This window comes from Heptranchias perlo, chromosome 41 (assembly GCF_035084215.1).
Source record: "Heptranchias perlo isolate sHepPer1 chromosome 41, sHepPer1.hap1, whole genome shotgun sequence".
Lineage (NCBI taxonomy): Eukaryota > Metazoa > Chordata > Chondrichthyes > Hexanchiformes > Hexanchidae > Heptranchias > Heptranchias perlo.
Window position 1 is genome coordinate 16,788,109 of NC_090365.1, and position 72,089 is coordinate 16,860,197.

Here is a 72,089-nt window from a genome sequence, read left to right on the forward strand (position 1 = left end):
TGTGCAGACCGGGAGTCGGTGATTCTGTATGGACCGTGAATCAGTGACTCTGTACAGACCGGGAGTCAGTGACTCTGTACAGACCGGGTGTCTGCGACTCTGTACAGACCTCGAGTCAATGACTCGGTCGAGACCTGGAGTCAATTTCTCTGTGCAGACCAGGAGTCAGTGTCTCTGTACACACCTGGAGTCAGTGTCTCTGTGCAGACCGGGAGTCGGTGATTCTGTATGGACCGTGAATCAGTGACTCTGTACAGAACGGGAGTCAGTGACTCTGTACAGACCGGATTCAGTTACACTGTACGGACCGGGAGTCAGTGACTCTGCACAGACGGGGATTCGTTGATTATGTAGAGCCCGGGAGTCGGCGTCTCTGTACAGACCAGGAGTCAGTGACTCTGCACAGAACGGAAGTCAGTGACTCTGTACTGACCGGGAGTCAGTGACTCTACAGACCTGGAGTCAGTTTCTCTGTACAAAACGGGAGTCAGTGACTCTGTACAGACCGGGATTCGGTGACTCTGTACGACCTGGAGTCAGTGACTCTGTACAGACCGGATTCAGTTCCACTGTAATGACCGGGTGTCAGTGATTCTGCACAGACGGGGATTCATTGATTCTGTAGAGCCCGGGAGTCGGCGTCTCTGTACAGATCTGGAGTCAGTGACTCTGTCCAGACCGGGAGTCAGTGACTCTGTACAGACCGGGAGTCAGTGACTCTGTACAGACCGGGAGTCAGTGATTCTGTCCAGGCCTGGAGTCAGTGAGTCTGTACAGACCTGGAGTCAGTGACTCTGTACTTACCGGGAGTCAGTGACTTTGTCCAGACCGGGAGTCAGTGACTCTGTACAGACCGGGAGTCAGTGACTCTGTACTGACCGGGAGTCAGTGACCCTGTACAGACCGGGATTCAGTGATTCTGTCCAGGCCTGGAGTCAGTGAGTCTGGACAGACCTGGAGTCAGTGACTCTGTACAGACCGGGAGTCAGTGACTCTGTACTGACCGGGAGTCAGTGACTCTGTCCAGACCGGGAGTCAGTGACTCTGTACAGACCGGGAGTCAGTGACTCTGTACTTACCGGGAGTCAGTGATTCTGTCCAGGCCTGGGGTCAGTGAGTCTGTACAGACCTGGAGCCAGTGACGCAGTACAGACCGGGAGTCATTGACTCTGTGCAGACCGGGAGTCAGTGATTCTGTCCAGGCCTGGGGTCAGTGAGTCTGTACAGACCGGGAGTCATTGACTCTGTACAGACCGGGAGTCAGTGACTCTGTACAGACCGGGTGTCTGCGACTCTGTACAGACCTCGAGTCAATGACTCTGTAGAGACCTGGAGTCAATTTCTCTGTGCAGACCAGGAGTCAGTGTCTCTGTACAGACCTGGAGTCAGTGTCTCTGTGCAGACCGGGAGTCGGTGATTCTGTATGGACCGTGAATCAGTGACTCTGTACAGAACGGGAGTCAGTGACTCTGTACAGACCGGATTCAGTTACACTGTACGGACCGGGAGTCAGTGAATCTGCACAGACGGGGTTTCGTTGATTCTGTAGAGCCCGGGAGTCGGCGGCTCTGTACAGATCTGGAGTCAGTGACTCTGCACAGAACGGAAGTCAGTGACTCTGTACTGACCGGGAGACAGTGACCCTGTACAGACCGGGAGTCAGTGATTCTGTGCAGACCTGGAGTCAGTGAGACTGGACAGACCTGGAGCCATTGACGCTGTCCAGACCGGGAGCCATTGACTCTGTACAGACCGGGAGTCAGTGATTCTGTCCAGGCCTGGAGTCAATGAGTCTGGACAGACCTGGAGTCAGTGACTCTGTACAGACCGGGAGTCAGTGACTCTGTCCAGACCGGGAGTCAGTGACTCTTTACAGACCAGGAGTCTGTGACTCTGTACAGACCGGGAGTCATTGACTCTGTGCAGACCGGGAGTCAGTGATTCTGTCCAGGCCTGGGGTCAGTGAGTCTGTACAGACCGGGAGTCATTGACTCTGTACAGACCGGGAGTCAGTGTCTCTGTACAGACCGGGTGTCTGCGACTCTGTACAGACCTCGAGTCAATGACTCTGTCGAGACCTGGAGTCAATTTCTCTGTGCAGACCAGGAGTCAGTGTCTCTGTACAGACCTGGAGTCAGTGTCTCTGTGCAGACCGGGAGTCGGTGATTCTGTATGGACCGTGAATCAGTGACTCTGTACAGAACGGGAGTCAGTGACTCTGTACAGACCGGATTCAGTTACACTGTACGGACCGGGAGTCAGTGACTCTGCACAGACGGGGATTCGTTGATTAAGTAGAGCCCGGGAGTCGGCGTCTCTGTACAGACCGGGAGTCAGTGACTCTGCACAGAACGGAAGTCAGTGACTCTGTACTGACCGGGAGTCAGTGACTCTGTACAGACCTGGAGTCAGTTTCTCTGTACAGAACGGGAGTCAGTGACTCTGTACAGACCGGGATTCGGTGACTCTGTATGACCTGGAGTCAGTGTCTCTGTGCAGACCTGGAGTCAGTGTCTCTGTGCAGACCGGGAGTCGGTGATTCTGTATGGACCGTGAATCAGTGATTCTGTACAGAACGGGAGTCAGTGACTCTGTACAGACCGGATTCAGTTACACTGTACGGACCGGGAGTCAGTGAATCTGCACAGACGGGGATTCGTTGATTATGTAGAGCCCGGGAGTCGGCGTCTATGTACAGACCGGGAGTCAGTGACTCTGTACTGACCGGGAGTCAGTGACTCTGTACTGACCGGGAGTCAGTGACCCAGTCCAGGCCTGGAGTCAGTGAGTCTGTACAGACCTGGAGCCATTGACTCTGGACAGACCGGGTGTCTGCGACTCTGTACAGACCTCGAGTCAATGACTCTCTACAGACCTGGAGTCAGTTTCTCTGTGCAGACCTGGAGTCAGTGTCTCTGTACAGACCTGGAGTAAGTGTCTCCGTACAGACCTGGAGTCAGTGTCTCTGTACAGACCTGGAGTCAGTGACTCTGTACAGACCGGGATTCAGTGACTCTGTCCAGACCGGGAGTCAGTGACTCTGTACAGACCGGGAGTCAGTGACTCTGTACAGACCGGGAGTCAGTGAATCTGTACAGACCGGGAGACAGTGACCCTGTACAGACCGGGAGTCAGTGATTCTGTGCAGACCTGGAGTCAGTGAGACTGGACAGACCTGGAGCCATTGACGCTGTCCAGACCGGGAGCCATTGACTCTGTACAGACCGGGAGTCAGTGATTCTGTCCAGGCCTGGAGTCAATGAGTCTGGACAGACCTGGAGTCAGTGACTCTGTACAGACCGGGAGTCAGTGACTCTGTCGAGACCGGGAGTCAGTGACTCTTTACAGACCAGGAGTCTGTGACTCTGTACAGACCGGGAGTCATTGACTCTGTGCAGACCGGGAGTCAGTGATTCTGTCCAGGCCTGGGGTCAGTGAGTCTGTACAGACCGGGAGTCATTGACTCTGTACAGACCGGGAGTCAGTGACTCTGTACAGACCGGGTATCTGCGACTCTGTACAGACCTCGAGTCAATGACTCTGTCGAGACCTGGAGTCAATTTCTCTGTGCAGACCAGGAGTCAGTGTCTCTGTACACACCTGGAGTCAGTGTCTCTGTGCAGACCGGGAGTCGGTGATTCTGTATGGACCGTGAATCAGTGACTCTGTACAGAACGGGAGTCAGTGACTCTGTACAGACCGGATTCAGTTACACTGTACGGACCGGGAGTCAGTGACTCTGCACAGACGGGGATTCGTTGATTATGTAGAGCCCGGGAGTCGGCGTCTCTGTACAGACCGGGAGTCAGTGACTCTGCACAGAACGGAAGTCAGTGACTCTGTACTGACCGGGAGTCAGTGACTCTGTACAGACCTGGAGTCAGTTTCTCTGTACAGAACGGGAGTCAGTGACTCTGTACAGACCGGGATTCGGTGACTCTGTACGACCTGGAGTCAGTGACTCTGTACAGACCGGATTCAGTTCCACTGTAATGACCGGGTGTCAGTGACTCTGCACAGACGGGGATTCATTGATTCTGTAGAGCCCGGGAGTCGGCGTCTCTGTACAGATCTGGAGTCAGTGACTCTGTCCAGACCGGGAGTCAGTGACTCTGTACAGACCGGGAGTCAGTGACTCTGTACAGAACGGGAGTCAGTGATTCTGTCCAGGCCTGGAGTCAGTGAGTCTGTACAGACCTGGAGTCAGTGACTCTGTACTTACCGGGAGTCAGTGACTTTGTCCAGACCGGGAGTCAGTGAGTCTGTACAGACCGGGAGTCAGTGACTCTGTACTGACCGGGAGTCAGTGACCCTGTACAGACCGGGAGTCAGTGATTCTGTCCAGGCCTGGAGTCAGTGAGTCTGGACAGACCTGGAGTCAGTGACTCTGTACAGACCGGGAGTCAGTGACTCTGTACTGACCGGGAGTCAGTGACTCTGTCCAGACCGGGAGTCAGTGACTGTGTACAGACCGGGAGTCAGTGACTCTGTCCTTCCCGGGAGTCAGTGATTCTGTCCAGGCCTGGGGTCAGTGAGTCTGTACAGACCTGGAGCCAGTGACGCAGTAAAGACCGGGAGTCATTGACTCTGTGCAGACCGGGAGTCAGTGATTCTGTCCAGGCCTGGGGTCAGTGAGTCTGTACAGACCGGGAGTCATTGACTCTGTACAGACCGGGAGTCAGTGACTCTGTACAGACCGGGTGTCTGCGACTCTGTACAGACCTCGAGTCAATGACTCTGTAGAGACCTGGAGTCAATTTCTCTGTGCAGACCAGGAGCCAGTGTCTCTGTACAGACCTGGAGTCAGTGTCTCTGTGCAGACCGGGAGTTGGTGATTCTGTATGGACCGTGAATCAGTGACTCTGTACAGAACGGGAGTCAGTGACTCTGTACAGACCGGATTCAGTTACACTGTACGGACCGGGAGTCAGTGAATCTGCACAGACGGGGTTTCGTTGATTCTGTAGAGCCCGGGAGTCGGCGGCTCTGTACAGATCTGGAGTCAGTGTCTCTGTACAGACCGGGAGTCAGTGACTCTGTACAGACCGGGAGTCAGTGACTCTGTACTGACCGGGAGTCAGTGACCCTGTCCAGGCCTGGAGTCAGTGAGTCTGTACAGACCTGGAGTCAGTGACTCTGTACAGACCGGGAGTCAGTGACTCTGTACTGACCGGGAGTCAGTGACTCTGTCCAGACCGGGAGTCAGTGACCCTGTACAGACCGGGAGTCAGTGATTCTGTCCAGGCCTGGAGTCAGTGAGTCTGGACAGACCTGGAGTCAGTGACTCTGTACAGACCGGGAGTCAGTGACTCTGTACTGACCGGGAGTCAGTGACTCTGTCCAGACCGGGAGTCAGTGACTCTGTACAGACCGGGAGTCAGTGACTCTGTCCTTCCCGGGAGTCAGTGATTCTGTCCAGGCCTGGGGTCAGTGAGTCTGTACAGACCTGGAGCCAGTGACGCAGTAAAGACCGGGAGTCATTGACTCTGTGCAGACCGGGAGTCAGTGATTCTGTCCAGGCCTGGGGTCAGTGAGTCTGTACAGACCGGGAGTCATTGACTCTGTACAGACCGGGAGTCAGTGACTCTGTACAGACCGGGTGTCTGCGACTCTGTACAGACCTCGAGTCAATGACTCTGTAGAGACCTGGAGTCAATTTCTCTGTGCAGACCAGGAGCCAGTGTCTCTGTACAGACCTGGAGTCAGTGTCTCTGTACAGACCGGGAGTCAGTGACTCTGTACTGACCGGGAGTCAGTGACTCTGTCCAGACCGGGAGTCAGTGACTCTGTACAGACCGGGAGTCAGTGACTCTGTCCAGACCGGGAGTCAGTGACTCTGTACTGACCGGGAGTCAGTGACCCTGTACAGACCGGGAGTCAGTGATTCTGTCCAGGCCTGGATTCAGTGAGTCTGTACAGACCGGGAGTCAGTTATTCTGTCCCGACCGGGGGTGAGTGGCTCTGTCCAGACCGGGAGTCAGTGACTCTGTACAGACCGGGAGTCAGTGACTCTGTACTTACCGGGAGTCATTGACTCTGTGCAGACCGGGAGTCAGTGATTCTGTCCAGGCCTGGGGTCAGTGAGTCTGTACAGACCTGGAGCCATTGACTCTGGACAGACCGGGTGTCTGCGACTCTGTACAGACCTCGAGTCAATGACTCTCTACAGACCTGGAGTCAGTTTCTCTGTGCAGACCTGGAGTCAGTGTCTCTGTACAGACCTGGAGTCAGTGTCTCCGTACAGACCTGGAGTCAGTGTCTCTGTACAGACCTGGAGTCAGTGTCTCTGTGCAGACCGGGAGTCGGTGATTCTGTATGGACCGTGAATCAGTGTCTCTGTACAGACCGGGAATCAGTGACTCTGTACAGACCGGGTGTCTGCGACTCTGTACAGACCTCGAGTCAATGACTCTGTAGAGACCTGGAGTCAATTTCTCTGTGCAGACCAGGAGTCAGTGTCTCTGTACAGACCTGGAGTCAGTGACTCTGTACAGACCTGGAGTCAGTTTCTCTGCACAGAACGGGAGTCAGTGACTCTGTACAGACCGGGATTCGGTGACTCTGTACGACCTGGAGTCAGTGACTCTGTACAGACCGGATTCAGTTCCACTGTAATGACCGGGAGTCAGTGACTCTGCACAGACGGGGATTCCTTGATTCTGTAGAGCCCGGGAGTCGGCGTCTCTGTACAGATCTGGAGTCAGTGACTCTGTCCAGACCGGGAGTCAGTGACTCTGTACAGACCGGGAGTCAGTGACTCTGTACTGACCGGGAGTCAGTGACCCTGTGCAGACCGGGAGTCAGTGACTCTGTACAGACCGGGAGTCAGTGACTCTGTCCAGACCGGGAGTCAGTGACTCTGTACTGACCGGGAGTCAGTGATTCTGTCCAGGCCTGGATTCAGTGAGTCTGTACAGACCGTGAGTCAGTTATTCTGTCCAGACCGGGGGTGAGTGGCTCTGTCCAGACCGGGAGTCAGTGACTCTGTACAGACCGGGAGTCAGTGACTCTGTACTTACCGGGAGTCAGTGACTTTGTCCAGACCGGGAGTCAGTGACTCTGTACAGACCGGGAGTCAGTGACTCTGTACTGACCGGGAGTCAGTGACTCTGTACTGACCGGGAGTCAGTGACCCTGTCCAGGCCTGGAGTCAGTGAGTCTGTACAGACCTGGAGCCATTGACTCTGGACAGACCGGGTGTCTGCGACTCTGTACAGACCTCGAGTCAATGACTCTCTACAGACCTGGAGTCAGTTTCTCTGTGCAGACCTGGAGTCAGTATCTCTGTACAGACCTGGAGTCAGTGTCTCTGTACAGACCTGGAGTCAGTGTCTCAGTACAGACCTGGAGTCAGTGTCTCTGTGCAGACCGGGAGTCGGTGATTCTGTATGGACCGTGAATCAGTGACTCTGTACAGACCGGGAGTCAGTGACTCTGTACAGACCGGGTGTCTGCGACTCTGTACAGACCTCGAGTCAATGACTCTGTAGAGACCTGGAGTCAATTTCTCTGTGCAGACCAGGAGTCAGTGTCTCTGTACAGACCTGGAGTCAGTCTCTCTGTGCAGACCGGGAGTCGGTGATTCTGTATGGACTGTGAATCACTGACTCTGTACAGAACGGGAGTCAGTGACTCTGTACAGACCGGATTCAGTTACACTGTACGGACCGGGAGTCAGTGACTCTGCACAGACGGGGATTCGTTGATTATGTAGAGCCCGGGAGTCGGCGTTTCTGTACAGACCGGGAGTCAGTGACTTTGCACAGAACGGAAGTCAGGGACTCTGTACTGACCGGGAGTCAGTGACTCTGTACAGACCTGGAGTCAGTTTCTCTGTACAGAACGGGAGTCAGTGACTCTGTACAGACCGGGATTCGGTGACTCTGTACGACCTGGAGTCAGTGACTCTGTACAGACCGGATTCAGTTACACTGTAATGACCGGGTGTCAGTGACTCTGCACAGACGGGGATTCATTGATTCTGCAGAGCCCGGGAGTCGGCGTCTCTGTACAGATCTGGAGTCAGTGACTCTGTCCAGACCGGGAGTCAGTGACTCTGTACATACCGGGAGTCAGTGACTCTGTAGTGACCGGTAGTCAGTGACCCTGTACAGACCGGGAGTCAGTGATTCTGTCCAGGCCTGGAGTCAGTGAGTCTGTACAGACCTGGAGTCAGTGACTCTGTACAGACCGGGAGTCAGTGACTCTGCACTGGCCGGGAGTCAGTGACTCTGTCCAGACCGGGAGTCAGTGACTCTGTACAGACCGGGAGTCAGTGACTCTGTCCAGACCGGGAGTCAGTGACTCTGTACTGACCGGGAGTCAGTGACCCTGTACAGACAGGGAGTCAGTGATTCTGTCCAGGCCTGGAGTCAGTGAGTCTGTACAGACCGGGAGTCAGTTATTCTGTCCAGACCGGGGGTGAGTGGCTCTGTCCAGACCGGGAGTCAGTGACTCTGTACAGACCGGGAGTCAGTGACTCTGTACTTACCGGGAGTCAGTGACTTTGTCCAGACCGGGAGTCAGTGACTCTGTACAGACCGGGAGTCAGTGACTCTGTACTGACCGGGAGTCAGTGACTCTGTACTGACCGGGAGTCAGTGACTCTGTACTGACCGGGAGTCAGTGACCCTGTCCAGGCCTGGAGTCATTGAGTCTGTACAGACCTGGAGCCAGTGACGCAGTACAGACCGGGAGTCATTGACTCTGTGCAGACCGGGAGTCAGTGATTCTGTCCAGGCCTGGGGTCAGTGAGTCTGTACAGACCGGGAGTCATTGACTCTGTACAGACCGGGAGTCAGTGACTCTGTACAGACCGGGTGTCTGCGACTCTGCACAGACATCGAGTCAATGACTCTGTAGAGACCTGGAGTCAGTGTCTCTGTGCAGACCGGGAGTCGGTGATTCTGTATGGATCGTGAATCAGTGACTCTGTCCAGAACGGGAGTCAGTGACTCTGTAAAGACCGGATTCAGTTACACTGTACGGACCGGGAGTCAGTGACTCTGCACAGACCTGGAGTCAGTGACTCTGCACAGAACGGAAGTCAGTGACTCTGTACTGACCGGGAGTCAGTGACTCTGTACAGACCTGGAGTCAGTTTCTCTGTGCAGAACGGGAGTCAGTGACTCTGTACAGACCGGGATTCGGTGACTCTGTACGACCTGGAGTCAGTGACTCTGTACAGACCGGATTCAGTTCCACTGTAATGACCGGGCGTCAGTGACTCTGCACAGACGGGGATTCATTGATTCTGTAGAGCCCGGGAGTCGGCGTCTCTGGACAGATCTGGATTCAGTGACTCTGTCCAGACCGGGAGTCAGTGACTCTGTACAGACCGGGAGTCAGTGACTCTGTCCTGACCGGGAGTCAGTGACTCTGTACAGACCGGGAGTCAGTGATTCTGTCCAGGCCTGGAGTCAGTGACTCTGTACAGACCTGGAGTCAGTGACTCTGTACTTACCGGGAGTCAGTGACTTTGTCCAGTCCGGGAGTCAGTGAGTCTATACAGACCGGGAGTCAGTGACTCTGTACTGACCGGGAGTCAGTGACCCTGTACAGACCGGGAGTCAGTGAGTCTGTCCAGGCCTGGAGTCAGTGAGTCTGTACAGACCTGGAGTCAGTGACTCTGTACTGACCGGGATTCAGTGACTCTGTGCAGACCGGGAGTCAGTGACTCTGTACATACCGGGAGTCAGTGACTCTGTACTTACCGGAATCAGTGATTCTTTCCAGGCCTGGGGTCAGTGAGTCTGTACAGACCTGGAGCCAGTGACGCAGTACAGACCGGGAGTCATTGACTCTGTGCAGACCGGGAGTCAGTGATTCTGTCCAGGCCTGGGGTCAGTGAGTCTGTACAGACCGGGAGTCATTGACTCTGTACAGACCGGGAGTCAGTGACTCTGTACAGACCGGGTGTCTGCGACTCTGTACAGACCTCGAGACAATGACTCTGTAGAGACCTGGAGTCAATTTCTCTGTGCAGACCAGGAGTCAGTGTCTCTGTACAGACCTGGAGTCATTGTCTCTGTGCAGACCGGGAGTCGGTGATTCTGTATGGACCGTGAATCAGTGACTCTGTACAGAACGGGAGTCAGTGACTCTGTACAGACCGGATTCAGTTACACTGTACGGACCGGGAGTCAGTGACTCTGCACAGATGGGGATTCGTTGATTATGTAGAGCCCGGGAGTCGGCGTTTCTGTACAGACCGGGAGTCAGTGACTCTGCACAGAACGGAAGTCAGGGACTCTTTACTGACCTGGAGTCAGTTTCTCTGTACAGAACGGGAGTCAGTGACTCTGTACAGACCGGGATTCGGTGACTCTGTACGACCTGGAGTCAGTGACTCTTACAGACCGAATTCAGTTCCACTGTAATGACTGGGAGTCAGTGGCTCTGCACAGACGGGGATTCATTGATTCTGTAGAGCCCGGGAGTCGGCGTCTCTGTACAGATCTGGAGTCAGTGACTCTGTACTGACCGGGAGTCAGTGACCCTGTGCAGACCGGGAGTCAGAGATTCTGTCCAGGCCTGGAGTCAGTGAGTATGTACAGACCTGGAGTCAGTGACTCTGTACAGACCGGGAGTCAGTGACTCTGTACTGACCGGGAGTCAGTGACTCTGTCCAGACCGGGAGTCAGTGACTCTGTACAGACCGGGAGTCAGTGACTCTGTCCAGACCGGGAGTCAGTGACTCTGTACTGACCGGGAGTCAGTGACCCTGTACAGACCGGGAGTAAGTGATTCTGTCCAGGCCTGGAGTCAGTGAGTCTGTACAGACCGGGAGTCAGTTATTCTGTCCAGACCGGGGGTGAGTGGCTCTGTCCAGACCGGGAGTCAGTGACTCTGTACAGACCGGGAGTCAGTGACTCTGTACTTACCGGGAGTCAGTGACTTTGTCCAGACCGGGAGTCAGTGACTTTGTCCAGACCGGGAGTCAGTGACTCTGTACTGACCGGGAGTCAGTGACTCTGTACTGACCGGGAGTCAGTGACCCTGTCCAGGCCTGGAGTCAGTGAGTCTGTACAGACCTGGAGCCATTGACTTTGGACAGACCGGGTGTCTGCGACTCTGTACAGACCTCGAGTCAATGACTCTCTACAGACCTGGAGTCAGTTTCTCTGTGCAGACCTGGAGTCAGTGTCTCTGTACAGACCTGGAGTCAGTGTCTCTGTACAGACCTAGAGTCAGTGTCACTGTACAGACCTGGAGTCGGTGATTCTGTATGGACCGTGAATCAGTGACTCTGTACAGAACGGGAGTCAGTGACTCTGTACAGACCGGGATTCAGTGACTCTGTCCAGACCGGGAGTCAGTGACCCTGTACAGACCGGGAGTCGGTGATTCTGTGCAGACCTGGAGTCAGTGAGACTGGACAGACCTGGAGCCATTGACGCTGTACAGACCGGGAGTCATTGACTCTGTACACACGGGGTTTCTGCGACTCTGTACAGACCTCGAGTCAATGACTCTGTACAGACCTGGAGTCAGTTTCTCTGTGCAGACCTGGAGTCAGTGTCTCTATGCAGACCGGGAGTCGGTGATTCTGTATGGACCGTGAATCAGTGACTCTGTACAGAACGGGAGTCAGTGACTCTGCACAGAACGGAAGTCAGTGACTCTGTACTGACCGGGAGTCAGTGACTCTACAGACCTGGAGTCAGTTTCTCTGTCGAGAACGGGAGTCAGTGACTCTGTACAGACCGGGATTCGGTGACTCTGTACGACCTGGAGTCAGTGACTCTGTACAGACCGGGAGTCAGTGATTCTGTCCAGGCCTGGAGTCAGTGAGTCTGGACAGACCTGGAGTCAGTGACTCTGTACAGACCGGGAGTCAGTGACTCTGTCCAGACCGGGAGTCAGTGACTCTTTACAGACCAGGAGTCTGTGACTCTGTACAGACCGGGAGTCAGTGACTCTGTACAGACCGGGAGTCAGTGATTCTGTCCAGGCCTGGGGTCAGTGAGTCTGTACAGACCTGGAGCCAGTGACGCAGTACAGACCGGGAGTCATTGACGCTGTGCAGACCGGGAGTCAGTGACTCTGTACAGACCGGGTGTCTCCGACTCTGTACAGACCTCGAGTCAATGACTCGGTCGAGACCTGGAGTCAATTTCTCTGTGCAGACCAGGAGTCGGTGTCTCTGTACAGACCTGGAGTCATTGTCTCTGTGCAGACCGGGAGTCGGTGATTCTGTATGGACCGTGAATCAGTGACTCTGTACAGAACGGGAGTCAGTGACTCTGTACAGACCGGATTCAGTTACACTGTACGGACCGGGAGTCAATGACTCTGCACAGACGGGGATTCGTTGATTATGTAGAGCCCGGGAGTCGGCGTTTCTGTACAGAGCGGGAGTCAGTGACTCTGCACAGAACGGAAGTCAGGGACTCTGTACTGACCGGGAGTCAGTGACTCTGTACAGACCTGGAGTCAGTTTCTCTGTCGAGAACGGGAGTCAGTGACTCTGTACAGACCGGGATTCGGTGACTCTGTACGACCTGGAGTCAGTGACTCTGTACAGACCGAATTCAGTTCCACTGTAATGACTGGGAGTCAGTGACTCTGCACAGACGGGGATTCATTGATTCTGTAGAGCCCGGGAGTCGGCGTCTCTGTACAGATCTGGAGTCAGTGACTCTGTCCAGACCGGGAGTCAGTGACTCTGTACAGACCGGGAGTCAGTGACTCTGTACTGACCGGGAGTCAGTGACCCTGTACAGACCGGGAGTCAGTGATTCTGTCCAGGCCTGGAGTCAGTGAGTCTGTACAGACCTGGAGTCAGTGACTCTGTACAGACCGGGAGTCAGTGACTCTGTACTGACCGGGAGTCAGTGACTCTGTCCAGACCGGGAGTCAGTGACTCTGTACAGACCGGGAGTCAGTGACTCTGTCCAGACCGGGAGTCAGTGAATCTGTACTGACTGGAAGTCAGTGACCCTGTACAGACCGGGAGTCAGTGATTCTGTCCAGGCCTGGAGTCAGTGAGTCTGGACAGACCTGGAGTCAGTGACTCTGTACAGACCGGGAGTCAGTGACGCTGTCTAGACCGGGAGTCAGTGACTCTTTACAGACCAGGAGTCTGTGACTCTGTACAGACCGGGAGTCAGTGACTCTGTACAGACCGGGAGTCAGTGACTCTGTACAGACCGGGAGTCAGTGATTCTGTCCAGGCCTGGGGTCAGTGAGTCTGTACAGACCTGGAGCCAGTGACGCAGTACAGACCGGGAGTCATTGAATCTGTGCAGACCGGGAGTCAGTGATTCTGTCCAGGCCTGGGGTCAGTGAGTCTGTACAGACCGGGAGTCATTGACTCTGTCCAGACCGGGAGTCAGTGACTCTGTACAGACCGGGTGTCTGCGACTCTGTACAGACCTCGAGTCAAGGACTCGGTCGAGACCTGGAGTCAATTTCTCTGTGCAGACCAGGAGTCAGTGTCTCTGTACAGACCTGGAGTCATTGTCTCTGTGCAGACCGGGAGTCGGTGATTCTGTATGGACCGTGAATCAGTGACTCTGTACAGAACGGGAGTCAGTGACTCTGTACAGACCGGATTCAGTTACACTGTACGGACCGGGAGTCAGTGACTCTGCACAGACGGTGATTCGTTGATTATGTAGAGCCCGGGAGTCGGCGTTTCTGTACAGAGCGGGAGTCAGTGACTCTGCACAGAACGGAAGTCAGGGACTCTGTACTGACCGGGAGTCAGTGACTCTGTACAGACCTGGAGTCAGTTTCTCTGTAGAGAACGGGAGTCAGTGACTCTGTACAGACCGGGATTCGGTGACTCTGTACGACCTGGAGTCAGTGACTCTGTACAGACCGAATTCAGTTCCACTGTAATGACTGGGAGTCAGTGAGTCTGCACAGACGGGGATTCATTGATTCTGTAGAGCCCGGGAGTCGGCGTCTCTGTACAGATCTGGAGTCAGTGACTCTGTCCAGACCGGGAGTCAGTGACTCTGTACAGACCGGGAGTCAGTGACTCTGTACTGACCGGGAGTCAGTGACCCTGTAAAGACCGGGAGTCAGTGATTCTGTCCAGGCCTGGAGTCAGTGAGTCTGCACAGACCTGGAGTCAGTGACTCTGTACTGACCGGGAGTCAGTGACTCTGTCCAGACCGGGAGTCAGTGACTCTTTACAGACCAGGAGTCAGTGACTCTGTACAGACCGGGAGTCAGTGACTCTGTACAGACCGGGAGTCAGTGATTCTGTCCAGGCCTGGGGTCAGTGAGTCTGTACAGACCTGGAGCCAGTGACGCAGTACAGACCGGGAGTCATTGACTCTGTGCAGACCGGGAGTCAGTGATTCTGTCCAGGCCTGGGGTCAGTGAGTCTGTACAGACCGGGAGTCATTGACTCTGTACAGACCGGGAGTCAGTGACTCTGTCGAGACCTGGAGTCAATTTCTCTGTGCAGACCAGGAGTCAGTGTCTCTGTACAGACCTGGAGTCATTGTCTCTGTGAAGACCGGGAGTCGGTGATTCTGTATGGACCGTGAATCAGTGACTCTGTACAGAACGGGAGTCAGTGAATCTGTACAGACCGGATTCAGTTACACTGTACAGACCGGGAGTCAGTGACTCTGCACAGACGGGGATTCGTTGATTATGTAGAGCCCGGGAGTCGGCGTTTCTGTACAGAGCGGGAGTCAGTGACTCTGCACAGAACGGAAGTCAGGGACTCTGTACTGACCGGGAGTCAGTGACCCTGTACAGACCGGGAGTCAGTGATTCCCTCCAGGCCTGGAGTCAGTGAGTCTGTACAGACCTGGAGTCAGTGACTCTGTACAGACCGGGAGTCAGTGACTCTGTACTGACCGGGAGTCAGTGACTCTGTCTAGACCGGGAGTCAGTGACTCTTTACAGACCAGGAGTCTGTGACTCTGTACAGACCGGGAGTCAGTGACTCTGTACAGACCGGGAGTCAGTGACTCTGTACAGACCGGGAGTCAGTGATTCTGTCCAGGCCTGGGGTCAGTGAGTCTGTACAGACCTGGAGCCAGTGACGCAGTACAGACCGGGAGTCATTGAATCTGTGCAGACCGGGAGTCAGTGATTCTGTCCAGGCCTGGGGTCAGTGAGTCTGTACAGACCGGGAGTCATTGAATCTGTACAGACCGGGAGTCAGTGACTCTGTACAGACCGGGTGTCTGCGACTCTGTACAGACCTCGAGTCAAGGACTCGGTCGAGACCTGGAGTCAATTTCTCTGTGCAGACCAGGAGTCAGTGTCTCTGTACAGACCTGGAGTCATTGTCTCTGTGCAGACCGGGAGTCGGTGATTCTGTATGGACCGTGAATCAGTGACTCTGTACAGAACGGGAGTCAGTGACTCTGTACAGACCGGATTCAGTTACACTGTACGGACCGGGAGTCAGTGACTCTGCACAGACGGTGATTCGTTGATTATGTAGAGCCCGGGAGTCGGCGTTTCTGTACAGAGCGGGAGTCAGTGACTCTGCACAGAACGGAAGTCAGGGACTCTGTACTGACCGGGAGTCAGTGACTCTGTACAGACCTGGAGTCAGTTTCTCTGTAGAGAACGGGAGTCAGTGACTCTGTACAGACCGGGATTCGGTGACTCTGTACGACCTGGAGTCAGTGACTCTGTACAGACCGAATTCAGTTCCACTGTAATGACTGGGAGTCAGTGAGTCTGCACAGACGGGGATTCATTGATTCTGTAGAGCCCGGGAGTCGGCGTCTCTGTACAGATCTGGAGTCAGTGACTCTGTCCAGACCGGGAGTCAGTGACTCTGTACAGACCGGGAGTCAGTGACTCTGTACTGACCGGGAGTCAGTGACCCTGTAAAGACCGGGAGTCAGTGATTCTGTCCAGGCCTGGAGTCAGTGAGTCTGCACAGACCTGGAGTCAGTGACTCTGTACTGACCGGGAGTCAGTGACTCTGTCCAGACCGGGAGTCAGTGACTCTTTACAGACCAGGAGTCTGTGACTCTGTACAGACCGGGAGTCAGTGACTCTGTACAGACCGGGAGTCAGTGATTCTGTCCAGGCCTGGGGTCAGTGAGTCTGTACAGACCTGGAGCCAGTGACGCAGTACAGACCGGGAGTCATTGACTCTGTGCAGACCGGGAGTCAGTGATTCTGTCCAGGCCTGGGGTCAGTGAGTCTGTACAGACCGGGAGTCATTGACTCTGTACAGACCGGGAGTCAGTGACTCTGTCGAGACCTGGAGTCAATTTCTCTGTGCAGACCAGGAGTCAGTGTCTCTGTACAGACCTGGAGTCATTGTCTCTGTGAAGACCGGGAGTCGGTGATTCTGTATGGACCGTGAATCAGTGACTCTGTACAGAACGGGAGTCAGTGAATCTGTACAGACCGGATTCAGTGACACTGTACAGACCGGGAGTCAGTGACTCTGCACAGACGGGGATTCGTTGATTATGTAGAGCCCGGGAGTCGGCGTTTCTGTACAGAGCGGGAGTCAGTGACTCTGCACAGAACGGAAGTCAGGGACTCTGTACTGACCGGGAGTAAGTGACCCTGTACAGACCGGGAGTCAGTGATTCTCTCCAGGCCTGGAGTCAGTGAGTCTGTACAGACCTGGAGTCAGTGACTCTGTACAGACCGGGAGTCAGTGACTCTGTACTGACCGGGAGTCAGTGACTCTGTCCAGACCGGGAGTCAGTGACTCTGTACAGACCGGGAGTCAGTGACTCTGTCCAGACCGGGAGTCAGTGAATCTGTACTGACTGGAAGTCAGTGACCCTGTACAGACCGGGAGTCAGTGATTCTGTCCAGGCCTGGAGTCAGTGAGTCTGGACAGACCTGGAGTCAGTGACTCTGTACAGACCGGGAGTCAGTGACTCTGTCCAGACCGGGAGTCAGTGACTCTTTACAGACCAGGAGTCTGTGACTCTGTACAGACCGGGAGTCAGTGACTCTGTACAGACCGGGAGTCAGTGACTCTGTACAGACCGGGAGTCAGTGATTCTGTCCAGGCCTGGGGTCAGTGAGTCTGTACAGACCTGGAGCCAGTGACGCAGTACAGACCGGGAGTCATTGACTCTGTGCAGACCGGGAGTCAGTGATTCTGTCCAGGCCTGGGGTCAGTGAGTCTGTACAGACCGGGAGTCATTGACTCTGTACAGACCGGGAGTCAGTGACTCTGTACAGACCGGGTGTCTGCGACTCTGTACAGACCTCGAGTCAATGACTCGGTCGAGACCTGGAATCAATTTCTCTGTGCAGACCAGGAGTCAGTGTCTCTGTACAGACCTGGAGTCATTGTCTCTGTGCAGACCGGGAGTCGGTGATTCTGTATGGACCGTGAATCAGTGACTCTGTACAGAACGGGAGTCAGTGACTCTGTACAGACCGGATTCAGTTACACTGTACGGACCGGGAGTCAGTGACTCTGCACAGACGGGGATTCGTTGATTATGTAGAGCCCGGGAGTCGGCGTTTCTGTACAGAGCGGGAGTCAGTGACTCTGCACAGAACGGAAGTCAGGGACTCTGTACTGACCGGGAGTCAGTGACTCTGTACAGACCTGGAGTCAGTTTCTCTGTAGAGAACGGGAGTCAGTGACTCTGTACAGACCGGGATTCGGTGAATCTGTACGACCTGGTGTCAGTGACTCTGTACAGACCGAATTCAGTTCCACTGTAATGACTGGGAGTCATTGAGTCTGCACAGACGGGGATTCATTGATTCTGTAGAGCCCGGGAGTCGGCGTCTCTGTACAGATCTGGAGTCAGTGACTCTCTCCAGACCAGGAGTCAGTGAATCTGTACAGACCGGGAGTCAGTGACTCTGTACTGACCGGGAGTCAGTGACCCTGTACAGACCGGGAGTCAGTGATTCTGTCCAGGCCTGGAGTCAGTGAGTCTGTACAGACCTGGAGTCAGTGACTCTGTACAGACCGGGAGTCAGTGACTCTGTACTGACCGGGAGTCAGTGACTCTGTCCAGACCGGGAGTCAGTGACTCTGTACAGACCGGGAGTCAGTGACTCTGTCCAGACCGGGAGTCAGTGAATCTGTACTGACTGGGAGTCAGTGACCCTGTACAGACCGGGAGTCAGTGATTCTGTCCAGGCCTGGAGTCAGTGAGTCTGTACAGACCGGGAGTCAGTTATTCTGTCCAGACCGGGGGTGAGTGGCTCTGTCCAGACCGGGAGTCAGTGACTCTGTACAGACCGGGAGTCAGTGACTCTGTACTTACCGGGAGTCAGTGACTTTGTCCAGACCGGGAGTCAATGACTCTGTACAGACCGGGAGTCAGTGACTCTGTACTGACCGGGAGTCAGTGACTCTGTACTGACCGGGAGTCAGTGACCCTGTCCAGGCCTGGAGTCAGTGAGTCTGTACAGACCTGGAGCCATTGACTCTGGACAGACCGGGTGTCTGCGACTCTGTACAGACCTCGAGTCAATGACTCTCTACAGACCTGGAGTCAGTTTCTCTGTGCAGACCTGGAGTCAGTGTCTCTGTACAGACCTGGAGTCAGTGTCTCTGTACAGACCTGAAGTCAGTGTCTCTGTACAGACCTGGAGTCAGTGTCTCTGTGCAGACCGGGAGTCGGTGATTCTGTATTGACCGTGAATCAGTGACTCTGTACAGAACGGGAGTCAGTGACTCTGTACAGACCGGGATTCAGTGACTCTGTCCAGACCGGGAGTCAGTGACCCTGTACAGACCGGGAGTCAGTGATTCTGTGCAGACCTGGAGTCAGTGAGACTGGACAGACCTGGAGCCATTGACGCTGTACAGACCGGGAGTCATTGACTCTGTACAGACGGGGTGTCTGCGACTCTGTGCAGACCTCGAGTCAATGACTCTGTACAGACCTGGAGTCAGTTTCTCTGGGAAGACCAGGAGTCAGTGTCTCTGTACAGACCTGGAGTCAGTGTCTCTGTGCAGACCGGGAGTCGGTGATTCTGTATGGACCGTGAATCAGTGACTCTGTACAGAACGGGAGTCAGTGACTCTGCACAGAACGGAAGTCAGTGACTCTGTACTGACCGGGAGTCAGTTACTCTGTACAGACCTGGAGTCAGTTTCTCTGTAGAGAACGGGAGTCAGTGATTCTGTACAGACCGGGATTCGGTGACTCTGTACGACCTGGAGTCAGTGACCCTGTACAGACCGGGAGTCAGTGATTCTGTCCAGGCCTGGGGTCAGTGAGTCTGTACAGACCGGGAGTCATTGACTCTGTACAGACCGGGAGTCAGTGACTCTGTACAGACCGGGTGTCTGCGACTCTGTGCAGACCTCGAGTCAATGACTCTGTCGAGACCTGGAGTCAATTTCTCTGTGCAGACCAGGAGTCAGTGTCTCTGTACAGACCTGGAGTCAGTGTCTCTGTGCAGACCGGGAGTCGGTGATTCTGTATGGACCGTGAATCAGTGACTCTGTACAGAACGGGAGTCAGTGACTCTGTGCAGACCGGATTCAGTTACACTGTACGGACCGGGAGTCAGTGACTCTGCACAGACGGGGATTCGTTGATTATGTAGAGCCCGGGAGTCGGCGTCTCTGTACAGACCGGGAGTCAGTGACTCTGCACAGAACGGAAGTCAGTGACTCTGTACAGACCTGGAGTCAGTTTCTCTGTACAGAACGGGAGTCAGTGACTCTGTACAGACCGGGATTCGGTGACTCTGTACGACCTGGAGTCAGTGACGCTGTACAGACCGGATTCAGTTCCACTGTAATGACCGGGAGTCAGTGACTCTGCACAGTGCCCGGGAGTCGGCGTCACTGTACAGATCTGGAGTCAGTGACTCTGTACAGAGAGGAATCATTGATTATGTGCAGACCGGGATTCAGCAATACTGTACAGTCCTGTAGTCAATGTCTCTGTGCAGACCGGTTGTCGATGATTCTGTACGGACCGGGAATCAGTGACTCTGTACAGACCGGGAGTCAGTGACTCTGCATCGACCGGAATTCAGTTATTCTGTACTGACCGGGACTCAGTGACTCTGTACAGACCGGGAGTCAGTGATTCTGTCCAGACCTGGAGTCAGTGAGTCTGCACAGAACTGGAGCCAGTGACGCTGCACAGACCGGGAGTCATTGACTCTGTACAGACCTCGAGTCAGTGAATCTGTACATACCTGGAATCAGTGTCTCGGTGCAGACCGTGTGTCAGTTGTTCTGTACTGAACAGAAGTCTGTGATTCTGTGCAGACCGGGAGTCAGTGAGTCTGTGCAGGCCGGGAGTCAGTGAGTCTGCACAGACGAGATTCAGTGACTCTGCACAGACTGGGAGTCAGTGTCTCTGTGCAGACTCATTACAGACCTGGACTCATTTTCTCTGAACAGACCGGGAGTCAGTGACTCTGTACAGACCGGGAGTCAGTTACTCTGCACAGACCTGGAGTCGGCGAGTCTGCACAGACGGGGATTCAGTGATTCTGTACAGACGGGGAGTCAGTTACTCTGGACAGACCTGAAGTCAGTTCGTCTGCAGAGAACGGGAGTCAGTGACTCTGTGCAGACCAGGAGTCAGTGACTCTGTGCAGACCGGAAGTCATCGATTCTGTACGGATTGGAAATCAGAAACTCTACACAGAGTTTGAGTCACTAACGTTGTACAGACCGGGATTCAGTGAATCTATACGGACCTGGAGTCAGTGACTCTGTACAGACCTTGATTCAGTGTCTCTGGACAGACTGGTAGTCAGTGGCTCTGTGCAACGGGGAGTCAGTGTCTCTGTACAGACCGGTAATCAATGGCTCTCCGCAGACCGGGAGTCAGTGACTCGGTACAGACCGGGAGTCAGTGACTCTGTCCAGACCGGGAGTCAGTGACTCAGTAGAGACGTGGAGTCAGTGACTTTGTACAGACCGGGAGTCAGTGACTTTGTCCAGACCGGGAGTCAGTGACTCTGTACAGACCGGGAGTCAGTGACTCTGTACTGACCGGGAGTCAGTGACCCTGTACAGACCGGGAGTCAGTGATCCTGTCCAGGCCTGGAGTCAGTGAGTCTGTACAGACCTGGAGCCATTGACGCTGTACAGACCTGGAGTCATTGACTCTGTACAGACCGGGTGTCTGCGACTCTGTACAGTCCTGTAGTCAATGTCTCTGTGCAGACCGGTTGTCGATGATTCTTTACGGACCGCGAATCAGTGACTATGAACAGACCGGGAGTCAGTGACTCTGCATCGACCGGAATTCAGTTATTCTGTGCAGACCGGGAGTCAGTGACTCTGTACAGACCGGGAGTCAGTGATTCTGTCCAGACCTGGAGTCAGTGAGTCTGCACAGACCTGGAGCCAGTGACGCTGCACAGACCGGGAGTCATTGACTCTGTACAGACCTGGAGTCAGTGTCTCGGTGCAGACCGTGTGTCAGTTGTTTTGTACTGAACAGAAGTCTGTGATTCTGGGCAGACCGGGAGTCAGTGTTTCTGTACAGACCGGGAGTCGGCGACTCTGTATGGTCCGGAAGTCAGTGAGTCTGTGCAGGCCGGGAGTCAGTGACTCTGTACAGGCCGGGCGTCTGTGATTCTGGACGGACTGGGAGTCAGCGAGTCTGTCAAGACCTGGAGTCAGTGACTCTGTACAGAAGGGGAATCATTGATTATGTACAGACCTGGAGTCAGCGATTCTGTACAGACCTGGAGTCAGTGTCTCTGTGCAGACCGGGAGTCGGTGATTCTGTATGGACCGGGAATCAGTGCCTCTGTACAGAACGGGAGTCAGTGACTCTGTGCAGACCGGGATTCGGTGAGTCTGTACGACCTGGAGTCAGTGACTCTGTACAGACAGGGTTGCATTGACTCTGTACAGACCTGAATTCAGTGACTCTGTACAGGCCGGTAGTCAGTGACACTGTGCAGACCTAGAGTCAGTTTCTCGGTACAGACCAGTAGTCAGTGGCTCTGTGCAGACCGGGAGTCAGTGGTTCTGTACGGACCGGGAATCAGTGGCTCTGTGCAGACCGGGAGTTAGGGGTACTGTACGGACCGGCAGTCAGTGAGTCTGCACAGACTTGGAGCAAGTGAAGCTGTACAGACCGGGAGTCATTGACTCTGTAAAGACCGGGAATCATTGACTCTGTACAGACCGGGAGTCAGCGACTCTGTACAGACTCATTACAGACCTGGACTCAGTTTCTCTGAACAGACGGGGATTCAGTGACTCTGTACAGACGGGGAGTCAGTTACTCTGGACAGACCTGAAGTCAGTTCGTCTGCAGAGAACGGGAGTCAGTGGTTCTGTGCAGACCAGGAGTCAGTGACTCTGTGCAGACCGGAAGTCATCGATTCTGTACGGATTGGAAATCAGAAACTCTGCACAGAGTTTGAGTCACTAACGTTGTACAGACCGGGATTCAGTGAATCTATACGGACCTGGAGTCAGTGACTCTGTACAGACCTTGATTCAGTGTCTCTGGACAGACTGGTAGTCAGTGGCACTGTGCATACGGGGAGTCAGTGTCTCTGTACAGACCGGTAATCAATGGCTCTCCGCAGACCGGGAGTCAGTGACTCGGTACAGACCGGGAGTCAGTGACTCTGTACAGACCGGGAGTCAGTGACTCAGTACAGACGTGGAGTCAGTGACTCTGTACAGACCGGGAGTCAGTGACTCTGTACTGACCGGGAGTCAGTGCCTTTGTCCAGACCGGGAGTCAGTGACTCTGTACAGACCGGGAGTCAGTGATCCTGTCCAGGCCTGGAGTCAGTGAGTCTGTACAGACCTGGAGCCATTGACGCTGTACAGACCGGGAGTCATTGACTCTGGACAGACCGGTTGTCTGATTCTCTGTACAGACCTGGAGTCAGTTTCTCTGTACAGACCGGGAGTCAGTGACTCTGTACAGACCGGGAGTCAGTGATTCTGTCCAGACCTGGAGTCAGTGAGTCTGCACAGACCTGGAGCCAGTGACGCTGCACAGACCGGGAGTCAGTGACTCTGTACAGACCTGGAATCAGTGTCTCGGTGCAGACCGTGTGTCAGTTGTTCTGTACTGAACAGAAGTTTGTGATTCTGTGCAGACCGGGAGTCAGTGTTTCTGTACAGACCGGGAGTCAGTGACTCTGTACAGACCGGGAGTCAGTGATTCTGTCCAGTCCTGGAGTCAGTGAGTCTGCACAGACCTGGAGCCAGTGACGCTGCACAGACCGGGAGTCAGTGACTCTGTACAGACCTGGAGTCAGTGTCCCGGTGCAGACCGTGTGTCAGTTGTTCTGTACTGAACAGAAGTCTGTGATTCTGTGCAGACCGGGAGTCAGTGTTTCTGTACAGACCGGGAGTCGGCGACTCTGTATGGTCCGGAAGTCAGTGAGTCTGTGCAGGCCGGGAGTCAGTGAGTCTGCACAGACGAGATTCAGTGACTCTGCACAGACTGGGAGTCAGTGACTCTGTACAGGCCGGGCGTCTGTGATTCTGGACGGACTGGGAGTCAGCGAGTCTGTCAAGTCCTGGAGTCAGTGACTCTGTACAGACGGGGAATCATTGATTATGTACAGACCTGGAGTCAGCGATTCTGTACAGACCTGGAGTCAGTGTCTCTGTGCAGACCTGGAGTCGGTGATTCTGTATGGACCGGGAATCAGTGACTCTGTACAGAACGGGAGTCAGTGACTCTGTGCAGACCGGGATTCGGTGACTCTGTACGACCTGGAGTCAGTGACTCTGTACAGACCAGGTTGCATTGACTCTGTACAGACCTGAATTCAGTGACTCTGTACAGGCCGGTAGTCAGTGACACTGTGCAGACCTAGAGTCAGTTTCTCGGTACAGACCGGTAGTCAGTGGCTCTGTGCAGACCGGGAGTCAGCGGTTCTGTACGGACCGGGAATCAGTGGCTCTGTGCAGACCGGGAGTTAGGGGTACTGTACGGACCGGCAGTCAGTGAGTCTGCACAGACTTGGAGCAAGTGAAGCTGTACGGACCGGGAGTCATTGACTCTGTAAAGACCGGGAATCATTGACTCTGTACAGACCGGGAGTCAGCGCCTCTGTACAGACTCATTACAGACCTGGACTCAGTTTCTCTGTACAGACCGGGAGTCAGTTACTCTGCACAGACCTGGAGTCGGCGAGTCTGCACAGACGGGGATTCAGTGACTCTGTACAGATGGGGAATCAGTTACTCTGGACAGACCTGAAGTCAGTTCGTCTGCAGAGAACGGGAGTCAGTGACTCTGTGCAGACCGGAAGTCAGTGACTCTGTCCAGACCGGGAGTCAGTGACTCTTTACAGACCAGGAGTCTGTGACTCTGTACAGACCGGGAGTCAGTGACTCTGCACAGACCGGGAGTCAGTGATTCTGTCCAGGCCTGGGGTCAGTGAGTCTGTACAGACCTGGAGCCAGTGACGCAGTACAGACCGGGAGTCATTGACTCTGTGCAGACCGGGAGTCAGCGATTCTGTCCAGGCCTGGGGTCAGTGAGTCTGTACAGACCGGGAGTCATTGACTCTGTACAGACCGGGAGTCAGTGACTCTGTACAGACCGGGTGTCTGCGACTCTGTACAGACCTCGAGTCAATGACTCTGTCGAGACCTGGAGTCAATTTCTCTGTGCAGACCAGGAGTCAGTGTCTCTGTACAGACCTGGAGTCAGTGTCTCTGTGCAGACCGGGAGTCGGTGATTCTGTATGGACCGTGAATCAGTGACTCTGTACAGAACGGGAGTCAGTGACTCTGCACAGACGGGGATTCGTTGATTATGTAGAGCCCGGGAGTCGGCGTCTCTGTACAGACCGGGAGTCAGTGACTCTGCACAGAACGGAAGTCAGTGACTCTGTACTGACCGGGAGTCAGTGACTCTGTACAGACCTGGAGTCAGTTTCTCTGTACAGAACGGGAGTCAGTGACTCTGTACAGACCGGGATTCGGTGACTCTGTACGACCTGGAGTCAGTGACTCTGTACAGACCGGATTCAGTTCCACTGTAATGACCGGGAGTCAGTGACTCTGCACAGAGCCCGGGAGTCGGCGTCTCTGTACAGATCTGGAGTCAGTGACTCTGTCCAGACCGGGAGTCAGTGACTCTGTACAGACCGGGAGTCAGTGACTCTGTACTGACCGGGAGTCAGTGACCGTGTACAGACCGGGAGTCAGTGATTCTGTCCAGGCCTGGAGTCAGTGAGTCTGTACAGACCTGGAGTCAGTGACTCTGTACAGACCGGGAGTCAGTGACTCTGTACTGACCGGGAGTCAGTGTCTCTGTCCAGACCGGGAGTCAGTGACTCTGTACAGACCGGGAGTCAGTGACTCTGTACTTACCGGGAGTCAGTGACTTTGTCCAGACCGGGAGTCAGTGACTCTGTACAGACCGGGAGTCAGTGACTCTGTACTGACCGGGAGTCAGTGACCCTGTACAGACCGGGAGTCAGTGATCCTGTCCAGGCCTGGAGTCAGTGAGTCTGTACAGACCTCGAGTCAATGACTCTGTACAGACCTGGAGTCAATTTCTCTGTGCAGACCTGGAGTCAGTGTCTCTCTACAGAACGGTTAGAATCATAGAATCATAGAAGTTACAACATGGAAACAGGCCCTTCGGCCCAACATGTCCATGTCGCCCAGTTTATACCACTAAGCTAGTCCCAATTGCCTGCACTTGGCCCATATCCCTCGATACCCATCTTCCCCATGTAACTGTCCAAATGCTTTTTAAAAGACAAAATTGTACCCGCCTCTACTACTGCCTCTGGCAGCTCGTTCCAGACACTCACCACCCTTTGAGTGAAAAAATTGCCCCTCTGGATCCTTTTGTATCTCTCCCCTCTCACCTTAAATCTGTGCCCCCTCGTTATAGACTCCCCTACCTTTGGGAAAAGATTTTGACTATCGACCTTATCTATGCCCCTCATTATTTTATAGACTTCTATAAGATCACCCCTTAACCTCCTACTCTCCAGGGAATAAAGTCCCAGTCTGTCTAACCTCTCCCTGTAAGTCAAACCATCAAGTCCCGGTAGCATCCTAGTAAATCTTTTCTGCACTCTTTCTAGTTTAATAATATCCTTTCTATAATAGGGTGACCAGAACTGTACACAGTACTCCAAGTGTGGCCTCACCAATGCCCTGTACAACTTCAACAAGACATCCCAACTCCTGCATTCAATGTTCTGACCAATGAAACCAAGCATGCTGAATGCCTTCTTCACCACCCTATCCACCTGTGACTCCACTTTCAAGGAGCTATGAATCTGTATTCCTAGATCTCTTTGTTCTATAACTCTCCCCAACGCCCTACCATTAACGGAGTAGGTCCTGGCCCGATTCGATCTACCAAAATGCATCACCTCACATTTATCTAAATTAAACTCCATCTGCCATTCATCGGCCCACTGGCCCAATTTATCAAGATCCCGTTGCAATCCTAGATAACCTTCTTCACTGTCCACAATGCCACCAATCTTGGTGTCATCTGCAAACTTACTAACCATGCCTCCTAAATTCTCATCCAAATCATTAATATAAATAACAAATAACAGCGGACCCAGCACCGATCCCTGAGGCACACCGCTGGACACAGGCATCCAGTTTGAAAAACAATCCTCGACAACCACCCTCTGTCTTCTGTCGTCAAGCCAATTTTGTATCCAATTGGCTACCTCACCTTGGATCCCATGAGATTTAACCTTATGTAACAACCTACCATGCGGTACCTTGTCAAATGCTTTGCTGAAGTCCATGTAGACCACGTCTACTGCACAGCCCTCATCTATCTTCTTGGTTACCCCTTCAAAAAACTCAATCAAATTCGTGAGACATGATTTTCCTCTCACAAAACCATGCTGACTGTTCCTAATTAGTCCCTGCCTCTCCAAATGCCTGTAGATTCTGTCCCTCAGAATACCCTCTAACAACTTACCCACTACAGATGTCAGGCTCACTGGTCTGTAGTTCCCAGGCTTTTCCCTGCCGCCCTTCTTAAACAAAGGCACAACATTTGCTACCCTCCAATCTTCAGGCACCTCACCTGTAGCGGTGGATGATTCAAATATCTCTGCTAGGGGACCCGCAATTTCCTCCCTAACCTCCCATAACGTCCTGGGATACATTTCACCAGGTCCCGGAGATTTATCTACCTTGATGCGCGTTAAGACTTCCAGCACCTCCCTCTCTGTAATATGTACACTCCTCAAGACATCACTATTTATTTCCCCAAGTTCCCTAACATCCATGCCTTTCTCAACCGTAAATACCGATGTGAAATATTCATTCAGGATCTCACCCATCTCTTGTGGTTCCGCACATAGATGACCTTGTTGATCCTTAAGAGGCCCTACTCTCTCCCTAGTTACCCTTTTGCCCTTTATGTATTTGTAGAAGCTCTTTGGATTCACCTTTGCCTGATCTGCCAAAGCAATCTCATATCCCCTTTTTGCCCTCCTGATTTCTCTCTTAACTCTACTCCGGCAATCTCTATACTCTTCAAGGGATCCACTTGATCCCAGCTGCCTATGCATGTCATATGCCTCCTTCTTATTTTTGACTAGTGCCTCAATCTCCCGAGTCATCCAAGGTTCCCTACTTCTACCAGCCTTGCCCTTCACTTTATAAGGAATGTGCTTACCCTGAACCCTGGTTAACACACTTTTGAAAGCCTCCCACTTACCAGACGTCCCTTTGCCTGCCAACAGACTCTCCCAATCAACTTCTGAAAGTTCCTGTCTAATACCATCAAAATTGGCCTTTCCCCAATTTAGAATTTTAACTTTTGGGCCAGACCTATCCTTCTCCATAGCTATCTTAAAACTAATGGAATTATGATCACTGGTCCCAAAGTGATCCCTCACTAACACTTCTGTCACCTGCCCTTCCTTATTTCCCAAGAGGAGGTCAAGTTTTGCCCCCTCTCTAGTCGGGCCATCCACATACTGAATGAGAAATTCCTCCTGAATACACTCAACAAATTTCTCTCCATCCAAGCCCCTAATGCTATGGCTGTCCCAGTCAATGTTGGGAAAGTTAAAGTCCCCTACTATTACCACCCTATTTTTCTTGCAGCTGTCTGTAATCTCCTTACATATTTGCTCCTCAATTTCCCGTTGACTATTTGGGGGTCTGTAGTACAATCCTATCAAAGTGATCTCTCCCTTCTTATTTTTCAGTTCTACCCATATGGACTCAGTGGGCGAACCCTCAGATATATCCCCTCTCACTACTGCCGTGATGTTCTCCCTAATCAAGAACGCAACTCCCCCTCCTCTCTTACCTCCTGCTCTATCTTTCCTATAGCATCTGTACCCTGGAACATTGAGCTGCCAGTCCTGCCCCTCCCTTATCCATGTTTCAGTAATAGCTATAACATCCCAGTCCCATGTACCCATCCATGCCCTGAGTTCATCTGCCTTGCCCATCAGACTTCTTGCATTGAAATAAATGCAGTTTAATCTAGACTTCCCTTGGTCTTTGCCCTGCTTTCTCAGACCATCTGTCCGGTCATGTTCTGTAAACTCTCCCTTACTGCCTTTTGTTTCTGTCACCACTTTATTTCCCACTGACTTCCTGCATCGGTTCCCATCCCCCTGCCACATTAGTTTAAACCCTCCCCAACAGCACTGGCAAACACTCCCCCTAGGACATTGGTTCCAGTCCTGCCCAGATGCAGACCGTCCAATTTGTACTGGTCCCACCTCCCCCAGAACCGGTTCCAATGGCCCAGGAATTTGAATCCCTCCAGCTTGCACCATCTCTCAAGCCACGTATTCATCTTAGCTATCCTGTCATTCCTACTCTGACTAACCCGTGGCACTGGTAGCAATCCTGAGATTACTACCTTTGAGGTCCTACTCTTTAGTTTAACTCCTAACTCCCTAAATTCAGCTTGTAGGACCTCATCCTGTTTTTTACCTATATCGTTGGTGCCTATATGCACCACGACAACTGGCTGTTCACCCTCCCCCTCCAGAATGTCCTGCAGCCGCTCCGAGACATCCTTGACCCTTGCACCAGGGAGGCAACATACCATCCTGGAGTCTCGGTTGCGTCCGCAGAAACGCCTGTCTATTCCCCTTACAATCGAGTCCCCTATCACTATAGCTCTGCCACTCTTTTTCCTGCCCTCCTGTGCAGCAGAGCCAGCCACGGTGCCATGAACCTGGCCACTGCCACCTTCCCCTGGTGAGCCATCTCCGCCAACAGTATCCAAAACGGTATACCTGTTTTGGAGGGAGATGACCGCAGGGGACCCCTGCACTGCCTTCCTACTCTTCCTCTGTCTGTTGGTCACCCATTCACTATCTCCTTCAGTAATTTTTATCTGCGGTGTGACCAACTCACTGAACGTGCTATCCACGACTTTCTCAGCATCGCGGATGCTCCAAAGTGAGTCCATCCGCAGCTCCAGAGCCGTCAAGCGGTCAAACAATAGCTGCAGCTGGACACACTTCCCGCAGGTGAAGGAATCAGGGATACAGGAAGGAGCCCTGAATTCCCACATCCCACAAGAGGAACATGACACGGCGCTGGGATCTCCTGCCATGACTTAACCCTTAAATTAGCTTAAGAACAACTACAATGTCAAGAGAAAAAAAAAGGAAAGAAAAACTACTTCCCACTAACTTTAAGGAGTTTACTCCTTTAAATTGTTCTCAATTTAGAGAATGTTAACTACACTAGGGACCTTGATTCACTAAAAAATAAACGCTACTTCCTATAAGACCTGCAGACCTTCCCTTTCCTTTTACTTCAGTTACTGTAGATAAGGAGAAATACTCACCTGAACCAACTCACCAATCAGGTGCCTCCCCTGTGTCGCGTCCCGATCTGATTCCTGACGTCACTTCGAACTCGGTCGCAGCTCCGCTCGGCTCCTCTCAGCGCTCTGAAATCCCGCCTTTTATCGGACGCTCCCTCCGCTCCGCTCGGCTCGGCTCCTCTCAGCGCTCTGAAATCCCGCCTTTTATCGGACGCTCCCTCCGCTCCGCTCGGCTCCTCTCAGCTGTTCTCAGCGCTCTGAAATCCCGCCTTTTATCGGACGCTCCCTCCGCTCGGCTCGGCTCCTCTCAGCTGTTCTCAGCGCTCTGAAATCCCGCCTTTTATCCGACGCTCCCTCCGCTCGGCTTGGCTCCTCTCAGCTGTTCTCAGCGCTCTGAAATCCCGCCTTTTATCGGACGCTCCCTCCGCTCGGCTCGGCTCCTCTCAGCTCAATTGTTCTGCGATTCTGTGCCGACAGGGCGTCAGTGACTCTGTACAGACCGGGAGTCAGTGACTCTGTACTGAGAGGAATCATTGATTATGTGCAGACCGGGATTCAGCAACACTGTACAGTCCTGTAGTCAATGTCTCTGTGCAGACCGGTTGTCGATGATTCTGTACGGACCGGGAATCAGTGACTCTGTACAGACCGGGAGTCAGTGACTCTGCATCGACCGGAATTCAGTTATTCTGTACTGACCGGGACTCAGTCACTCTGTACAGACCGGGAGTCAGTGATTCTGTCCAGACCTGGAGTCAGTGAGTCTGCACAGAACTGGAGCCAGTGACGCTGCACAGACCGGGAGTCATTGACTCTGTACAGACCTCGAGTCAGTGAATCTGTACATACCTGGAATCAGTGTCTCGGTGCAGACCGTGTGTCAGTTGTTCTGTACTGAACAGAAGTCTGTGATTCTGTGCACACCGAGAGTCAGTGAGTCTGTGCAGGCCGGGAGTCAGTGAGTCTGCACAGACGAGATTCAGTGACTCTGCACAGACTGGGAGTCAGTGACTCTGTACAGGCCGGGCGTCTGTGATTCTGGACGGACTGGGAATCAGCGAGTCTGTCAAGACCTGGAGTCAGTGACTCAGTACAGACGGGGAATCATTGATTATGTACAGACCTGGAGTCAGCGATTCTGTACAGACCTGGAGTCAGTGTCTCTGTGCAGACTCATTACAGACCTGGACTCATTTTCTCTGAACAGACCGGGAGTCAGTAACTCTGTACAGACCGGGAGTCAGTTACTCTGCACAGACCTGGAGTCGGCGAGTCTGCACAGACGGGGATTCAGTGATTCTGTACAGACGGGGAGTCAGTTACTCTGGACAGACCTGAAGTCAGTTCGTCTGCAGAGAACGGGAGTCAGTGACTCTGTGCAGACCAGGAGTCAGTGACTCTGTGCAGACCGGAAGTCATCGATTCTGTACGGATTGGAAATCAGAAACTCTACACAGAGTTTGAGTCACTAACGTTGTACAGACCGGGATTCAGTGAATCTATACGGACCTGGAGTCAGTGACTCTGTACAGACCTTGATTCAGTGTCTCTGGACAGACTGGTAGTCAGTGGCTCTGTGCAACGGGGAGTCAGTGTCTCTGTACAGACCGGTAATCAATGGCTCTCCGCAGACCGGGAGTCAGTGACTCGGTACAGACCGGGAGTCAGTGACTCTGTACAGACCGGGAGTCAGTGACTCAGTAGAGACGTGGAGTCAGTGACTTTGTACAGACCGGGAGTCAGTGACTTTGTCCAGACCGGGAGTCAGTGACTCTGTACAGACCGGGAGTCAGTGACTCTGTACTGACCGGGAGTCAGTGACCCTGTACAGACCGGGAGTCAGTGATCCTGTCCAGGCCTGGAGTCAGTGAGTCTGTACAGACCTGGAGCCATTGACGCTGTACAGACCTGGAGTCATTGACTCTGTACAGACCGGGTGTCTGCGACTCTGTGCAGACCTGGAATCAGTGTCTCTGTACAGACCGGGTGTCAATTGTTCTGCGATTCTGTGCCGACAGGGCGTCAGTGACTCTGTACAGGCCGGGAGTCAGTGACTCTGTACAGAGAGGAATCATTGATAATGTGCAGACCGGGATTCAGCAACACTGTACAGTCCTGTAGTCAATGTCTCTGTGCAGACCGGTTGTCGATGATTCTTTACGGACCGGGAATCAGTGACTATGAACAGACCGGGAGTCAGTGACTCTGCATCGACCGGAATTCAGTTATTCTGTGCAGACCGGGAGTCAGTGACTCTGTACAGACCGGGAGTCAGTGATTCTGTCCAGACCTGGAGTCAGTGAGTCTGCACAGACCTGGAGCCAGTGACGCTGCACAGACCTGGAGTCATTGACTCTGTACAGACCTGGAGTCAGTGTCTCGGTGCAGACCGTGTGTCAGTTGTTTTGTACTGAACAGAAGTCTGTGATTCTGGGCAGACCGGGAGTCAGTGTTTCTGTACAGACCGGGAGTCGGCGACTCTGTATGCTCCGGAAGTCAGTGAGTCTGTGCAGGCCGGGAGTCAGTGACTCTGTACAGGCCGGGCGTCTGTGATTCTGGACGGACTGGGAGTCAGCGAGTCTGTCAAGACCTGGAGTCAGTGACTCTGTACAGACGGGGAATCATTGATTATGTACAGACCTGGAGTCAGCGATTCTGTACAGACCTGGAGTCAGTGTCTCTGTGCAGACCGGGAGTCGGTGATTCTGTATGGACCGGGAATCAGTGCCTCTGTACAGAACGGGAGTCAGTGACTCTGTGCAGACCGGGATTCGGTGAGTCTGTACGAGCTGGAGTCAGTGACTCTGTACAGACAGGGTTGCATTGACTCTGTACAGACCTGAATTCAGTGACTCTGTACAGGCCGGTAGTCAGTGACACTGTGCAGACCTAGAGTCAGTTTCTCGGTACAGACCAGTAGTCAGTGGCTCTGTGCAGACCGGGAGTCAGTGGTTCTGTACGGACCGGGAATCAGTGGCTCTGTGCAGACCGGGAGTTAGGGGTACTGTACGGACCGGCAGTCAGTGAGTCTGCACAGACTTGGAGCAAGTGAAGCTGTACAGACCGGGAGTCATTGACTCTGTAAAGACCGGGAATCATTGACTCTGTACAGACCGGGAGTCAGCGACTCTGTACAGACTCATTACAGACCTGGACTCAGTTTCTCTGAACAGACGGGGATTCAGTGACTCTGTACAGACGGGGAGTCAGTTACTCTGGACAGACCTGAAGTCAGTTCGTCTGCAGAGAACGGGAGTCAGTGGTTCTGTGCAGACCAGGAGTCAGTGACTCTGTGCAGACCGGAAGTCATCGATTCTGTACGGATTGGAAATCAGAAACTCTGCACAGAGTTTGAGTCACTAACGTTGTACAGACCGGGATTCAGTGAATCTATACGGACCTGGAGTCAGTGACTCTGTACAGACCTTGATTCAGTGTCTCTGGACAGACTGGTAGTCAGTGGCTCTGTGCAACGGGGAGTCAGTGTCTCTGTACAGACCGGTAATCAATGGCTCTCCGCAGACCGGGAGTCAGTGACTCGGTACAGACCGGGAGTCAGTGACTCTGTACAGACCGGGAGTCAGTGACTCAGTAGAGACGTGGAGTCAGTGACTTTGTACAGACCGGGAGTCAGTGACTTTGTCCAGACCGGGAGTCAGTGACTCTGTACAGACCGGGAGTCAGTGACTCTGTACTGACCGGGAGTCAGTGACCCTGTACAGACCGGGAGTCAGTGATCCTGTCCAGGCCTGGAGTCAGTGAGTCTGTACAGACCTGGAGCCATTGACGCTGTACAGACCTGGAGTCATTGACTCTGTACAGACCGGGTGTCTGCGACTCTGTGCAGACCTGGAATCAGTGTCTCTGTACAGACCGGGTGTCAATTGTTCTGCGATTCTGTGCCGACAGGGCGTCAGTGACTCTGTACAGGCCGGGAGTCAGTGACTCTGTACAGAGAGGAATCATTGATAATGTGCAGACCGGGATTCAGCAACACTGTACAGTCCTGTAGTCAATGTCTCTGTGCAGACCGGTTGTCGATGATTCTTTACGGACCGGGAATCAGTGACTATGAACAGACCGGGAGTCAGTGACTCTGCATCGACCGGAATTCAGTTATTCTGTGCAGACCGGGAGTCAGTGACTCTGTACAGACCGGGAGTCAGTGATTCTGTCCAGACCTGGAGTCAGTGAGTCTGCACAGACCTGGAGCCAGTGACGCTGCACAGACCTGGAGTCATTGACTCTGTACAGACCTGGAGTCAGTGTCTCGGTGCAGACCGTGTGTCAGTTGTTTTGTACTGAACAGAAGTCTGTGATTCTGGGCAGACCGGGAGTCAGTGTTTCTGTACAGACCGGGAGTCGGCGACTCTGTATGCTCCGGAAGTCAGTGAGTCTGTGCAGGCCGGGAGTCAGTGACTCTGTACAGGCCGGGCGTCTGTGATTCTGGACGGACTGGGAGTCAGCGAGTCTGTCAAGACCTGGAGTCAGTGACTCTGTACAGACGGGGAATCATTGATTATGTACAGACCTGGAGTCAGCGATTCTGTACAGACCTGGAGTCAGTGTCTCTGTGCAGACCGGGAGTCGGTGATTCTGTATGGACCGGGAATCAGTGCCTCTGTACAGAACGGGAGTCAGTGACTCTGTGCAGACCGGGATTCGGTGAGTCTGTACGAGCTGGAGTCAGTGACTCTGTACAGACAGGGTTGCATTGACTCTGTACAGACCTGAATTCAGTGACTCTGTACAGGCCGGTAGTCAGTGACACTGTGCAGACCTAGAGTCAGTTTCTCGGTACAGACCAGTAGTCAGTGGCTCTGTGCAGACCGGGAGTCAGTGGTTCTGTACGGACCGGGAATCAGTGGCTCTGTGCAGACCGGGAGTTAGGGGTACTGTACGGACCGGCAGTCAGTGAGTCTGCACAGACTTGGAGCAAGTGAAGCTGTACAGACCGGGAGTCATTGACTCTGTAAAGACCGGGAATCATTGACTCTGTACAGACCGGGAGTCAGCGACTCTGTACAGACTCATTACAGACCTGGACTCAGTTTCTCTGAACAGACGGGGATTCAGTGACTCTGTACAGACGGGGAGTCAGTTACTCTGGACAGACCTGAAGTCAGTTCGTCTGCAGAGAACGGGAGTCAGTGGTTCTGTGCAGACCAGGAGTCAGTGACTCTGTGCAGACCGGAAGTCATCGATTCTGTACGGATTGGAAATCAGAAACTCTGCACAGAGTTTGAGTCACTAACGTTGTACAGACCGGGATTCAGTGAATCTATACGGACCTGGAGTCAGTGACTCTGTACAGACCTTGATTCAGTGTCTCTGGACAGACTGGTAGTCAGTGGCTCTGTGCAACGGGGAGTCAGTGTCTCTGTACAGACCGGTAATCAATGGCTCTCCGCAGACCGGGAGTCAGTGACTCGGTACAGACCGGGAGTCAGTGACTCTGTACAGACCGGGAGTCAGTGACTCAGTAGAGACGTGGAGTCAGTGACTTTGTACAGACCGGGAGTCAGTGACTTTGTCCAGACCGGGAGTCAGTGACTCTGTACAGACCGGGAGTCAGTGACTCTGTACTGACCGGGAGTCAGTGACCCTGTACAGACCGGGAGTCAGTGATCCTGTCCAGGCCTGGAGTCAGTGAGTCTGTACAGACCTGGAGCCATTGACGCTGTACAGACCTGGAGTCATTGACTCTGTACAGACCGGGTGTCTGCGACTCTGTGCAGACCTGGAATCAGTGTCTCTGTACAGACCGGGTGTCAATTGTTCTGCGATTCTGTGCCGACAGGGCGTCAGTGACTCTGTACAGGCCGGGAGTCAGTGACTCTGTACAGAGAGGAATCATTGATAATGTGCAGACCGGGATTCAGCAACACTGTACAGTCCTGTAGTCAATGTCTCTGTGCAGACCGGTTGTCGATGATTCTTTACGGACCGGGAATCAGTGACTATGAACAGACCGGGAGTCAGTGACTCTGCATCGACCGGAATTCAGTTATTCTGTGCAGACCGGGAGTCAGTGACTCTGTACAGACCGGGAGTCAGTGATTCTGTCCAGACCTGGAGTCAGTGAGTCTGCACAGACCTGGAGCCAGTGACGCTGCACAGACCTGGAGTCATTGACTCTGTACAGACCTGGAGTCAGTGTCTCGGTGCAGACCGTGTGTCAGTTGTTTTGTACTGAACAGAAGTCTGTGATTCTGGGCAGACCGGGAGTCAGTGTTTCTGTACAGACCGGGAGTCGGCGACTCTGTATGCTCCGGAAGTCAGTGAGTCTGTGCAGGCCGGGAGTCAGTGACTCTGTACAGGCCGGGCGTCTGTGATTCTGGACGGACTGGGAGTCAGCGAGTCTGTCAAGACCTGGAGTCAGTGACTCTGTACAGACGGGGAATCATTGATTATGTACAGACCTGGAGTCAGCGATTCTGTACAGACCTGGAGTCAGTGTCTCTGTGCAGACCGGGAGTCGGTGATTCTGTATGGACCGGGAATCAGTGCCTCTGTACAGAACGGGAGTCAGTGACTCTGTGCAGACCGGGATTCGGTGAGTCTGTACGAGCTGGAGTCAGTGACTCTGTACAGACAGGGTTGCATTGACTCTGTACAGACCTGAATTCAGTGACTCTGTACAGGCCGGTAGTCAGTGACACTGTGCAGACCTAGAGTCAGTTTCTCGGTACAGACCAGTAGTCAGTGGCTCTGTGCAGACCGGGAGTCAGTGGTTCTGTACGGACCGGGAATCAGTGGCTCTGTGCAGACCGGGAGTTAGGGGTACTGTACGGACCGGCAGTCAGTGAGTCTGCACAGACTTGGAGCAAGTGAAGCTGTACAGACCGGGAGTCATTGACTCTGTAAAGACCGGGAATCATTGACTCTGTACAGACCGGGAGTCAGCGACTCTGTACAGACTCATTACAGACCTGGACTCAGTTTCTCTGAACAGACGGGGATTCAGTGACTCTGTACAGACGGGGAGTCAGTTACTCTGGACAGACCTGAAGTCAGTTCGTCTGCAGAGAACGGGAGTCAGTGGTTCTGTGCAGACCAGGAGTCAGTGACTCTGTGCAGACCGGAAGTCATCGATTCTGTACGGATTGGAAATCAGAAACTCTGCACAGAGTTTGAGTCACTAACGTTGTACAGACCGGGATTCAGTGAATCTATACGGACCTGGAGTCAGTGACTCTGTACAGACCTTGATTCAGTGTCTCTGGACAGACTGGTAGTCAGTGGCACTGTGCATACGGGGAGTCAGTGTCTCTGTACAGACCGGTAATCAATGGCTCTCCGCAGACCGGGAGTCAGTGACTCGGTACAGACCGGGAGTCAGTGACTCTGTACAGACCGGGAGTCAGTGACTCAGTACAGACGTGGAGTCAGTGACTCTGTACAGACCGGGAGTCAGTGACTCTGTACTGACCGGGAGTCAGTGCCTTTGTCCAGACCGGGAGTCAGTGACTCTGTACAGACCGGGAGTCAGTGATCCTGTCCAGGCCTGGAGTCAGTGAGTCTGTACAGACCTGGAGCCATTGACGCTGTACAGACCGGGAGTCATTGACTCTGGACAGACCGGTTGTCTGATTCTCTGTACAGACCTGGAGTCAGTTTCTCTGTACAGACCGGGAGTCAGTGACTCTGTACAGACCGGGAGTCAGTGATTCTGTCCAGACCTGGAGTCAGTGAGTCTGCACAGACCTGGAGCCAGTGACGCTGCACAGACCGGGAGTCAGTGACTCTGTACAGACCTGGAATCAGTGTCTCGGTGCAGACCGTGTGTCAGTTGTTCTGTACTGAACAGAAGTTTGTGATTCTGTGCAGACCGGGAGTCAGTGTTTCTGTGCAGACCGGGAGTCGGCGACTCTGTATGGTCCGGAAGTCAGTGAGTCTGTGCAGGCCGGGAGTCAGTGAGTCTGCACAGACCTGGAGACAGTGACGCTGCACAGACCGGGAGTCAGTGACTCTGTACAGACCTGGAGTCAGTGTCTCGGTGCAGACCGTGTGTCAGTTGTTCTGTACTGAACAGAAGTCTGTGATTCTGTGCAGACCGGGAGTCAGTGTTTCTGTACAGACCGGGAGTCGGCGACTCTGTATGGTCCGGAAGTCAGTGAGTCTGTGCAGGCCGGGAGTCAGTGAGTCTGCACAGACGAGATTCAGTGACTCTGCACAGACTGGGAGTCAGTGACTCTGTACAGGCCGGGCGTCTGTGATTCTGGACGGACTGGGAGTCAGCGAGTCTGTCAAGTCCTGGAGTCAGTGACTCTGTACAGACGGGGAATCATTGATTATGTACAGACCTGGAGTCAGCGATTCTGTACAGACCTGGAGTCAGTGTCTCTGTGCAGACCTGGAGTCGGTGATTCTGTATGGACCGGGAATCAGTGACTCTGTACAGAACGGGAGTCAGTGACTCTGTGCAGACCGGGATTCGATGACTCTGTACGACCTGGAGTCAGTGACTCTGTACAGACCAGGTTGCATTGACTCTGTACAGACCTGAATTCAGTGACTCTGTACAGGCCGGTAGTCAGTGACACTGTGCAGACCTAGAGTCAGTTTCTCGGTACAGACCGGTAGTCAGTGGCTCTGTGCAGACCGGGAGTCAGCGGTTCTGTACGGACCGGGAATCAGTGGCTCTGTGCAGACCGGGAGTTAGGGGTACTGTACGGACCGGCAGTCAGTGAGTCTGCACAGACTTGGAGCAAGTGAAGCTGTACGGACCGGGAGTCATTGACTCTGTAAAGACCGGGAATCATTGACTCTGTACAGACCGGGAGTCAGCGCCTCTGTACAGACTCATTACAGACCTGGACTCAGTTTCTCTGTACAGACCGGGAGTCAGTTACTCTGCACAGACCTGGAGTCGGCGAGTCTGCACAGACGGGGATTCAGTGACTCTGTACAGATGGGGAGTCAGTTACACTGGACAGACCTGAAGTCAGTTCGTCTGCAGAGAACGGGAGTCAGTGACTCTGTGCAGACCGGAAGTCATCGATTCTGGACGGATTGGAAATCAGAAACTCTGCACAGAGTTTGAGTCACGAACGTTGTACAGACCGGGATTCAGTGAATCTATACGGACCTGGAGTCAGTGACTCTGTACAGACCTTGATTCAGTGTCTCTGTACAGACCGGTAATCAATGGCTCTCCGCAGACCGGGAGTCAGTAACTCTGTACAGACCGGGAGTCAGTGATTCTGTCCAGACCTGGAGTCAGTGAGTCTGCACAGACCTGGAGCCAGTGACGCTGCACAGACCGGGAGTCAGTGACTCTGTACAGACCTAGAGTCAGTGTCTCGGTGCAGACCGTGTGTCAGTTGTTCTGTACTGAACAGAAGTCTGTGATTCTGTGCAGACCGGGAGTCAGTGTTTCTGTACAGACCGGGAGTCGGCGACTCTGTATGGTCCGGAAGTCAGTGAGTCTGTGCAGGCCGGGAGTCAGTGAGTCTGCACAGACGAGATTCAGTGACTCTGCACAGACTGGGAGTCAGTGACTCTGTACAGGCCGGGCGTCTGTGATTCTGGACGGACTGGGAGTCAGCGAGTCTGTCAAGTCCTGGAGTCAGTGACTCTGTACAGACGGGGAATCATTGATTATGTACAGACCTGGAGTCAGCGATTCTGTACAGACCTGGAGTCAGTGTCTCTGTGCAGACCTGTCGTCGGTGATTCTGTATGGACCGGGAATCAGTGACTCTGTACAGACCGGGAGTCAGCAACTCTGTACAGACTCATTACAGACCTGGACTCAGTTTCTCTGTACAGACCGGGAGTCAGTTACTCTGCACAGACCTGGAGTCGGCGAGTCTGCACAGACGGGGATTCAGTGACTCTGTACAGACGGGGAATCAGTTACTCTGGACAGACCTGAAGTCAGTTCGTCTGCAGAGAACGGGAGTCAGTGACTCTGTGCAGACCAGGAGTCAGTGACTCTGTGCAGACCGGAAGTCATCGATTCTGTACGGATTGGAAATCAGAAACTCTGCACAGAGTTTGAGTCACTAACGTTGTACAGACCGGGATTCAGTGAATCTATACGGACCTGGAGTCAGTGACTCTGTACAGACCTTGATTCAGTGTCTCTGGACAGACTGGTAGTCAGTGGCTCTGTGCATACGGGGAGTCAGTGTCTCTGTACAGACCGGTAATCAATGGCTCTCCGCAGACCGGGAGTCAGTGACTCTGTGCAGACCGGGAGTCAGTGACTCTGTGCAGACCGGGATTCAGTGTCTCTGGACAGACTGGTAGTCAGTGGCTCTGTGCAAACGGGGAGAGAGCTTCTCTGTACAGACTGGTAGTCAGTGACCCTGCACAGACCGGGAGTCAGTGATCCTGTCCAGGCCTGGAGTCAGTGAGTCTGTACAGACCTGGAGCCATTGACGTTGTACAGACCGGGAGTCATTGACTCTGGACAGACCGGGTGTCAGCGACTCGGTACAGACGGGGAATCATTGATGAAGTACAGACATGGAGTCAGAGTCTCAGTACAGACGTGGAGTCACTGACTCTGTACAGACCTGGAGGCAGTGACTGTGTCCAGACTTGGAGTCAGTGAGTCTGTACAGACCTGGAGCCAGTGACGCTGCACAGACCGGGAGTCGGTGACTCTGTACAAACCTGGAGTCAGTGTCTCTGTACAGACCGGAAGTCAGTTACTCAGTACAGACCTGGACACATTGACTCTGCACAGAGCAGGATTCAGTGGCTCGAACAGACCTGGAGTCAGTGACTCTGTACAGACGGGGAATCATTGATTATGTACAGACCTGGAGTCAGCGATTCTGTACAGAAAGGGAGTCAGTGACTCTGTGCAGACCGTGATTCGGTGACTCTGCACGACCTGGAGTCAGTGACTATGCACAGACCGGTAGTCAGTGGCTCTGTGCAGACTGGGAGTCAGTGGTTCTGTACGGACCGGGAATCAGTGGCTCTGTGCAGACCGGGAGATAGTGGTACTGTACAGACCGGCAGTCAGTGAGTCTGCGCAGAAATGGAGCCAGTGAAGCTGTACAGACCGGGAGTCAGTGACCCTGTACAGACCGGGAGTCATTGACTCTGTACAGACCGGGAGTCAGCGACTCTGTACAGACTCTGTACAGACCTGGACTCAGTTTATCTGAAGAGACCGGGAGTCAGTGACTCTGTACAGAACGGGAGTCAGTGTGTCTGTACAGACCGATGTCAGTGTTTCTGTACAAACCGGGAGTTGGTGACTCTGTACGGACCGTGAATCAGTGACTCTGTACAGACCTTGAGTCAGTGAGTCTGCACAGACCTGGAGCAAGTGACGCTGTACAGACCGGAAGTCAGTGACTCGGTACAGACCAGGAGTCAGTGAATCTTTACAGACCTGGAGTCAGTGAGTCTGTACAGACGAAAGTCAATGCCTCTGTAAAGACTTGGAGTAAATGACTCTGTACAGGCCGGGCGTCTGTGATTCTGGACGGAACGGGAGTCAGTGACTCTGTACAGACCGGGAGTCAGTGACGTTGGCCAGACTGGGAGTCAGTGACTCTGTCCACACCTGGAGTCAGTGACTATGCACAGACCGGGAGACAGTTACTCTGTATAGAACCGGAGTCAGTGACTCTGTATCGACGGGAATCAGTGACTCTTTTCAGACAGTGAGTCAGTGAGTCTGTACAGACCTGGAGTCAGTCACTCTGCACAGACCGGCAGTCAGTGTCACTGTGTAGACCGAGAGTCAGTGACTCTGTGCAGACCGGAATCAGTGACTCTGTATAGACAGGGAGTCCGTGAATCTGAACATGCCGAGAGTCAGTGGCTCTGTACTGACCAGGAGTCAGTGACTGTGTACAGACCTGGAGTCAGTGCCTCTGTACAGACCGGTCGTCAGTGTCTCTGTGCAGACCGGGAGTCAATGTCTCTGTGCAGACCGGGAGTCAGTGACTCTGTATAGACGGGGAATTATTGATTATGTGCACATCTGGAGTCAGCGACTCTGTGCAGACCGGGAGTCAGTGACTCTGTACAGACCGAGAGTCAGTAACTCTGAACAGACGGAGAGTTACTGATTGTGTACTACCGGGTGTCAGTGACGCTGTCCGACGAGAGTCACTGACTCTGTGCAGATGTGGAGTCAGTGACTCTGCACAGACCGGGAGACAGTTACTCTGTATAGAACCGGAGTCAGTGACTCTGTGCAGGCCGGCAGTTAGTGACTTTGTACGGACCGGAATCAGTGATTCTGTACAGACAGGGAGTCCGTGAATATGTACAGGACGGGAGTCAGTCACCCTGTGCAGACCTGGAGTCAGTTACTCTGTATAGAACCGGAGTCATTGACTCTGTACAGGCCGGGAGTTTGTGACTCTGTACGGAACGGAATCAGTGATTCTGTAAAGAAAGGGAGTCAGTGGCTCTGTACAGACCTGGAGTCAGTGACTCTGTACAGACCTTAAGTCAGTGACGCTATGCAGACCGGGAGTCTGTGATTCTGTACACACCTGGAGTCAGTGACTCTGCACAGACAGGGAGTCAGTGACTCTGTCCAGACCTGGGGACAGTGAGTCTGTACAGACCTGGAGCCAGTGACGCAGCACAGACCTGGAGTCAGTGTCTCTTTACAGACCGAGAATCAGTAACTCTGAACAGACCGAGAGTCACTGACTGTACGAGCGGGAGTCAGTGACGCTGTACGACGGGGAGTCAGTGACTCTGTATAGAACCGGAGTCACTGACTCTGTACAGACCGGGAGTTAGTGACTCTGTACGTACCGGAATCAGTGATTCTGTGCAGACTGGGAGTCAGTGTATCTGTACAGGACGAGAGTCAGTCACTCTGTACAGAACTGGATTCAGTTACTCTGTACAGACCGGGAGTCAGTGAATCTGTACAGACCGGAAGTCAATTAATCTTTACAGACCGGGAGTCAGTGACTCTCCACAGTTCGGGAGGCAATGATTCTGTACAGACCGGGAGACAGTGAGTCTTCATAGACCCGGAGTCAGTAACTCTGAACGGACCGAGAGTTAGCCACTCTGTTCAGAGCTGGAGTAGTGACTCTGCACAGACCGGGAGTCAGTGACCTTGTAAAGACCGTAATCAGTGACACTGTACAGACAGTGAGTCAATGAATCTGGACAGACCTGGATTTAGTGGCTCTGCACCGACCGAGTGTCAGTGCCTCTGTACATTCCGGGTGTCAAAGATTCTGTACAGACTGGAAGTCAGTGACTCTGTACAGGCCGGGGAGTCAGTGACTCTGCACAGACCTGGAGACAGTGTCTCTGGACAGACCGGCTGTCAGTGACTCTGCACAGAGCGGGTGTCAATGATTCAGTACAGACAGGGAGTCAGTGACTCTGTACAGACCGGTAGTCAGTGATTCTGTACAGACCTGGAGTCAGTGCCACGATACGGACCGAACGTCAGTGTCTCTGTACAGACCGGTAATCAATGGCTCTCCGCAGACCGGGAGTCAGTGACTCGGTACAGACCGGGAGTCAGTGACTCTGTACAGACCGGGAGTCAGTGACTCAGTACAGACGTGGAGTTAGTGACTCTGTACAGACCTGGAGTCAGTGACTCTGTACTGACCGGGAGTCAGTGCCTTTGTCCAGACCGGCAGTCAGTGACTCTGTACAGACCGGGAGTCAGTGACTCTGTACTGACCGGAATCAGTGATTCTGTGCAAACTGGGAGTCAGTGTATCTGTACAGGACGAGAGTCAGTCACTCTGTACAGAACTGGAGTCAGTTACTCTGTACAGACCGGGAGTCAGTGAATCTGTACAGACCGGAAGTCAATTAATCTTTACAGACCGGGAGTCAGTGACTCTCCACAGTTCGGGAGGCAATGATTCTGTACAGACCGGGAGACAGTGAGTCTTCATAGACCCGGAGTCAGTAACTCTGAACGGACCGAGAGTTAGCCACTCTGTTCAGAGCTGGAGTAGTGACTCTGCACAGACCGGGAGTCAGTGACCTTGTAAAGACCGTAATCAGTGACTCTGTACAGACAGTGAGTCAATGAATCTGGACAGACCTGGATTTAGTGGCTCTGCACCGACGGAGTGTCAGTGCCTCTGTACATTCCGGGTGTCAAAGATTCTGTACAGACTGGAAGTCAGTGACTCTGTACAGGCCGGGGAGTCAGTGACTCTGCACAGACCTGGAGACAGTGTCTCTGGACAGACCGGCTGTCAGTGACTCTGCACAGAGCGGGTGTCAATGATTCAGTACAGACAGGGAGTCAGTGACTCTGTACAGACCGGTAGTCAGTGATTCTGTACAGACCTGGAGTCAGTGCCACTATACGGACCGAACGTCAGTGTCTCTGTACAGACCGGTAATCAATGGCTCTCCGCAGACCGGGAGTCAGTGACTCGGTACAGACCGGGAGTCAGTGACTCTGTACAGACCGGGAGTCAGTGACTCAGTACAGACGTGGAGTCAGTGACTCTGTACAGACCTGGAGTCAGTGACTCTGTCCAGACCGGGAGTCAGTGACTCTGTACAGACCGGGAGTCAGTGACTCTGTACTGACCGGGAGTCAGTGACCCTGTACAGACCGGGAGTCAGTGATCCTGTCCAGGCCTGGAGACAGTGAGTCTGTACAGACCTGGAGCCATTGACGCTGTACAGACCGGGAGTCATTGACTCTGTACAGACCTGGAGTCAGTTTCTCTGTACAGACCGGGAGTCAGTGACTCTGTACAGACCGGGAGTCAGTGATTCTGTCCAGACCTGGAGTCAGTGAGTCTGCACAGACCTGGAGCCAGTGACGCTGCACAGACCGGGAGTCAGTGACTCTGTACAGACCTGGAGTCAGTGTCTCGGTGCAGACCGTGTGTCAGTTGTTCTGTACTGAACAGAAGTCTGTGATTCTGTGCAGACCGGGAGTCAGTGTTTCTGTACAGACCGGGAGTCGGCGACTCTTTATGGTCCGGAAGTCAGTGAGTCTGTGCAGGCCGGGAGTCAGTGAGTCTGCACAGACGAGATTCAGTGACTCTGCACAGACTGGGAGTCAGTGACTCTGTACAGGCCGGGCGTCTGTGATTCTGGACGGACTGGGAGTCAGCGAGTCTGTCAAGTCCTGGAGTCAGTGACTCTGTACAGACGGGGAATCATTGATTATGTACAGACCTGGAGTCAGCGATTCTGTACAGACCTGGAGTCAGTGTCTCTGTGCAGACCTGGAGTCGGTGATTCTGTATGGACCGGGAATCAGTGACTCTGTGCAGAACGGGAGTCAGTGACTCTGTGCAGACCGGGATTCGGTGACTCTGTACGACCTGGAGTCAGTGACTCTGTACAGACCGGGTTGCATTGACTCTGTACAGACCTGAATTCAGTGACTCTGTACAGGCCGGTAGTCAGTGACACTGTGCAGACCTAGAGTCAGTTTCTCGGTACAGTCCGGTAGTCAGTGGCTCTGTGCAGACCGGGAGTCAGTGGTTCTGTACGGACAGGGAATCAGTGGCTCTGTGCAGACCGGGAGTTAGGGGTACTGTACGGACCGGCAGTCAGTGAGTCTGCACAGACTTGGAGCAAGTGAAGCTGTACAGACCGGGAGTCATTGACTCTGTAAAGACCGGGAATCATTGACTCTGTACAGACCGGGAGTCAGCGACTCTGTACAGACTCATTACAGACCTGGACTCAGTTTCTCTGAACAGACCGGGAGTCAGTGACTCTGTACAGAACGGGAGTCAGTTACTCTGCACAGACCTGGAGTCGGCGAGTCTGCACAGACGGGGATTCAGTGACTCTGTACAGACGGGGAGTCAGTTACTCTGGACAAACCTGAAGTCAGTCCGTCTGCAGAGAACGGGAGTCAGTGACTCTGTGCAGACCAGGAGTCAGTGACTCTGTGCAGACCGGAAGTAATCGATTCTGTACGGATTGGAAATCAGAAACTCTGCACAGAGTTTGAGTCACTAACGTTGTACAGACCGGGATTCAGTGAATCTATACGGACCTGGAGTCAGTGACTCTGTACAGACCTTGATTCAGTGTCTCTGGACAGACTGGTAGTCAGTGGCTCTGTGCATACGGGGAGTCAGTGTCTCTGTACAGACCGGTAATCAATGGCTCTCCGCAGACCGGGAGTCAGTGACTCGGTACAGACCGGGAGTCAGTGACTCTGTGCAGACCGGGATTCAGTGTCTCTGGACAGACTGGTAGTCAGTGGCTCTGTGCAAACGGGGAGAGAGCGTCTCTGTACAGACTGGTAGTCAGTGGCTCTGTGCAGACCGGGAGTCAGCGACTCGGTACAGACGGGGAATCATTGATGAAGTACAGACATGGAGTCAGAGTCTCAGTACAGACGTGGAGTCACTGACTCTGTACAGACCTGGAGGCAGTGACTGTGTCCAGACTTGGAGTCAGTGAGTCTGTACAGACCTGGAGCCAGTGACGCTGCACAGACCGGGAGTCGGTGACTCTGTACAAACCAGGAGTCAGTGTCTCTGTACAGACCGGAAGTCAGTTACTCAGTACAGACCTGGACACATTGACTCTGCACAGAGCAGGATTCAGTGGCTCGAACAGACCTGGAGTCAGTGACTCTGTACAGATGGGGAATCATTGATTATGTACAGACCTGGAGTCAGCGATTCTGTACAGAACGGGAGTCAGTGACTCTTTGCAGACCGGGATTCGGTGACTCTGCACGACCTGGAGTCAGTGACTATGCACAGACCGGTAGTCAGTGGCTCTGTGCAGACTGGGAGTCAGTGGTTCTGTACGGACCGGGAATCAGTGGCTCTGTGCAGACCGGGAGTTAGTTGTACTGTACGGACCGGCAGTCAGTGAGTCTGCGCAGAAATGGAGCCAGTGAAGCTGTACAGACCGGGAGTCAGTGACCCTGTACAGACCGGGAGTCATTGACTCTGTACAGACCGGGAGTCAGCGACTCTGTACAGACTCTGTACAGACCTGGACTCAGTTTATCTGAACAGACCGGGAGTCAGTGACTCTGTACAGAACGGGAGTCAGTGTGTCTGTACAGACCGATGTCAGTGTTTCTGTACAAACCGGGAGTTGGTGACTCTGTACGGACCGTGAATCAGTGACTCTGTACAGACCTTGAGTCAGTGAGTCTGCACAGACCTGGAGCAAGTGACGCTGTACAGACCGGAAGTCAGTGACTCGGTACAGACCAGGAGTCAGTGAATCTTTACAGACCTGGAGTCAGTGAGTCTGTACAGACGAAAGTCAGTGGCTCTGTAAAGACTTGGAGTAAATGACTCTGTACAGGCCGGGCGTCTGTGATTCTGGACGGAACGGGAGTCAGTGACTCTGTACAGACCGGGAGTCAGTGACGTTGGCCAGACTGGGAGTCAGTGACTCTGTCCACACCTGGAGTCAGTGACTCTGCACAGACCGGGAGACAGTTACTCTGTATAGAACCGGAGTCAGTGACTCTGTATCGACGGGAATCAGTGACTCTTTTCAGACAGTGAGTCAGTGAGTCTGTACAGACCTGGAGTCAGTCACTCTGCACAGACCGGGAGTCAGTGTCACTGTGTAGACCGGAATCAGTGACTCTGTATAGACAGGGAGTCCGTGAATCTGAACATGCCGAGAGTCAGTGGCTCTGTACTGACCAGGAGTCAGTGACTGTGTACAGACCTGGAGTCAGTGCCTCTGTACAGACCGGTAGTCAGTGTCTCTGTGCAGACCGGGAGTCAATGTCTCTGTGCAGACCGGATTCAATGATTCTGCACAGACCGGGAGTCAGTGACTCTGTACAGACCGGGAGTCAGTGACTCTGTATAGACGGGGAATTATTGATTATGTGCACATCTGGAGTCAGCGACTCTGTGCAGACCGGGAGTCAGTGACTCTGTACAGACCGAGAGTCAGTAACTCTGAACAGACGGAGAGTTACTGATTGTGTACTACCGGGTGTCAGTGACGCTGTCCGACGAGAGTCACTGACTCTGTGCAGATGTGGAGTCAGTGACTCTGCACAGACCGGGAGACAGTTACTCTGTATCGAACCGGAGTCAGTGACTCTGTGCAGGCCGGCAGTTAGTGACTTTGTACGGACCGGAATCAGTGATTCTGTACAGACAGGGAGTCCGTGAATATGTACAGGACGGGAGTCAGTCACCCTGTGCAGACCTGGAGTCAGTTACTCTGTATAGAACCGGAGTCATTGACTCTGTACAGGCCGGGAGTTTGTGACTCTGTACGGAACGGAATCAGTGATTCTGTAAAGAAAGGGAGTCAGTGGCTCTGTACAGACCTGGAGTCAGTGACTCTGTACAGACCTTAAGTCAGTGACGCTATGCAGACCGGGAGTCTGTGATTCTGTACACACCTGGAGTCAGTGACTCTGCACAGACAGGGAGTCAGTGACTCTGTCCAGACCTGGGGACAGTGAGTCTGTACAGACCTGGAGCCAGTGACGCAGCACAGACCTGGAGTCAGTGTCTCTTTACAGACCGAGAATCAGTAACTCTGAACAGACCGAGAGTCACTGACTGTACGAGCGGGAGTCAGTGACGCTGTACGACGGGGAGTCAGTGACTCTGTATAGAACCGGAGTCACTGACTCTGTACAGACCGGGAGTTAGTGACTCTGTACGTACCGGAATCAGTGATTCTGTGCAGACTGGGAGTCAGTGTTTCTGTACAGGACGAGAGTCAGTCACTCTGTACAGAACTGGAGTCAGTTACTCTGTACAGACCGGGAGTCAGTGAATCTGTACAGACCGGAAGTCAATTAATCTTTACAGACCGGGAGTCAGTGACTCTCCACAGTTCGGGAGGCAATGATTCTGTACAGACCGGGAGACAGTGAGTCTTCATAGACCCGGAGTCAGTAACTCTGAACGGACCGAGAGTTAGCCACTCTGTTCAGAGCTGGAGTAGTGACTCTGCACAGACCGGGAGTCAGTGACCTTGTAAAGACCGTAATCAGTGACTCTGTACAGACAGTGAGTCAATGAATCTGGACAGACCTGGATTTAGTGGCTCTGCACCGACCGAGTGTCAGTGCCTCTGTACATTCCGGGTGTCAAAGATTCTGTACAGACTGGAAGTCAGTGACTCTGTACAGGCCGGGGAGTCAGTGACTCTGCACAGACCTGGAGACAGTTTCTCTGGACAGACCGGCTGTCAGTGACTCTGCACAGAGCGGGTGTCAATGATTCAGTACAGACAGGGAGTCAGTGACTCTGTACAGACCGGTAGTCAGTGATTCTGTACAGACCTGGAGTCAGTGCCACTATACGGACCGAACGTCAGTGAGTCTGTACAGACCGGGATTCAGTGACCAAGAAGATAGATGAGGGCTGTGCAGTAGACGTGGTCTACATGGACTTCAGCAAAGCATTTGACAAGGTACCGCATGGTAGGTTGTTACATAAGGTTAAATCTCATGGGATCCAAGGTGAGGTAGCCAATTGGATACAAAATTGGCTTGACGACAGAAGACAGAGGGTGGTTGTAGAGGGTTGTTTTTCAAACTGGATGCCTGTGTCCAGCGGTGTGCCTCAGGGATCGGTGCTGGGTCCGCTGTTATTTGTTATTTATATTAATGATTTGGATGAGAATTTAGGAGGCATGGTTAGTAAGTTTGCAGATGACACCAAGATTGGTGGCATTGTGGACAGTGAAGAAGGTTATCTAGGATTGCAACGGGATCTTGATAAATTGGGCCAGTGCGCCGATGAATGGCAGATGGAGTTTAATTTAGATAAATGTGAGGTGATGCATTTTGGTAGATCGAATCGGGCCAGGACCTACTCCGTGAATGGTAGGGCGTTGGGGAGAGTTATAGAACAAAGAGATCTGGGAGTACAGATTCATAGCTCCTTGAAAGTGGAGTCACAGGTGGATAGGGTAGTGAAGAAGGCATTCAGCATGCTTGGTTTCATTGGTCAGAACATTGAATGCAGGAGTTGGGATGTCTTGTTGAAGTTGTACAGGGCATTGGTGAGGCCACACTTGGAGTACTGTGTACAGTTCTGGTCACCCTATTATAGAAAGGATATTATTAAACGAGAAAGAGTGCAGAAAAGATTTACTAGGATGCTACCGGGACTTGATGGTTTGACTTACAGGGAGAGGTTAGACAGACTGGGACTTTTTTCCCTGGAGAGCAGGAGGTTAAGGGGTGATCTTATCGAAGTCTATAAAATAATGAGGGGCATAGATAAGGTAGATAGTCAAAATCTTTTCCCAAAGGTAGGGGAGTCTATAACGAGGGGGCATAGATTTAAGGTGAGAGGGGAGAGATACAAAAGGGTCCAGAGGGGCAATTTTTTCACTCAAAGGGTGGTGAGTGTCTGGAACGAGCTGCCAGAGGCAGTAGTAGAGGCGGGTACAATTTTGTCTTTTAAAAAGCATTTGGACAGTTACATGGGTAAGATGGGTATAGAGGGATATGGGCCAAGTGCAGGCAATTGGGACTAGCTTAGTGGTATAAACTGGGCGACATGGACATGTTGGGCCGAAGGGCCTGTTTCCATGTTGTAACTTCTATGATTCTATGATTCTATTACTCTGCACAGTCGGGGAGTCATTGATTCTGTACAGGCCGGGGAGTCAGTGATTCATTACAGACCTGAATTCAGTGACGTTGTCCAGACCGGGAATCGATGTTTCTGTACGGACCGGAACTCGGTGACTGTACAGACCGGGCGTCAGTGACTCTTTGCAAACCGGGAGTCGGTCACTCTGTACAGACCGGGTGTCCGTGATTCTGTGCAGACCTGGAATCAGTTACTATGCACAGACCTGGAGTCGGGTTCTCTGCACGGACCGGATGTCAGTGATTCTGGGCAGAAAGGGAATCAGTGACTCTGCATAGACCGGGAATCAGAGAAACTATGCAGACCGGGAGTCAGTTACTCGGTACAGGCAGGGAGTCAGTGAATCTGTACAAACCGAGAGTCAGTGAATCTGTACAGAACAGGAGTCAGTGTCTCTGTAGGACTGGGAGTCACTGACTCCGTGCAGACCTGGAGTCAGAATCTCTGTACAGTTAGTCAGTGAATCTGGACAGACCTGGAGACAGTGGCTCTGTACAGACCGGGTGTCAGTGACTCTGTCCAGACCGGGTGTCAGTGAGTCTTCAGAGATCGGGAGTCGGTAACTCTGAACGGACCAAGACTTAATGACTCTGTACCGACCTGGAGTCAGTGACGCTGCACAGACCGGGAATCAGTGACACTGTACAGACCGGAATCAGTGAATCTGTACAAACAGGGAGTCATTGATTCAGTACAGACCTGGAGTCAGTTTCTCTGTACAGACTGGGAGTCAGTGACTCTGTGCAGACCTGGAGTCAGTGTCCCTGTGCAGACCGGGATTCAATGGCTCTGTGCAGACCGGGCGTCAGTGACTCTTTGCAGACCGGGAGTCGGTGACTTTGTGCAGACCGGATGTCAGTGACCGTGCATAGACTGGAAGTCTCTAACTCTGTACAGACCAGGACTCAGTGACTCTGTGCATAGCGGGTTTCAGTGACTCTCTGCAGACCTGGAGTCAGTGAATCCGTACAGCCCGGGAGTTACTGGCTCTGTGCAGACCTGGAGCCAGTGATTCTGTCCAGACCGGGAGTCAGTGAGTCTTTACAGACCGAGTGTCAGTGACGCTGCACAGACCGGGTGTCAGTGAGTCTTCATAGATCGGGAATCAGTGACTCTGTACAGACCGGTAGTCAGTGGCTCTGTACCAACCGAGAGTCAGTGTCTTTCCACAGACGGGGTGTCGGTGACTCTCAACAGAGTCACTGCCTTCCGGTCTGTACAGAGTCAGTGACACCGAGAGTTCGTGACTCTGTACAGACCTGGATTCAGTGACTCTGCACAGACCGGGAGTCAGTGACTGTACAGGCCGGGAGTCAGTGTCTCTGTACAGACTGGAATCAGTGAATCTGTGCAGAAAGGGAGTCAGTGAATCTCTACAGGCCGGGAGTCCGTGACTCTGTATGGACCGGAATCAGTGACTCTGTTCAGACAGTGAGTCAGTGAAACTGTGCAGACCGGGTGTCAGTGATTCTGTCCAGAGCTGGAGTCAGTGAGTCTTTATCGACCTGGAGTCAGTAACTCTGAACAGACCGAGTGTTAGTGACTCTGTCCAACCGGGAGACAGTGACGCTGTACAGACCTGGAGTCAGTGACTCTGCAAAGACCGGGGGTCTTTTACTCTGTATAGAACGGGAGTCAATTACTCTGTACAGGCCGGGAGTCAGCGACTCTGTGCAATTCGGAATCATTGATAATGTGCAGACCTGGAATCAGCGACTCAGTACTGAGCGGGAGTCAGTAATTCTGTACCGACCAGAAGTCGTTGACTCTGTCCAGACCGGAATCAGTGACTCTGTACAGACCGAGAATCAGTAACTCTGTACGGTCCTGCAGTCAGTGACGCTGGACAGACCGGAATCAGTGAATCTGTACAGGCAGGGAATCAGTGAATCGCTGCAGGGCGGGAGTCAGTGACTCTGTATGGACCGGAATCAGTGACTCTTTTCAGACAGTGAGTCAGTGAACCTGTGCAGACCTGGATTCAGTGGTTCTGTAAGACCTGGAGACAGTAACTCTGTGCAGACCGGGCGTCAGTGACTCCGTACAGACCCGGAGTCTGTCAGTCTGTACAGACCGGGAGTCAGTGGCTCTGCAAAGATCGGGTGTCAGTGACTCTGTGCAGACCGGAAGTCAGTGACTGTGTACAGGCCGGTGAGTCAGTGACTCTGTGCGGACCGGGAGTCTGTGACTTTGTACAGACTTCAGAGTAACTGCCTTCCGGTCAGTACAGAGTCACTGACACCGAGAGTTCGTGACTCTGTACAGACTGCAATCAGTGACTCTGTACAGAAAGGGGGTCAGTGAATCTGTACATACCGAGAGTTAGTGAATCTGCACAGACCGGGAGTCAGTGACTCTGTAGGACCGGGAGTCAGTGACTCTGTACGGATCTGGAGTCAGTGTCTCTGTGCAGACAGTTAGTCAGTAAATCTGAGCAGACCTGGAGTCAGTGGCTCTGTACAGACCGGGTGTCAGTGACTCTGTACAGACCTGGAGTCAGTGTCCCTGTGCAGACCGGGATTCAATGACTCTGTGCAGACCGGGAGTCGTTGATTCTGTCAACAACAATGTTGGCTGTCCCAACATTGACTGGGACAGCCATAGCATTAGGGGCTTGGATGGAGAGAAATTTGTTGAATGTATTCAGGAGGAATTTCTCATTCAGTATGTGGATGGCCCGACTAGAGAGGGGGCAAAACTTGACCTCCTCTTGGGAAATAAGGAAGGGCAGGTGACAGAAGTGTTAGTGAGGGATCACTTTGGGACCAGTGATCATAATTCCATTAGTTTTAAGATAGCTATGGAGAAGGATAGGTCTGGCCCAAAAGTTAAAATTCTAAATTGGGGAAAGGCCAATTTTGATGGTATTAGACAGGAACTTTCAGAAGTTGATTGGGAGAGTCTGTTGGCAGGCAAAGGGACGTCTGGTAAGTGGGAGGCTTTCAAAAGTGTGTTAACCAGGGTTCAGGGTAAGCACATTCCTTATAAAGTGAAGGGCAAGGCTGGTAGAAGTAGGGAACCTTGGATGACTCGGGAGATTGAGGCACTAGTCAAAAATAAGAAGGAGGCATATGACATGCATAGGCAGCTGGGATCAAATGGATCCCTTGAAGAGTATAGAGATTGCCGGAGTAGAGTTAAGAGAGAAATCAGGAGGGCAAAAAGGGGATATGAGATTGCTTTGGCAGATCAGGCAAAGGTGAATCCAAAGAGCTTCTACAAATACATAAAGGGCAAAAGGGTAACTAGGGAGAGAGTAGGGCCTCTTAAGGATCAACAAGGTCATCTATGTGCGGAACCACAAGAGATGGGTGAGATCCTGAATGAATATTTCACATCGGTATTTACGGTTGAGAAAGGCATGGATGTTAGGGAACTTGGGGAAATAAATAGTGATGTCTTGAGGAGTGTACATATTACAGAGAGGGAGGTGCTGGAAGTCTTAACGCGCATCAAGGTAGATAAATCTCCGGGACCTGATGAAATGTATCCCAGGACGTTATGGGAGGTTAGGGAGGAAATTGCGGGTCCCCTAGCAGAGATATTTGAATCATCCACCGCTACAGGTGAGGTGCCTGAAGATTGGAGGGTAGCAAATGTTGTGCCTTTGTTTAAGAAGGGCGGCAGGGAAAAGCCTGGGAACTACAGACCAGTGAGCCTGACATCTGTAGTGGGTAAGTTGTTAGAGGGTATTCTGAGGGACAGGATCTACAGGCATTTGGAGAGGCAGGGACTAATTAGGAACAGTCAGCATGGTTTTGTGAGAGGAAAATCATGTCTCACGAATTTGATTGAGTTTTTTGAAGGGGTAACCAAGAAGACAGATGAGGGCTGTGCAGTAGACGTGGTCTACATGGACTTCAGCAAAGCATTTGACAAGGTACCGCATGGTAGGTTGTTACATAAGGTTAAATCTCATGGGATCCAAGGTGAGGTAGCCAATTGGATACAAAATTGGCTTGACGACAGAAGACAGAGGGTGGTTGTCGAGGGTTGTTTTTCAAACTGGATGCCTGTGTCCAGCGGTGTGCCTCAGGGATCGGTGCTGGGTCCGCTGTTATTTGTTATTTATATTAATGATTTGGATGAGAATTTAGGAGGCATGGTTAGTAAGTTTGCAGATGACACCAAGATTGGTGGCATTGTGGACAGTGAAGAAGGTTATCTAGGATTGCAACGGGATCTTGATAAATTGGGCCAGTGGGCCGATGAATGGCAGATGGAGTTTAATTTAGATAAATGTGAGGTGATGCATTTTGGTAGATCGAATCGGGCCAGGACCTACTCCGTTAATGGTAGGGCGTTGGGGAGAGTTATAGAACAAAGAGATCTAGGAATACAGATTCATAGCTCCTTGAAAGTGGAGTCACAGGTGGATAGGGTGGTGAAGAAGGCATTCAGCATGCTTGGTTTCATTGGTCAGAACATTGAATGCAGGAGTTGGGATGTCTTGTTGAAGTTGTACAGGGCATTGGTGAGGCCACACTTGGAGTACTGTGTACAGTTCTGGTCACCCTATTATAGAAAGGATATTATTAAACTAGAAAGAGTGCAGAAAAGATTTACTAGGATGCTACCGGGACTTGATGGTTTGACTTACAGGGAGAGGTTAGACAGACTGGGACTTTATTCCCTGGAGAGTAGGAGGTTAAGGGGTGATCTTATAGAAGTCTATAAAATAATGAGGGGCATAGATAAGGTCGATAGTCAAAATCTTTTCCCAAAGGTAGGGGAGTCTATAACGAGGGGGCACAGATTTAAGGTGAGAGGGGAGAGATACAAAAGGATCCAGAGGGGCAATTTTTTCACTCAAAGGGTGGTGAGTGTCTGGAACGAGCTGCCAGAGGCAGTAGTAGAGGCGGGTACAATTTTGTCTTTTAAAAAGCATTTGGACAGTTACATGGGGAAGATGGGTATCGAGGGATATGGGCCAAGTGCAGGCAATTGGGACTAGCTTAGTGGTATAAACTGGGCGACATGGACATGTTGGGCCGAAGGGCCTGTTTCCATGTTGTAACTTCTATGATTCTATGATTCTATGATTCTGTACGTATTTGAAGTCGGTGACTCTGTGCAGACCGGAAGTCAGTGAATCTGCACAGACCGGAAGTCAGTTACTCTGTACAAACCGGGAGTCAGTGACTCTGTGCATAGCGGGATTCAGTGACTCTCTCTAGACCTGGAGTCAGTGAATCTGTACAGACCAGGGGTTAGTGGCTCTCTGCAGACCGGGGGTCAGTGATTCTGTCCAGACGGGGAGTCAGTGAGTCTTCACAGACCGGGAGTCAGTCACTGTGAAAAGACCGAGTGTTAGTGACTCTGTCCAACCGGGAGTCAGTGTTGCTGTACGACCGGAAGTCAGTGATGCTGTACAGACCTGGAGTCAGTGCTGCTGTACAGACCTGGAGTCAGTGACTCTGTACGGGCTGGGAGTCAGCGACTCTGTGCTGTTCGGAATCATTGATTATGTAGAGACCTGGAGTCAGCGACTCTGTACAGAGCGGTAGTCAGTGATTCTGTATCGACCGGAAGTGGGTGACTCTGTACAGAGCAGAATCAGTGACTCTGTGTAGACAGTGAGTTCGTGAATCTGCACAGACCTGGAGTCAGTGGCTCTGTACAGACCGGGTGTCAGTGACTCTGCGCAGACCGGGTGTCAGTGAGTCTTCATAGATCGGGAATCAGTGACTCTGTACAGACCGTCAGTTAGTGAATCTGCACAGACCTGGAGTCAGTGGCTCTCCACAGATCGGAATCATTGACTCTGTACAGTACACACGGTGTGCGGATATTACACAGTGTGCTGAGAGTTCGGTACGTGTGGGAGTTGAAGGGTTAATCTCTTTAAATCTAGTGCATATTGCTTCAACTGTTTAAGGTCAATTTAAAAGTTTAAATTTCTAAGTTTCTGTCAGGCTTCAGCAGAGAGCTGCTGTAGCAAGTTAATTGGTTAGCTAGATTCAATTGGTCCCTGAAGGTGGGGCAGGCCTGACTCATCTGAGTCTCAACTGGAGAAATACAGGGGCCTGTCAGTGCGGACTGCACGGTGTGCGGATATTACACAGTGTGCTGAGAGTTCGGTACGTGTGGGAGTTAGGTGAAGTGGGGGAAGGAGGTGCTGCTTTGCCTTGCTTTTCCTGCAGAGCGGTAGTGGACCTGAGAGCGGTGAGCGGCGGGAGAGAGCGAGACCGGAGCGGGGATAAAAACAGCGCGGAGAGAGCGAGACCAGAGCTTACTCTGAGAGCGAGACTCTGAGACCAGCGGCAGTTCGGGGTGACGTCACCAGTCAGAAAGTGACGCGGCACAGGGGAGGCAGCTGATTGGTGAGTAGGTTCAGGTGAGTATTTCTACCATTTTACTGTAAGTAAAGTAATAAGAAAGGGAAGATATGCAGGTTTTATGGCAGATAGTGTTTTTTTTCAGTGAACCTAGGTCCCTAGTATAGTTAACATTTTCTAATTTCAACGTAATTTAAAAGGGGTAACTCAGCTAAGGCAAATCATGGCAGCAGACCTCGCACCCGTGATATGCTCCTCCTGCAAGATGTGGGAAGTCATGGACACTACCAGTGTCCCTGCCGACCATGTGTGCGGGAAGTGTGTCCACCTGCAGCTACTGACCGATCGTATCTCGGAGCTGGAGCTGCGGGTGGACTCACTGTGGAGCATCCGCGATGCAGAGAAACTCGTGGATAGCACGTTTAGCGAGTTGGTCACACCGCAGGTAAAGGGTATACAGGCAGGAAGTGAATGGGTGACCACCAGGAAGAGTAAGAGATGCAGGCAGGTAGTGCAGGGGTCCCCTGTGGCCATCCCCCTCTCAAACAGATATGCCACTTTGGATGCTGTTGGGGGGGATGACTTATCAGGGGAAGGCAGCAGCAGCCAACTTCCTGGCACCACGGGTAGCTCTGCTGCACAAAATTTACTACATATCAAATTAGAACAATTACCAAGGAAGGAATTCAGGCTGCAGTCTAATCTTAGGGCTTAGCTAACTGAACTTCTGACCCCTCAATTAGATTTTAGCCCATAACTCGCTCCAAGATACCCATTATTCACCATATATATAAACCATCTGAACCATTTGGAGAGGCAGGGACTGATTAGGAACAGTCAGCATGGTTTTGTGAGAGGAAAATTATGTCTCACAAATTTGATTGAGTTTTTTGAAGGGGTAACCAAGAAGATAGATGAGGGCTGTGCAGTAGACGTGGTCTACATGGACTTTAGCAAAGCCTTTGACAAGGTACCGCATGGTAGGTTGTTACATAAGGTTAAATCTTACGGGATCCAAGGTGAGGTAGCCAATTGGATACAAAATTGGATTGACGGCAGAAGACAGAGGGTGGTTGTAGAGGGTTGTTTTTCAAACTGGAGGCCTGTGACCAGCGGTGTGCCTCAGGGATCGGTGCTGGGTCCGCTGTTATTTGTTATTTATATTAATGATTTGGATGAGAATTTAGGAGGCATGGTTAGTAAGTTTGCAGATGACACCAAGATTGGTGGCATTGTGGACAGTGAAGAAGGTTGTCTAGGATTGCAACGGGATCTTGATAAATTGGGCCAGTGGGCCGATGAATGGCAGATGGAGTTTAATTTAGATAAATGTGAGGTGATGCATTTTGGTAGATCAAATCGGGCCAGGACCTACTCCGTTAATGGTAGGGCATTGGGGAGAGTTATAGAACAAAGAGATCTAGGAGTACAGGTTCATAGCTCCTTGAATGTGGAGTCACAGGTGGATAGGGTGGTGAAGAAGGCATTCAGCATGCTTGGTTTCATTGGTCAGAACATTGAATACAGGAGTTGGGATGTCTTGTTGAAGTTGTACAAGACACTAGTAAGGCCACACTTGGAATACTGTGTACAGTTCTGGTCACCCTATTATAGAAAGGATATTATTAAACTAGAAAGAGTGCAGAAAAGATTTACTAGGATGCTACCGGGACTTGATGGTTTGACTTATAGGGAGAGGTTGGATAGGCTGAGACTTTTTTCCCTGGAGAGTAGGAGGTTTCGGGGTGATCTTATAGAAGTCTATAAAATAATGAGGGGCATAGATAAGGTCGATAGTCAAAATCTTTTCCCAAAGGTAGGGGAGTCTATAACGAGGGGGCATAGATTTAAGGTGAGAGGGGAGAGATACAAAAGGGTCCAGAGGGGCAATTTTTTCACTCAAAGGGTGGTGAGTGTCTGGAACGAGCTGCCAGAGGCAGTAGTAGAGGCGGGTACAATTTTGTCTTTTAAAAAGCATTTGGACAGTTACATGGGGAAGATGGGTATCGAGGGATATGGGCCAAGTGCAGGCAATTGGGACTAGCTTAGTGGTATAAACTGGGCGACATGGACATGTTGGGCCGAAGGGCCTGTTTCCATGTTGTAACTTCTATGAAACAGGGGACTCTCGGGGGGGAGAAGCTAAATACGATTAAAATCACTCAAGAGATGGTACTCAGTAAAATAATGGGACTCAAGGCGGATAAATCCCCTGGACCTGATGGCTTCCATCCTAGGGTCTTGAGGGAAGTGGCAGTCGGGATTGTGGATGCTTTGGTGATAGTTTTCCAAAATTCCCTGGACTCAGGAGAGGTCCCGGCAGATTGGAAAACTGCTAATGTAACACCGTTATTTAAAAAGGGTAGTAGGCAGAAGGCTGGAAATTATAGGCCAGTTAGCTTAACATCTGTGGTGGGTAAAATTTTGGAGTCTATTATTAAGGAGACAGTAACGGAACATTTAGATAAGCATAATTTAATAGGACAAAGTCAGCATGGCTTTATGAAGGGGAAGTCATGTCTGACAAATTTGCTTGAGTTCTTCGAGGATATAACGTATAGGGTGGATAAAGGGGAACCAGTGGACATAGTGTATTTAGACTTCCAGAAGGCATTCGACAAGGTGCCACATAAAAGATTATTACTTAAGATAAAAAATCACGGGATTGGGGGTAATATTCTGGCATGGGTGGAGGATTGGTTATCAAACAGGAAGCAGAGAGTTGGGATAAATGGTTCATTTTCGGACTGGCAACCAGTAACCAGTGGTGTTCCACAGGGGTCGGTGCTGGGTCCCCAACTCTTTACAATCTATATTAACGATTTGGAGGAGGGGACCGAGTGCAACATATCAAAATTTGCAGATGATACAAAGATGGGAGGGAAAGTAGAGAGTGAGGAGGACATAAAAAACCTGCAAGGGGATATAGACAGGCTGGGTGAGTGGGCGGAGATTTGGCAGATGCAATATAATATTGGAAAATGTGAGGTTATGCACTTTGGCAGGAAAAATCAGAGAGCAAGTTATTTTCTTAATGGCGAGAGACTGGAAAGTACTGCAGTACAAAGGGATCTGGGGGTCCTAGTGCAAGAAAATCAAAAAGTTGGTATGCAGGTGCAGCAGGTGATCAAGAAAGCCAACGGAATGTTGGCTTTTATTGCTAGGGGGATAGAATATAAAAACAAGGAGGTATTGCTGCAGTTATATAAGGTATTGGTGAGACCGCACCTGGAATACTGCATACAGTTTTGGTCTCCATACTTAAGAAAAGACATACTTGCTCTCGAGGCAGTACAAAGAAGGTTCACTCGGTTAATCCCGGGGATGAGGGGGCGGACATATGAGGAGAGGTTGAGTAGATTGGGACTCTACTCATTGGAGTTCAGAAGAATGAGAGGCGATCTTATTGAAACATATAAGATTGTGAAGGGTCTTGATCGGGTGGATGCAGTAAGGATGTTCCCAAAGATGGGTGAAACTAGAACTAGGGGGCATAATCTTAGAATAAGGGGCTGCTCTTTCAAAACTGAGATGAGGAGAAACTTCTTCACTCAGAGGGTGGTAGGTCTGTGGAATTTGCTGCCCCAGGAAGCTGTGGAAGCTACATCATTAAATAAATTTAAAACAGAAATAGACAGTTTCCTAGAAGTAAAGGGAATTAGGGGTTATGGGGAGCGGGCAGGAAATTGGACATGAAGCTGAGTTCGGATCGGTCAATGCCCTGTGGGTGGCGGAGAGGGCCCAGGGGCTGTGTGGCCGGGTCCTGCTCCGACTTCTTGTGTTCTTTAGATTTGTGGTTGGGATCAGATCAGCCATGATCTTATTGAATGGCGGAGCAGGCTCGAGGGGCCGATTGGCCTACTCCTGCTCCAATTTCTTATGTTCTTATGTTCTTACTGCAGTCAGTGACTCTGTCCGGACCGGGAGTCAGTGACTTTGTACAGACGGGGTGTCAGTGATTCTCAACAGAGTCACTGCCTTCCGGTCTGCAAAGAGTCACTGACACCGAGAGTTCGTGACTCTGTACAGAACTGGAGTCAGCGACTATGCACAGACCGGGAGTCAGTGACTGTCCAGGCCGGGAGTCAGTGTCTCTGTGCAGACCGGAATCAGTGAATTAGTACAGGCCGGCGTCCGTGACTCTGTATGGACCGGAATTAGTGACTCTGTTCAGACAGTGAGTCAGTGAAACTGTGCAGACCATGGTCAGTGAATCTGTACAGACCGGGAGTTAGTGGGTCAGTGCAGACAGGGAGTCAATGATTCAGTCCAGACCGGGAGTCAGTGAGTCTTTACAGACCGGGAGTCAGTAAGTCTGAACAGACCGAGTGTTAGTGACTCTGTCCAACCGTGAGTCAGTGACGCTGTGCGACCGGAAGTCAGTGATGCTGTACAGTCCTGGAGTCAGTGACTCTGCACAGACCGAGTGGAGTCTGTTCCTCTGTATAGAACGGGAGTCTATTACTCTGTACAGGCCGGGAGTCAGCGACTCTGTGCAGTTCGGAATCATTGATTATGTACAGACCTGGAGTAAGTGATTCTGCACCGACCAGAAGTCGGTGACTCTGTGCAGACCAGAATAAGTGACTCTGTACAGACAGTGAATTAGTGAATCTGCACAGACCTGGAGTCAGTGGCTCTGTACAGTCCGGGTGTCAGTGACTCTGCACAGAACAGGTTTCAGTGAGTCTGTTCCTCTGTATAGAACGGGAGTCTATTACTCTGTACAGGCCGGGAGTCAGCGACTCTGTACAGTTCGGAATCATTGACGGGAGTCAGTGATGCTCTACAGACCAGGAGTCAGTTCCTCTGCATAGAACGGGAGTCAATTACTCTGCACAGGCCGGGAGTCAGCGACTCTGTGCAGTTCGGAATCATTGATTATGTACAGACCTGGAGTCAGCGACTCTGTACAGAGCGGGAGTCAGTGATTCTCTACCGACCGGAAGTCGGTGACTCTGTACAGACCGATAGTCAGTGGCTCTGTAAGACCGGGAATCAGTAACTCTGTACGGTCCTGCAGTCAGTGACGATGTACAGACCGGAATCAGTGAATCTGTACAGACAGGGAATCAGTGAATCGCTACAGGCCGGGAGTCCGTGACTCTGTATGGACCATCACCCTCTGCCTTCTGCCACTAAGCCAGTTTTGTATCCAAAGTGCCTTGGCACTTTGGATACAAAACTGGCTTAGTGGCAGGAGGCAGAGGGTGATGGTCGAAGGTTGTTTTTGTGACTGGAAGCCTGTGGCCAGTGGGGTACCACAGGGATCGGTGCTGGGTCCCTTGCTGTTTGTGGTCTACATTAATGACTTGGATATGAATGTAAAAGGTATGATCAGTAAGTTCGCTGATGATACAAAGATTGGTAGGGTGGTAAATAGCGAGGAGGATAGCCTCAGTCTGCAGGACGATATAGATGGGTTGGTCAGATGGGCGGAACAGTGGCAAATGGAATTTAACCCGGAAAAGTGCGAGGTGATGCACTTTGGAGGGACTAACAAGGCAAGTGAATACACAATGAATGGGAGGACCCTAGGCAAGACAGAGGGTCAGAGGGATCTTGGTGTGCAAGTTCACAGATCCCTGAAGGCGGCGGAACAGGTAGATAAGGTGGTAAAGAAGGCATATGGGATACTTGCCTTTATTAGCCGAGGCATAGAATATAAGAGCAAGGAGGTTATGATGGAGCTGTATAAAACACTGGTTAGGCCACAGCTGGAGTACTGTGTGCAGTTCTGGTCGCCACACTACAGGAAGGATGTGATCGCTTTGGAGAGGGTGCAGAGGAGATTCACCAGGATGTTACCAGGGCTGGCGCGCTTCAGCTATGAAGAGAGACTGGGAAGATTGGGTTTGTTTTCCTTGGAGCAGAGGAGGCTGAGGGGGGACATGATTGAGGTGTACAAAATTATGAGGGGCACAGATAGGATGGATACTAAGGAGCTTTTTCCCTTCGTTGAGGGTTCTATAACAAGGGGACATAGATTCAAGGTAAAAGGCGGGAGGTTTAGAGGGGATTTGAGAAAGAACTTTTTCACCCAGAGGGTGGTTGGAGTCTGGAACTCACTGCCTGAAAGGGTTGTGGAGGCAGGAACCCTCACAACATTCAAGAAGCATTTGGATGAGCACTTGAAATGCCATAGCATACAAGGCTACGGACCAAATGCTGGAATATGGGATTAGAGTAGACAGGGCTGATGGCCGGCGCGGACACGATGGGCCGAAGGGCATCTATCCGTGCTGTATAACTCTATGACTAATCATTGACTCTTTTCAGACAGTGAGTCAGTGAACCTGTGAAGACGTGGATTCAACGGCTCTCTACAGATCTGGTGTCAGTGACTCTGTACAGACCGGAAGTCAGTGACTCTGTAGAGACCGGGAGTCAGTGGCTCTGTAAGACCGGGAGTCAGTAACTCTGTACAAACCAGGCGTCAGTGACTCCGTACAGACCCGGAGTCTGTCAGTCTGTCCAGACCGGGTGTCAGTGACACTGTGCAGTCGGGGTGTCAGTGTTGCTGTACAGACCTGGAGTCAGTGACTCTGCACAGACCGGGAGTCAGTTACTCTGGATAGAACGGGAGTCAATTACTCTGTACAGGCCGGGAGTCAGCGACTCTGTGCAGTTCGGAATCATTGATTATGTACTGACCTGGAGTCAGCGACTCTGTACAGAGCGGGAGTCACTTATCCTGTACCGACCGGAAGTCGGTGACTCTGTACAGACCGGTATCAGTGACTCTGTACAGACAGTTAGTTAGTGAATCTGCGCAGATCTGGAGTCAGTGGCTCTGCACAGACCGGGTGTCAGTGAGTCTTCATTGATCGGGAATCAGTGCCTCTGTAAAGACAGTGAGTTCGTGAATCTGCACAGACCTGAAGTTAGTGGCTCTGTGCTGATCGGGTGTCAGTGATTCTGTACAGACCGGAAGTCAGTGACTGTGTCCAGGCCGGGGAGTCAGTGATTCTGTACAGACCTTGAGTCAGTTTCTCTGTACGGACCGGGAGTCAATGACTTTGTTCAGAAGGGGTGTCAGGGAATCTCTGCAGAGTAACTGCCTTCCGGTCTGTACAGAGACAATGACACCGAGAGTTCGTGACTCTGTACAGACAGGAATCAGGGTATCTGTACATGCCGGGAGTCAATGAATCTGTACAGACCGGGTGTCAGTGACTCTGCATAGACCGGAAGCCAGTTACTCTGTGCAGACCCGGAGTCAGTGACTCTGTGCACAGCGGGATTCAGTGACTCTCTCCAGAACTGGAGTCAGTGAATCTGCACAGACCGCTGTACGACATAAGTCAGTGATGCTGTACAGACCTGGAGTCAGTGACTCTGCACGGACCGGGAGTCAGTGGCTCTGTAGAGACCGGGTGTCAGTGACACTGCAAAGACCGGTTGTCAGTGAGTCTTTACAGATCGGGAATCAGTGACTCTGTACAGACAGTGAGTTGGTGAATCTGCACAGACTTGGAGTCAGTGGCTCTGTACAGAGAGGGAGTCAGTGATTCTGTACAGACCGGTAGTCAGTGGGTCTGTAAGACCGGGAATCAGTAACTCTGTGCAGTCCTGCAGTCAGTTACTCTGTAAGGACAGGGAGTCAGTGACTTTGTACAGACGGGGTGCCAGTGACGCTCAACAGAGTCACTGCCTTCCGGTCTGTACAGAGTCACTGACACCGAGAGTTCGTGACTCTGTACAGACCTGGAGTCAGTGATTCTGCACAGAGCGGGAGTCAGTGACTGTACATGCCTGGAGTCAGTGTCTCTGTACAGACCGGAATTAGAGAATCTGTACAGAGAGGGAGTCAGTGATTCTGTACAGACCGGTAGTCAGTGGGTCTGTAAGACCGGGAATCAGTAACTCTGTGCAGTCCTGCAGTCAGTTACTCTGTACGGACCGGGAGTCAGTGACTTTGTACAGACGGATGTTACCAGGGCTGGAGCGCTTCAGCTATGAAGAGAGACTGGGAAGATTGGGTTTGTTTTCCTTGGAGCAGAGGAGGCTGAGGGGGGACATGATTGAGGTGTACAAAATTATGAGGGGCACAGATAGGATGGATACTAAGGAGCTTTTTCCCTTCGTTGAGGGTTCTATAACAAGGGGACATAGATTCAAGGTAAAAGGTGGGAGGTTTAGAGGGGATTTTAGAAAGAACTTTTTCACCCAGAGGGTGGTTGGAGTCTGGAACTCACTGTCTGAAAGGGTTGTGGAGGCAGGAACCCTCACAACATTCAAGAAGCATTTGGATGAGCACTTGAAATGCCATAGCATACAAGGCTACGGACCAAATGCTGGAATATGGGATTATAGTAGACAGGGCTGATGGCCCGCGCGGACACGATGGGCCGAAGGGCCTCTATCCGTGCTGTATGACTCTATGACTCTATGACGGGGTGCCAGTGACGCTCAACAGAGTCACTGCCTTCCGGTCTGTACAGAGTCACTGACACCGAGAGTTCGTGATTCTGTACAGACCTGGAGTCAGTGATTCTGCACAGACCGGGAGTCAGTGACTGTACAGGCCGGGAGTCAGTGTCTCTGTACAGACCGGAATTAGTGAATCTGTACAGATAGGGAGTCAGTGAATCTGTACAGGCCGGGAGTCCGTGACTCTGTATGGACCGGAATCAGTGACTCTGTTCAGACAGTGAGTCAGTGAATCTGTGCAGACCGGGAGTCAGTGACTCTGCACAGGCCTGGAGTCAGTGACTCTGTACGGACCGGGAGTCAGTGACTTTTTACAGACGGGTTGTCAGTGACTCTCTGCAGAGTCACTGCCTTCCGGTCTGTACAGAGTCACTGACACCGAGAGTTCCTGACTCTGTACAGACCGGAAGCAGTGACTTTGTGCAGACAGGGAGTCAGTGAATCTGTACATACCGCGAATCAGTGTCTCTGTACAGACAGTTAGTCAGTGACTCTGTACAGACCTGGAATCAGTGTCCATGTGCAGACCGGGATTCAATGGCTCTGTGCAGACCGGGAGCCGGTAAATCTGCAAAGAACGGAAGTCAGTTAATCTGTGCAGACCGGGTGTTAGTGATTCTGTCCAATCAGCAGTCAGTGACGCTGTACGACCGGGAATCAGTAACTCTGTACAGTCCTGCAGTCCGTGACTCTGTATGGACCGGGAGTCAGTAACTCTGCACAGACAGTGAGTCAGTTACTCTGTATAGAACGGGAGTCAGTGAATCTGCACAGACCTGGAGTCAGTGGCTCTGTACAGGCCGGGTGTCAGTGACTCCGTAACGACCGGGTGTCAGTGAGTCTTCATAGATCGGGAGTCAGTAAGTCTGTCCAGACCGGGAGTCAGTGACTCGGTTCAGGCCGGGGAGTCAGTGACTCTGTACTGATCGGAATCATTGACTCTGTACAGAGAGGGAGTCAGTGACTCTGTACAGACCGGTCGTCAGTGGCTCTGTAAGACCGGGAATCAGTAACTCTGTACGGTCCTGAAGTCAGTGACTCTATAAAGACCGGAATCAGTGACTCTTTTCAGACAGTGAGTCAGTCAACCTGTGCAGAACAGGATTCAGTGGCTCTCTACAGATCGGGTGTCAGTGACTCTGTACTGATCGGAAGTCAGGGACTCTGTAGAGACCGGGCGTCAGTGGCTCTGTAAGACCGGGATTCAGTAATTCTGTACAGACCGGGCGTCAGTGACACCGTACAGACCCGGAGTCTGTGAGTCTGTACAGACCGGGAGTCAGAGACTCTGCACAGACCGGCAGCCATTTACTCTGTATAGAACGGCAGTCAATTAATCTGTACGGGCCGGGAGTCAGCGACTCTGTGCAGTTCGGAATCATTGATTATGTGCAGACCTGGAGTCAGCGACTCTGTACAGAGCGGGAGTCAGTGATTCTGTCCCGACCGGAAGTCGTTGACGATGCACAGAACGGAATCAGTGACTCTGTACAGACAGTGAGTTAGTGAATCTGCACAGACCTGCAGTCAGTGGCTCTGTACAGACCGGGTGTCAGTGACTCTGTACAGACCGGGTGTCAGTGAGTCTTCATAGATCGGGAATCAGTGACTCTGTACAGCCAGTGAGTTAGTGAATCTGCACAGACCTGGAGTCAGTGGCTCTGTACAGACCGGGAGTCAGCGACTTTGTCCAGACGGGTTGTCAGTGCCTATCCAGAGACCGGGCGGCAATGATTCTGTGCAGATTGGGAGTCAGTGATTCTTCATAGACCGGGAGTCAGAAACTCTCTGCAGACCGAGTGTCAGTTACTCTGTTCAGACCGGTTATCAGTGACTCTGTACAATTCGGAATCATTGATTATGTACAGACCTGGAGTCAGTGATTCTGTACGTACCGCAAGTCGGTGACTCTGTACAGACCGGGAGTTCGTAACTCTGAACAGACCGAGTGTTAGTGACTCTGTCCAACCGGGTGTCAGTAACTCTGTACAGTCCTGCAATCAGTGACTTTGTACAGGCGCGGTGTCAGTGACTCTCAACAGACCGGGAGTCAGTGCCTGTACAGGCCGAGAGTCCGTGACTCTCGATGGATCGGAATCAGTGAATCTGTACAGACAGTGAGAATGTGCAGACCTGGAGTCAGTGGCTCCGTACAGACCGGAAGTCAGTGACTGTGTACAGGCCGGGGACTCAGTGACTCTGTACGGACAGGGAGTCAGTGACTTTTTTGAGACGGGCTGTCAGTGACTCTCTGCAGAGTCACTTCCTTCCGGTCTATAAAGAGTCACTGACACCGAGAGTTCGTGACTCTGCACAGACCGGAATCAGTGACTCTGCAGGACCGGGATTCACTGACTCTGTACGGACATGGCGTCAGTGGCTCTGTACAGACCGGGTGTCAGTGACTCTGTACAGACCTAGAGTCAGTGTCGCTGTGCAGACCGGGATTCAGTGCCTCTGTGCAGACCGGGAGTCGGTGATTCTGTACGCACTTGAAGTCGGTGACTCTGTGCAGACCGGAAGTCAGTTACTCTGTACGGACCGGGAGTCAGTGACTCTGTGCACAGCGGGACTCAATGACACTTTGCAGACCTGGAGTCAGTGAATCTGTACAGAACGGGAGTTCGTGGCTCTGTGCAGACAGGGATTTAGTGATTCTGTCCAGGCCGGGTGTCAGTTAGCCTTTACAGACCGGGAGTCAGTATCTCTGAACAGACCGAGTGTTAGTGACTCTGTCCAACCGGGAGTCAGTGACGCTGTACGACCGGGAGTCAGTGATGCTGTGCAGACCGGCAGTCAGTGATATTGTACAGACTGGGTATCAATGACTCTCTGCAGACCGGGAGTCAGTGAGTCTTCATAGACCGGGAGTAAATAACTTTGAACGGAACGAGAGTTAGTGACTCTGTGCTGACATGGAGATAGTGACTCTTTACAGACCGGGAGTCAGTGACTGTACAGGCCGGGAGTCAGTGTCTCTGCACAGACAGGAATCAGTGAATCTGTACAGACAGGGAGTCAGTGAATCTGTACAGGCCGGGCGTCCGTGACTCTTTATGGACCGGAATCAGTGACTCTGTTCGGACAATGAGTCAGTGAAACTGTCCAGACCTGGAGTCAGTGACTCTGTACAGATCGGGTGTCAGTGACTCTGTGCAGACCGAAGCCAGTAACTGTGTACAGGCCAGGGAGTCAGTGACTCTGTACAGCCCTGGAGTCAGTGACTCTGTCCGTACCGAGAGTCAGTGACTTTTTACAGACTGCAGAATCACTGCCTTCCGGTCTGCACAGAGTCACTGACACCGAGAGTTCGTGACTGTGCACAGATCGGAATCAGTGACTCTGCACAGACAGGGGGTCAGTGAATCTGTACACACCGAGAGTCAGTGACTCTGTACAGACCTGGAGTCAGTGTCGCTGTGCAGACCGGGATTCAATGGCTCTGTGCAGATCAGGTGTTGGTGATTCTGTCCTGACTTGAAGTCGGTGGCTCTGTGCAGACCGGAAGTCAGTGACTCTGCATAGACCGGAAGTCAGTTACTCTGTACAGACCGGGAGTCAGTGTCTCTGTGCAGAGCGGGATTCAATGACTCTGTGTCGACCTGGAGTCAGTGAATCTGTACAGACCGGGAGTTAGTGGCTCTTTGCAGACCGGGAGCCAGTGATTCTGTCCAGAGCGGGTGTCAGTGAGTCTTTACAGACCGGGAGTCAGTATCTCTGAACAGACCGAGTGTTAGTGACTCTGTCCAACCGGGAGTCATTGACGCTGTACGACTGTGAGTCAGTGATGCTGTGCAGACCTGGAGTCAGTGGCTCTGCACAGGCCGGGAGTCAGTTACTCTGTATAGAACGGGAGTTAATTACTCTGTACAGGCCGGGAGTCAGCGACTCTGTGCAGTTCGGAATCATTGATAATGTACAGGCCTGGAGTCAGCGACTCTGTACAGAGCGGGAGTCAGTGATTCTGTACCGACCGAAAGTCGGTGACTCTGTACAGACCGGAATCAGTGACTCTGTGCAGACAGTGAGTGAGTGAATCTGCACAGACCTGGAGTCAGTGGCTCTGTACAGGCCGGGTGTCAGTGAATCTATACAGAACGGGTGTCAGTGAGTCTTCATCGATCGGGAGTCAGTAAGTCTGTACAGACCGGGAGTCAGTATCTCGGTGCAGGCCGGGGAGTCAGTGACTCTGTAAAGATCGGAATCATTGACTCTGCACAGAGAGGGAGTCAGTGACTCTGTACAGACCGGAATCAGTGAATCTGAACAGACTGGGAGTCAGTGAATCTGTCGAGGCCGGGAGTCCGTGGATCTGTATGTACCGGAATCAGTGACTCTTTTCAGACAGTGAGTCAGTGAACCTGTGCAGACCTTGAATTCAGTGGCTCTCTACGAATCGGGTGGCTGTGACTCTGGACAGAGCGGAGGTCAGTGACTCTGTAGAGACCGGGAATCAGTGGCTCTGTAAGACCGGGAGTCAGTAACTCTGAACAGACCGGGAGTCAGTAACTCTGAACAGACCGAGCGTCAGTAACTGCGTTCAGACCCAGAGTTTGTGAGTCTGTACAGACCGTGAGTCAGTGACTCTGTACAGTCGGGGAGTCATTGATTCTGTACAGACCTGGAGTCGGTGACTCTGTACAGGTCGGGAGTCATTGATTCTGTACAGTTCGGAATCATTGATTATGTACAGGCCTGGAGTCAGCGACTCTGTACAGACCGGGAGTCAGTGATTATGTACGGCCCGGGAGTCAGTTACTCTGCCCAGACCGGGAGTCAGTGAATCTGCATCGACCGGAAATCAATTACTATGTACAGACCGGGAGTCATTGACTCTGTTCTAACCGGGCGTCAGTGACAGTGGACAGACTGGGTATCAATGGCTCTCTGCACACCGTGAATTAGTGAGTCTTCATAGACCGGGAGTCAATAACTTTGAACGGAACGAGAGTTAGTGACTCTGTGCTGACCTGGAGTTAGTAACGCTGCACAGACCGGGAGTCAGTGACTCTTTACAGACGGTGTGTCAGTGATTCTGTACAGACCGGGAGTCAGTGACTGTCCAGGCCGGGAGTCAGTGTCTCTGTGCAGACAGGAATCAGTGACTCTGTTCAGACATTGAGTCAATGAAACTGTGCAGACCTGGAGTCAGTGGCTCTGCACAGATCGGGTGTCAGTGACTTTTTACAGACAGCAGAATCACTGCCTTCCGGTCTGTACAGAGTCACTGACACCGAGAGTTCGTGACTGTGCACAGACCGGAATCAGTGACTCTGTACAGACAGGGGGTCAGTGAATCTGTACATACCGAGAGTTAGTGAATCTGTACAGACCGGGAGTCAGTGACTCTGTTGGACCGGGAGTCACTGACTCTGCACGGACCTGGCGTCAGTGGCTCTGTACAGACCGGGTGTCAGTGAATCTGTACAGACCTGGAGTCAGTGTCCCTGTGCAGACCGGGATTCAATGGCTCTGTGCAGATCGGGAGTCTGTGATTCTGTACGGACTTGAAGTCGGTGGCTCTGTGCAGGCCGGAGGTCAGTGACTCTGCATAGACCGGAAGTCAGTTACTCTGTACAGACCGGGAGTCAGTGACTCTGTGCATAGCGGGATTCAATGACTCTCTGCAGACCAGGAGTCAGTGAATCTGTACAGACCAGGAGTCAGTGAATCTGTACAGACCGGGAGTTAGTGGCTCTTTGCAGACCGTGAGTCAGTGATTCTGTCCAGACCGTGTGTCAGTGAGTCTTTACAGACCGTGAGTCAGTATCTCTGAACAGTCCGAGTGTCAGTGACTCCAAACGGGAGCGATTGACGCTGTACGACTGGGAGTCAGTGATTCTGTCCAGACCTGGAGTCAGTGGCTCTGCACAGGCCGGGAGTCAGTCATTCTGTATAGAACGGGAGTTAATTACTCTGTACAGGCCGGGAGTCAGCGGCTCTGTACAGAGCGGGAGTCAGTGATTCTGTACCGACCGAAAGTCGATGACTCTGTACAGACCGGAATCAGTGAGTCTGTGCAGACAGTGAGTGAGTGAATCTGCACAGACCTGGAGTCAGTGGCTCTGTACAGGCCGGGTGTCAGTGAATCTATACAGAACGGGTGTCAGTGAGTCTTCATCGATCGGGAGTCAGTAAGTCTTTACAGACCGGGAGTCAGTATCTCGGTGCAGGCCGGGGAGTCAGTGACTCTGTAAAGATCGGAATCATTGACTCTGTACAGAGAGGGAGTCAGTTACTCTGCACAGACCAGAATCAGTGAATCTGAACAGACTGGGAGTCAGTGAATCTGTCGAGGCCGGGAGTCCGTGAATCTGTATGGACCGGAATCAGTGACTCTTTTCAGACAGTGAGTCAGTGAACTTGTGCAGACCTTGAGTCAGTGGCTCTGTACAGATCGGGTGTCAGTGTCTCTGTGCAGACCGAAGTCAGTGACTGTGTGTGGACCGGGAGTCAGTGACTTGTTACAGACGGGGTGTCAGTCACTCTCTGCAAGGAACTACCTTCCGGTCTGTGCAGAGTCACTGACACCGAAAGTTCGTGACTCCGCACAGACAGGAATCAGTGACTCTGTACAGACAGTGAATCAGTGAATCTGTACATACCGAGAGTCAGTGAATCTGTACAGGCAGGGAGTCAGTGAATCTGTACAGGCCGGGAGTCCGTGAATCTGTATGGACCGGAATCAGTGACTCTGTTCAGACAGTGTGCCAGTGAAACTGTGCAGATCTGGAGTCAGTGGCTCTGTACAGATCGGGTGTCATTGATTCTGTACAGACCGGAAGTCAGTGACTGTGTACAGAACTGGAGTCAGTGACTCTGTTGGACCGGGAGTCACTGACTCTGTACGGACCATGCGTCAGTGGCTCTGTACAGACCGGGTGTCAGTGATTCTGTGCAGACCTGGAGTCAGGGTCCCTGTGCAGACCGGGATTCAATGGCTCTGTGCAGACCGGGAGTTGGTTATTCTGTACGGACTTGAATTCGGTGGCTCTGTGCAGATCGGAAGTCAGTGACTCTGCATAGACCGGAAGTCAGTTACTCTGTACAGACCAGGAGTCAGTGACTCTGTGCAGAGCGGGATTCAATGACTCTCTGTAGACCTGGAGTCAGTGAATCTGTACAGACCGGGAGTTAGTGGCTCTTTGCAGACCGGGAGCCAGTGATTCTGTTCAGAGCGGGTGTCAGTGAGTCTTTACAGACCGGGAGTCAGTATC